Source organism: Lactuca virosa, chromosome 5 (assembly GCF_052849685.1).
Source record: "Lactuca virosa cultivar CGN04683 chromosome 5, Lactuca_virosa_CGN04683_v6, whole genome shotgun sequence".
Taxonomy (NCBI): domain Eukaryota; kingdom Viridiplantae; phylum Streptophyta; class Magnoliopsida; order Asterales; family Asteraceae; genus Lactuca; species Lactuca virosa.
This window is the reverse complement of record NC_136430.1, coordinates 460,175,375-460,247,463: the sequence shown is the minus strand read 5'-3', so window position 1 is coordinate 460,247,463 and position 72,089 is coordinate 460,175,375. Positions and strand designations below refer to the sequence as shown.

The 72,089-nt window shown below is 34.0% G+C and overlaps 1 protein-coding gene and 2 long non-coding RNA genes across 3 annotated transcripts; 2 read left to right on the top strand and 1 right to left on the bottom strand.

The window, feature by feature from the left end:
• The first annotated feature begins 34,683 nt into the window (after positions 1-34,683).
• LOC145117471 (uncharacterized) lies at positions 34,684-36,511 on the top strand. Its single transcript, XR_013712679.1, has 4 exons — positions 34,684-35,542; positions 35,679-35,779; positions 36,067-36,181; positions 36,415-36,511. It is a non-coding gene; the product is annotated as an uncharacterized LOC145117471 (long non-coding RNA).
• Positions 36,512-37,798: 1,287 nt separating this feature from the next.
• On the top strand, positions 37,799-38,460 carry LOC145114960 (uncharacterized). The gene is made up of 3 exons (XR_013711356.1): positions 37,799-37,929; positions 38,075-38,174; positions 38,317-38,460. It is a non-coding gene; the product is annotated as an uncharacterized LOC145114960 (long non-coding RNA).
• Positions 38,461-62,356: 23,896 nt separating this feature from the next.
• Positions 62,357-64,268, bottom strand: LOC145114570 (gibberellin receptor GID1B-like). The gene is made up of 2 exons (XM_079050615.1): positions 64,015-64,268; positions 62,357-63,651 (listed from the first exon to the last, which is right to left on the bottom strand). The coding sequence occupies exons 1-2, from the start codon at positions 64,051-64,053 to the stop codon at positions 62,599-62,601; spliced, it is 1,092 nt and encodes a 363-aa protein (XP_078906741.1). The 5' UTR covers positions 64,054-64,268; the 3' UTR covers positions 62,357-62,598.
• Positions 64,269-72,089: the final 7,821 nt, after the last annotated feature.

Below are 72,089 nucleotides of genomic sequence, written 5' to 3'. Positions count from 1 at the left end.
GAATGCAGGATAAATGACTCTTAGGGTAGACCCTTGAGAGTAAGGAAGATAATGGGGATGGGTAATTGGGTTGATTGTTTGATGTTTAAACATAATAATTATATTATTGTGGGTTGAAGACCCTATGTACTCACCAGGTTTCCCAACCTGACCCACTCAAGCTTATTTGTATCACAGGTGTTGATATGAAGTTACATTACACTGAGAGATTAAGGAGATATAAATCACTAGTGATAATGAATGTAAGTTCTGTTTATGCTTATGTTTCTGTATTGACAATGACATCCCAAATGTTTTAAAATGAATAAAATTACATTTCTTCAGAAATGCTTTGATAACGTATTTATCATGTTTTCCTGGGAACAAATTCCGCAACATTTTTATTAAAAGAAGTACTCTGATTTTTATAAATCATAAACAAAATCGGTCTTTTCTGGCCGTGAAAATGGGGATGTCACAGTTGGTATGAGAGCATTAGTTTAAGCGAACTAGGAATATGGATTTATTTCTAGACTTAAACTTAGAATGGTAAGCAATGATTGTGAGGAGTATGTCTAATGAATTTAGGTAACACACCTGAATAGACACAAGCACTAGCTTATTTAGGGAAAATGCCTAACATGCTTTTATGTGCTAAATGATTTATGATATGCGTTATATGATCGGATCTGAAAACTTTACGTGTTCAGGTTTCTAAACGTTTAATTACGATATTAGAACTGGCATGTAACTTTTCGGAGTGATAGGGGGATTTACACGTCGATCGTAAATAAAATCTTTCCTATCTTAATTCTCGTCATTACACACCGAACGTCTGAACTGGTGTATAGATCGAAATGGCAAGAACCCGAATTGGAGTCGGGAACGCAAATGGAAATAGGAATCAACGGCCCCCGGTGATTGAGCAAATACCTGTTGTAGTAGAAGTTGTACCTGAACCAATCACCATGACTCGAGTACAAGCCATGATTCAGGCTATGTTAGCTGAACAAAGGGAAGAAATGAGGCAGATGTTTCATGAAAATAGGGACGAACCTACCATGCCCATGTTGGATTAATGTCTAAGTCCATAACTATAATTGGTAAGACTTGACCCGACCCGGCATGGTCCATTTGGGTTGCATGGCATCATGCATTTGGATAGACTATAATGAGAGAAATAACACTTAAGGTTGGTTAATATATTATAAGTTCTAATATATTAATAAGGTTATTTAATTAGTATTGATCAATGGAGCATAAGGAATGGGTAAAGTTATGAGTTACATGGTGTAACCCTAATAGCCACCATATAAAAGAATCCCATGGCTCAAGAAATTGTGCACTAATGTGTGAGTGTGAGGGCTAGACGATTTCAAGGAGTGTTCAAGTTTCTCTCAAGTTATTCCAAGTGTATTTGGTGTTGTGTGAACCATTTGAGGTGTCACATTTGGGGCACTAGGCACTCAAGCTTCATGAAGACATTCTACATCAAAGAGGTATGTATTCTATCTTGTTATATTTGTTGAAAATATACGATCTGATTACCACGAATAAAGGCTCGGATACCAATTACTGGGTGACAGATATATATATTTGAGGAGATAAGATGCGGAATAAAAAAATAAGAAGTGCGGAATAAATATAAACTGGAAAGCTATAAATGACTGAAAGCTATAAATGAAATAAATGACAGTATTTAAATGACGTAAAGCTGTAATAAAATATATAAATATATAAATATATATAAAGTCGGTTCGTCAATAAATTGACTGAACTGGTTTAGAATTGGACTGGATCTTAATAGACTGTGTCTCTATTTGTTCAAAGTTCAATCCGGTAAGTAACAATAAGTTCTTTTTATGTAACAATGAATTGTTTACAAAACGATACAAAATACACGGGTAATGTTTTTTGTATGTGGGTATGGGGTTTTTTTAAGGTGATTTGATGAGGTTGAAGTGGGTATTTGGAGGGTGGTAGAAGGTGGAATAAGGTTGTAGTTTTGGTGGTATAATGTAACAAAGAGGGTGATGTTGAAAGAGCTTTGGGTGGTTATGAATATAGATTTTCGTAGTAAATCTCTCTGGATAGCCAATTCTCTCTCGCGTCTCTCTGGGGTTTGCAGTGGTCAAAAAAATCGAGGAAAATTCCTGGATGTAGGTAAGGTCCTGAATAATTTGCGGTGCAAATCTCTCCCGTATTATCTTGTTGAGTTGTGCTCGGTGAATTTTTTCTTAACTTGCAAATTCTGATGTCGAAAAACAGCAAGGTGATGATGGTTGTGGTGATTTGAAAGGGTTTTTGGAGGAGGTTTAAGGAGGGTATTTGGAGGGTGTTTGGAGAGTATTTTGAGGTTGGCTATGTGTTTATTCTTCTGGAGATGAGAGAGTAATAGGAGATATATTACAAGGAAACACAAAACACACACAAAAACTCATGTAAACATGCATCTATATATATGCAAAGGAATCAAGCAACTCTTGTTTGTTTAAGGAAAAGTAATGAAGTGATTGATTGTAAAGGTTGGAAGCACACATGATGTTTGGTACTTTTGCTTTTGTGAAGATTTCTTTCCAATATATATATATATATATATATATATATATATATATATATATATATATATATATATATATATATATATATATGCATGATTCATGTATATATATATATATATATATATATATACAATATATACAATATACATACATATATATATATATATATATATATATATATATATATATATACAATATAATGTATATACATATATATTTATATAATATATATATATATATATATATATCCAATTGTGAATTGAATTTCCATTTTTGACCCTTGAGGTTTTTAAATTCTTGACAATTTTAGTCTTGATTTGTTTTGTCTTCAAACGACCAAATATTGCGTCTATTTTTCCGTCTTTGCGTATTTCGTCTTTTGCATATTTTTCTATTTCATAATTAAGCACAAATCCACGCAACCTGAAATAACTGATAATATTTGTTAGATAATATAAAACCAATTCGTCTTATTTCAGTGATGATCACATATAAAAACATTTTTCAACAATTTCCCCCTATGTGATCATTGATGAAATAAGGATAGATATAATCACATTAACAGTTTTAATCTTGAAGATTTGGGATAAAAGTTTTGTCAATGAGAAGATATATATAAAACCATTGTAATCGTTTTGAAAGTTTGTGACTTGGTTTAACATATCTTATGTAAAAGATTTTCAGAAATTTGTTTCCGAATTAAAGTCTCGGTTTCGGTTATCAAAGGGTAGTCATATATGTATCTAAAGAAATTTCCTTAGATTTTATAGCATTATTAATGACGACAAGTGGTCTAACATGTCGATTCAGATGAACGCTCATAGGTATAGCTCACACTTCACTTGGGTGTTTGGTTGTTCTGGCAGCAGAACAAGTTAATGATCACTAAAAATGAGTGATATCTCTCTCTGACGACTCACACTCATATCGGAGGTGTTCAGCTATGCTTTTCCTGTAAAGTCACTTAGTCTCATTATTAGATAATCAATCACATAAGACTGGTTTCGGCATTACTCAGCGGGTTTCTTCATTCATGCCATTAAAGTTCACTCTCTCTCCGTCGGGAAATACATGTAGAGGGGTTTAGCAATTTTCATAGTGCAGTTTGCAACTAAGATTCTTCAGTGATGAAGGCTACAGTATCCCGGGAAATCCATTGTTGTTGCAGCTTCTTCTTTGATAATATCTTGTTTGTTGATTAATATCGATTTATTGTAAAAAGATATTTTGTTTTAGCATTGAGAATTTGCTACATTTGAGACCTTTTTAAGAGTATTTGACTTGAGTGATTGAGATATCTTCTTTTGTGAAAAATGGTTAAAAAATCGCGGGATTTTATGATTTTTGTTTTGAAATAACCATTTGGTTGAAAGTTTGTTTGAAAATACCAAATATAGAATATATTTTTTTTGTTTTGTTTGGTATATCTTTATTGAATCCATTTGTTTTCTTGTTGATTTGTCTTTGAGGATTGGATGTTGATAGATATTTGTTTTTCCTTTGGTTTTCTTGTAAGGATATGTCGTTGTTTGCTTGATGGATCATGGGATCGCAAGTCTTCATTTTTGGTTGGCTTTTATCTAGGTAGGGATAGGTGGCATAAAAGACAGTTTGTCTAGTATGTAAGAAATGAATGTATCGTCCCTGGTCATTTTGATATCTAAGCAAATATGAGACCGTGACAAGGTATAATTGGGTATACCTTATAAGCAATAGTGACACACCTAAGCTCACAAGAAATGATTTCCACAATGATTTAGATAGACGAGGCACAAATTCTCACATGGGTTTTTGTTTTCATCTGAACCTCCTAACCTTATGTCCCTTGATTGTTTAAAATCGTCAATAATGAAATAAAATCGAAGGAAATAAAGTTATATACATTATGAGAAGTAGGATATTTGAACCTTCACTCCAATTGAGAATCAATATGACTTAAAATCTTCATCGAGCATAAGCATCTGAAAATTAAGTCAAGAGAAGATTAATCACAAGGTTCTATAAAAGCTTATTATGGCAAGTCTTTTATTAATTTTTTTTTGAAGATTGGTTTTTCTGAATGTTTTTGGAAATATTGGTTATTTGAATGTTTTTGGTATTTTTGAAAGGAAAGCAATTTTCAATTGTTTTTGAATTTTCCTTTTGAATGAAAGTAAACACACTTTTGTACAAACAAAAAGTAAAAGTTTAAGGATGGATGTTATCTGGATTTAACATTCCTAGACGGCCTAGGAAGTATTGAAACTTTGTTTCATTGAGAGCCATAGTGAAGACATCGGCAATTTGATCTTCGGTGTTGATGAAGTGCAATTCGATATGACCCTTTTGAATGTTGTCTTTGATGAAATGATATCGAATGTCGATGTGCTTTGTCATGGAATGGTGAACGGGATTGTGAGAAATGGCAATTGCACTGGTTGAGTCACAAATATGGGAATTTGTGAAATTTTGAAGCCATAGTCTCGCAGTTGAGTTTGCATCCATATGACTTGCGAACAACAGCTGGCGGCAGCGACGTATTCAGCTTCTGCTGTTGATGTGGATACACAAGTCTGTTTCTTTGAAGTCCAACTCACTAGTCTACCTCCTACGAATTGACAGCTACCAGATGTACTCTTTCTATCTAACTTGCATCCTCCATAGTCTGAGTCGGTGAAAGCGTTCAGCGGAAAATCAGATTTAGCTGGATACCAAAGGCCAAGTTTGGGAGTGCCTTTTAGGTATTTGAAGATGCGTTTCACAGCAACTACATGGGATTCCATAGGATTTGCTTGGTATCTGGCACAGACACATGTAGAAAACATGATGTCAGGTCTGCTGGCAGTGAGGTATAAGAGTGATCCGATCATTCCACGATATCTTTTCTGATCAACAGGTTTGCCATTTAAGTCTGCATCGATTTTGTATCCAAAAGCCATTGGGGTTTTTGCGGTATTGGATTTGTCCATTGAAAAGCGAGTGAGTAGGTTTTTGACATAATTCTCTTGGTTGATGAAAATGCCATCAGTTGACTGTTTGATTTGAAGTCCGAGAAAAGTAGTCATCTCCCCAATCATGCTCATTTCAAATTTGCTCTTCATTAGATCTGCAAACTTAATACTCAAAGATTCATCAGTAGAACCGAAAATAATGTCATCAACATATATTTGTACGATTAAAAGATGTTTATTATAGATTTTACGAAAGAGGGTTTGATCGATTGAACCTCTTTTAAAACCTGATTCTTCGAGAAAGGTTGTCAATGTGGCATACCAGGCTCGGGGTGCTTGTTTCAAGCCATAGACAACTTTCTGCAATTTGAAGCTGTGATCAGGAAATTTGGGATCTTCGAAACTTGGTGGTTGTTGGATGTATACATCGCGATCTAACTCTCCATGTAGGAATGCACATTTAACATCCATTTGGAATACTTTGAAGTTCTTATGTGCAGCATATGCAAGAAAGATGCGAATTGCTTCAATTCTGGCAACTGGAGCATATGTTTCATCGTAGTCGATTCCTTCTTGTTGTGAATATCCTTTGACTACGAGACGTGCCTTGTTTCGACAAACGATTCCTTGATCGTCAGTTTTGTTTCTGAATACCCATCTTGAACCTATAACTGAAACATCGGGTGGGGTAGGGACAAGATTCCATACGTCATTTCTTTCAAATTCTTCTAGCTCATCTTGCATAGCTTTTACCCAGTCTGGATCTTTGAGAGCAGAATGTATGGTTTTGGGTTCAGTCATGGATAAGAAGGCTCCAAATAAACAATCATTAGAAGTTGCGGCTCTAGTTTGGATGCCTGAGTTTGGATCTCCGATGATTTGGTCAGTTGGGTGGTTTCTGGTCCATTTTATTAAGCGATTCTCTTCCGCTATAATAATTGGAATTTCAGTATCCCATTGTTCTTCTCCGGGAGTTTCATCTTGGAATAGGTTTGAAGGTTCCCTCATAAATGATGCATCGGGATTGTTTTGGATATTTGGGGATGGGGTATTTAAAGGAGGATTTGGTGTTTGTTCCAATGAAGAAGTATGTGTAGGTGGTTCCCCCTCGAATTGATCTGCATCATTTCGGTTTGTTTGTGGAGTTCCTTCAGTGGTTGTTCCTGTAGAATCAATAGAAGTAGTTAGAAGTTCAGAATTGTAAGCGGTTTTGGGTTGTTCAAAAAGTAAATCAAGATCGATTTCAATATCTCTGTCAGGAGAAGGTGTTTGTTGAATTGGATTTTGAAAAATATTATCGATCATTTTTTAACCAAAATGTTCACGATCCAATTTCCTGACATAAAATTCATCGAAATGAACATCGGTACTTTCTTCAATTACTCTGGTACGTTTGTTCAGTACTCGATAAGCAGCTGAAGAAAATGAGTAACCAAGGAAAATTCCTTCGTCCGACCTTGATTCAAATTTTGAGAGGTGGTCTTTATTGTTCTTTATGAAGCATCGACAACCAAAAATATGGAAAAATTTGATGTTTGGTTTTCGGTTGTTAATGACTTCATATAGTGTTTTATGAAGATGTTTATGGATTAAGGAACGATTTTGAGTGTAGCAAACTGTGGCTATTGCTTCTACCCAGAAGTATTGTGGCAGATCAGCGAAGATAAGCATTGATCTTGCAGCTTCACATAGAGTTCTATTCCTTCTTTCGACAACTCCGTTCTGTTGTGGAGTGTATGGGGCTGAGAAGTTATGTTCAATTCCTTTGTCTTTGAGAAATGAATCTAAAGTCTTGTTTTTGAACTCTAAACCATTATCACTTCGGATTCTTCGAACAGGTCGTTTGAGCTTCAGTTCGATTTGTTTTATGAAGTTGATCATCTCTTCAGGTGCTTCTGATTTTAGTCTTAAGAAGAAGACCCAAGTAAAGCGCGAGAAGCCATCAACGACAACAAGAATGTACTTCTTCCCTTGTATGGTTTGGGTTTTGGCAGGGCCACAAAGGTCTATGTGCAGCAATTCTAGTGGTTCGGATACACTAGATTCTGAGATGCTTTTGTGAGTGGATTTGGAAAGTTTTCCCTTTTCACATGCAGTACACAGAGTTTCATTATCAAGCTTCAGAAGTGGCAGTCCTCTAACAAGATCATCGCCGATCAGTTTGTTGATGTACCCAAAGTTTAGATGGGAAAGGCGGCGGTGCCATAACCAACTGATATCTGCTGGGGCTTTTGATAGCAGACATATATCGGGTTTGCCATAGATAAGATCCATGTCAAGTGGATACATATTTCCGGCACGGTAAGAATCAACAATGATTTCTTTGGTTTTGGCGTACATAATCAAGCTTCTTTGTTTGGTGAATAGGACTTCAAGATTGTTATCACACAGTTGAGAAACACTGATGAGGTTGTGTTTCAGGTCATCGACATATGCAACTTTCTTTATGGTGAAGTTACCATTTGTTATGTTTCCATAACCCTTGATTTTTGCCGTCATGTTGTTGCCGAAGGTAACGTCTTGATTGGTTTGGGTGGGTTTGAAGTCACGAAGGTAGTTTCGGTTTCCTGTCATATGCTTGGAGCAGCCACTATCAATATACCATGTATCATCCTTGGGTTCTCCAGCATTAGATACCTGCAATTTAGACAGAAGATTTAGGTACCCAAATCTGAATGGGTCCTGGTTTGTTAGTTGTTTTTATTTTGGGTTTTTTGTTTACCGAACTTCTTGTAGCATTTGACTTCATATTGCTATAAGAGTTTGGTTTATAAGGATGGAATGGTTGAGGTTTGATTTTATTTATCAAATTTTCCCAAAAAGTGATTTGTTTCTGAAAATTCGTTGGTTGATAAAATCTGTGATTTGGTGAATGATATCCTAGATGTGAATTTTTTTTTGAAAAGTTCTCTTCATATCTGGGATGTGATTGGCGGTTATGAAAGGCTTTTTGAAGATGATGTTTTGAAACTTTCTGATTTGGTCGTTTTTGAAAGTTCATTGAATTTTTAAAGGTGATCTCCTGAAAGCGGTTTTCAAAAGGTTTTTGAAAAGGTTTTGGTTTTTGTTTGGAAACCTGTTTTTGAGGTATGACGTATGGTTTAACAGGTTTCTTTGGTTTGTTTTCAAAAGCCTTTGGTTTGTTAAGTGGGGTTATGGTTGCTTCATTGGTATGTTTGATTTGGTTTGTTGAAGAACTAGCAGAGTTTGTTTCAGATTTTACAACTCTTTTGATAGACTTTTTGGAAACAGTGAAAGCAGTGTCATCTGGGCTACAGTTGATAACAGTTTCGTCATCTGAATCTTCCTCATTAGCAGATGTGAAAAGATCTGGAAGAGTGGATTCAGAGTTTTCACAAATTGTCATGTTTTCTTGTTTAGCTAGTTCATTTTCAAAGGATTCTCTTCCAATTCCTGGTATGTAATTCGTATCAATTTTGCCAGTTCCTAAGGTGTTTGCTTTGGTGAAAACATCATCACTTAGTTTTCTAGCAATTTTGATAGAATTCATATTCCATATCAATCTTTTGTTTTCAGATTCAAGAAAATTGGTTTGGTTTAAAGAATCAGTCAGTTTTTCATTTAAAGTTTTGTATTTTTCAGTTGATTCTTGAAAGTTTTGTTTCAACTGAAGGATTTCCTTTTCTAAAACATCTTTTGTTTCAGAAGAAATGACTGACTGACTTATTAGTTCCAAATCCTTTTTCTGAATTAGGGTTTGATTTAATTGTTCCAAGACGTGATTATAATCTTCTGATTTTCTTTCAACGTCTCTTTCCAATTTGTTCTTTATCCTTGTTGATTCTCCAAATTTGAGTTGCAAGGTTTGTAACTCAGATTTGCAGATATCGGAATTGATCATTGTGTCATGATATTTTTTGAGATCAGCTTCTAGACTTTTCTCAATCTTGGTTATATGGGACTCAAAAATTGATTTCGAAAGACCAAGTTCTGAGATCATAGACCATACCTGTTCTATGACGTTTGGAGCTCTTGAAGGTCTATCAACACCAACTACGAAACAAAAGTTTTATTGTGTTGGTTCATTGTCAGCTTCGTCTTCAGAAGTTGGCCAGTATTCCATGTTTGGTTCATGGATTGCCATCAATGCTCTTTGCTTATCTTGATTTTCCTGTTTCTTTAATTCATCGGCTTTTTGAGCGTAGTATGCTGAGTCTTTGACTTTGGTTTTGTTTTTGGCTCGACATTCTCTGGCATAGTGATTAGTTCCTTTGCAGTTGTGACAAATGATCACTTCTTCATCACTGTCATCCTTTTGACTTTTAATCGGAAGTCTTTCAGGAGCTTGAGTTTGGATTTGTTGGGAAGATTGGGAAGGGTTCTGTTGGAATCCAAAATTTTGGTTGTTTTGAAAGCCATTGTTTTGATTAGTGTAACCTTGATTTTGGAATCCTCTGTTTTGGTTTTGAAAACTGTTGTTTTGGTTATTGTTATGATGACTTGAGTTGGGATTGTTTTGAAATCCCTGGTTTGAATTGTTTTGGAAGGAAGGTCTTTGAAAATTTTGTCCAAAATAAGGTCTTGGTTGAAAACCTGAGTTGTTTTGAACAGGTTGAGGTCTTGGTTGAAATCCAGAATTATTTTGTCCAAATGATGGTCGGTTTTGAAAATTTGGTTTAAAATTCGATTGACCGTGATTTGGAATAAATCTCTGGAGGTTTGTGTTTGCTACCAAAGCACACAGTTGTTGGTAGTCTGCTTCATCATTTAAATCAGATTGATCAAAAGAATTGTTCAAAAAGGGTTGGTTTTGAAAAGATGTCTGATTAAAATGATTGAAGTTTTGTTCATTAAAGGGTGATTGGTTTTGAGAAGATGTGGAAACAAGAGAAAGTGGTCCTCCAAAAGCTGTAGTGGTTGGTGGGTCAATCGAGGATTCATACGATTGAAGTTCTCCATACAAATTGTATAAAGTTTCAGTATGAATAGCTGGATTTCCCTGAATAATGAGTTTAACCATTTTCCAGCTTTCGAAAAGATTGTTTAAAAACTTGAGATTTATCTCGTGTTGTGTCTTTTTGATACCCAAATTGTTCATTTTAACCATAATAAAATTGAACCTATCATGAGCATCATGGATGGTTTCTGATGAAAGCATTTTGAAATTATCGAATTCATTCAAAACAGATGTTGTTTTGTTTCCGATAATTCTTTTATTTCCACAAAAACGATTTTTTAAATTTTCCCAGATTTGATTTGCGGTCAACAGTATAATGTCATCCATTTGACTTAGAATACTGTGAGGTATTCCAGACACAAGTTCCTTTTTGGCTTGGAGTTCCAACTTTCTTCTGATTTCAGCTTGAGTGGCTTGATTTGTAGCAAGAGTAGCCATATTTTCTGGAGTAACATATGTTCCTTCTACACAATTCCAGACATCTTCACTTATGGTGTTAAGATGAAGATTCATACGGCCAACCCACGAATTATACTCTTCAGGAATAAGTATGGGTGCCCGTGAACCAGATCCCAAGCTATTAGCAATAGAAACAGAGTTCATGTTGGAGTAATTAGCAGAAGACATTTTTTTTTTTGAAAGGATTTTGAACAAGTGATATTAAAATGAAATTTTTAAAGAAAAGCTTATGGAAGGTTTATAAATGCTAACCAAAAGTTTTCGACAAAAATTTCAAAGTAAATCACACAAGCTCTGAATTTTTTTTGTTTAAGATTTTTTTTTTTTAATTTTTTTTAATTTTTTTTAATTTTTTTTTTTTAAGGATTTTGAACAAGTGATATTAAAATGAAATTTTTAAAGAAAAACTTATGGAAGGTTTATAAACGCTAACCAAAAGTTTTCGACAAAAATTTCAAGGTAAATCACACAAGCTCTGATACCAATTGTTGAAAATATACGATCTGATTACCACGAATAAAGGCTCGGATACCAATTACTGGGTGACAGATATATATATTTGAGGAGATAAGATGCGGAATAAAAAAATAAGAAGTGCGGAATAAATATAAACTGGAAAGCTATAAATGACTGAAAGCTATAAATGAAATAAATGACAGTATTTAAATGACGTAAAGCTGTAATAAAATATATAAATATATAAATATATATAAAGTCGGTTCGTCAATAAATTGACTGAACTGGTTTAGAATTGGACTGGATCTTAATAGACTGTGTCTCTATTTGTTCAAAGTTCAATCCGGTAAGTAACAATAAGTTCTTTTTATGTAACAATGAATTGTTTACAAAACGATACAAAATACACGGGTAATGTTTTTTGTATGTGGGTATGGGGTTTTTTTAAGGTGATTTGATGAGGTTGAAGTGGGTATTTGGAGGGTGGTAGAAGGTGGAATAAGGTTGTAGTTTTGGTGGTATAATGTAACAAAGAGGGTGATGTTGAAAGAGCTTTGGGTGGTTATGAATATAGATTTTCGTAGTAAATCTCTCTGGATAGCCAATTCTCTCTCGCGTCTCTCTGGGGTTTGCAGTGGTCAAAAAAATCTAGGAAAATTCCTGGATGTAGGTAAGGTCCTGAATAATTTGCGGTGCAAATCTCTCCCGTATTATCTTGTTGAGTTGTGCTCGGTGAATTTTTTCTTAACTTGCAAATTCTGATGTCGAAAAACAGCAAGGTGATGATGGTTGTGGTGATTTGAAAGGGTTTTTGGAGGAGGTTTAAGGAGGGTATTTGGAGGGTGTTTGGAGAGTATTTTGAGGTTGGCTATGTGTTTATTCTTCTGGAGATGAGAGAGTAATAGGAGATATATTACAAGGAAACACAAAACACACACAAAAACTCATGTAAACATGCATCTATATATATGCAAAGGAATCAAGCAACTCTTGTTTGTTTAAGGAAAAGTAATGAAGTGATTGATTGTAAAGGTTGGAAGCACACATGATGTTTGGTACTTTTGCTTTTGTGAAGATTTCTTTCCAATATATATATATATATATATATATATATATATATATATATATATGCATGATTCATGTATATATATATATATATACAATATATACAATATACATACATAATGTATATACATATATATTTATATAATATATATATATATATATATATATATATATATATATATATATATATATCCAATTGTGAATTGAATTTCCATTTTTGACCCTTGAGGTTTTTAAATTCTTGACAATTTTAGTCTTGATTTGTTTTGTCTTCAAACGACCAAATATTGCGTCTATTTTTCCGTCTTTGCGTATTTCATCTTTTGCATATTTTTCTATTCCATAATTAAGCACAAATCCACGCAACCTGAAATAACTGATAATATTTGTTAGATAATATAAAACCAATTCGTCTTATTTCAGTGATGATCACATATAAAAACATTTTTCAACAATATTTATTATTTTGTATGCTAGATTAGGATAATACCTTGGATGTTCATAATTGTATGTATAATAGAGAAAACATAGATCCAAGGTATTTAGGGTTGCATGTACACTTAGGAGTGTTAGAATGCTCATAACCCAACAGTGGTATCAGAGCCTAGGCTTGTTTTCTTGTTATACTTGCAAAAGTAGCTGAAAAATCGAGTTGGATGTATATATTCGATTGTTTTGGCTGGAATTGGACTAGGAACATTACCCTAAGATGTTTTTGGACTTATAAACTTGTTTTTGATGTGGTAATGTTCATGCTAATCCAATTTCTAAGATAATTGTCATAATTTCAAGATTTGTATTAGTTTGTATGTTCATGCTAATTTCTTGAAGATTGATGATTTTAATTATCTTGTTCTTATGAGGTTCTTAGATTAATAGAAAAGTTGTGTGAAATAGTTGTTTTCAATCCATTTTAATCTAAGAGTTGATTCCAAAGTGTGTTTTTGTAACTTGTCCTCAAGTTATATGAAAAGTCACATTTAAGAATCATAAAACTCGTAAAAGTTGGCAAAGGTTACAAAATGAAGAGTCTAGTTCTAATTAAATGGTTTTATGACTCCATAACTTGTCCTCAAGTTATTGAGGTTTAAGAGTCTCTTCATTAAATTAAAAAAAAGTGTAACCTTAATTAGTTCCATAAGTTACAATAAAAAAAAGTTATTTTTTTTATTAATTAGTTTAAAGTCTTCCATAACTTGTCCTCAAGTTATGGAACTTGAAGAGTTTTTTTTTTAATTAAAACTACTTTAAACTCATAAGTTATGGAATTAATTAGTTTTGAATAGTTTCAAAACTTGCCCTCAAGTTTTGGAATTTGAAAAGTTTTCACTTATGAATACTTTAATTCCAAGTTAGCCCTTAGAATTTTAAAAGTTAAAATTCAACCCTTATACTTTATAATATTATAAGTTAATAATATTTATATATATGTATAAGAGTAAAGTCAGTCTTACCGTTAGTAGGCCTCATTCACGAAGTTGGTCTATAAGGGGGGTATAAGGTTACTACCTATAAAATGGCAGTTTAATGGGTGTCCACTCTCAACCACCGCTTCCTTGACCGGTGGAGGGTCGTTAGCCGAATGGGTAGGACAAGGACTAGAATTCTCCTTTCATTAAAAGTATTAATGATAAATACTAAGTAACTAAACACTTAAAATTCCCAATATTAGTTACTTAGGAAAATATGAATAAGGTGCTAATCCATAAAATTACACTTTGCACTTTGTTTAAACCGTTAGTGGAGCGTGTGTGGTTAACCGGCACTCTAACCTGGATTTAACAAGGTAGGCAAAGGGTAACTTAATATTTATCATAGTATCGGTGGAGCGTGTGTGGTTAACCGGCACACTGATTAAGGGGTAAATATTAAGGGTACCAAGTATATTTGCATGGTTATTCACACCTTGTTTTGTGATCCTCGGCATCCCAGTCACAAAACCTGAAGGGCACACTCGAGATTGAAACATGCCTTTGAACAGTTCAATGAATCTCAAAGATCTAGGACTTTCAAATCCAATTAAAACCTAATAAATTATTTCGTTTTTCATGGTGGAAATTGGTGAATCGTCATTCACCTACCTTCATATATTTTATAGCTTGGATTACGGCATCCCTCTTCTAAGTTATAAAATAGTTTGTTGGGTCCTATCCTTAATATTTCATATTGGGTGTCATATTAAGGACTTTAAATCAACTATCTTGAATATCTCCCAAAAAGATGTCTGGTCTAGACATTTATGATCTTCCCAAATCTCTTGAAACAAGCTTTCCTAAATGAAGATGATGTCCCATGGATATCATACTTCTTTCACCTCCTCCAATTATTCTCCCTAACCCACAAGTTCCTAAAAAGTTTAAGGTCACTCAAGCCCTATTGGCAAGGCAAGGTCTAGGTGTGATCACATCTTGGAGATGTAGTCACATATTGACAAGCCGGGAGAGTTGGGTGTCAAAGTCTTGAGAAAGTTGGTGGCTCAACTACTTTCTAAGTCACATAGTGAGTTCTTTTGGGAATCCTATGAAACAGAATAAGACAAGACCCTTAATGATCTTATCTATTTGCTAAGATCAACTTCCTAAAACGCTATGGACATTGACAATGATGACATTGGATATCCAGTAAAGCTCTCTCTTCCCAATGGAAAGGGATCGGCCATAGTCAACTCGGTTGACCCAATGGTAAAGAGAGAGGCGAAGTCTGAGATAGTCCCATTATCAAGGGTCCATAGGTAACTATTGCCAAAGGAAGGGGCATTGGTTACGAAGCTGCCAAATTTACCTAAGGATGTTAAAGTCAATAAGTTTGGCTCTACTTCAGGTAAAGTCCATTGTCTAACTCTATTAAGTACATGCTGATTCTGATTGCGAAGATGGATTTCAATCGCATGGTTCGGTGATCAGAATTTTGGGCTATTACTTAAGAGTTATGATATTTATATTGCTTAGGAATAGATAACAACAAGGTTTTCATATGGATTGTAAGGATAAGTTTTTCCGCAAAGTTTTAAAATAAAAGAAAAAGGTTTTGATTTTATTTATTTTAAGTATCCTTACAATGGCATTTGTGAAAAGTTGTTGCTTATAAGATTCCATTGATAGCAATATTGGAAAAATGGATTTGATTCTTTCGGTTGTGGTAGTGTCTAATATTACCAAATAAGGAAAGATTCTCATCACCCAAGGTTCAATTGGACCGAAACTTGGAATCATGCAAGTTGTATAGTATGATGAATGAGAACTTTCAGCTTGGAAAATTAAGACTAATTCCTTATGTGAATAAGGAAAGGACTAAGGGATCGAGTACACATTCTTGTGCACTAGTCAAGTCCACCACAAAAGATCAAGAAGACTATTCGTCATGATTTACTTAAGTTCAGTAAATATGGTTATACTTATAAGTTTAAGTATAAGTCTGTAGCATTGGAGAAGTTTCAATGTGAGACAGAACGAATAAGAAGAATCAAAGTATGGTAGAAAGATAAAAGTTTCTCAAATCTAAAAAGATGGGAGAGTACTTTAGTATCATGTTTATGATCATCTTAATGATTAAGATACCATATCACAATTGGTCCTTTAAAGTCATCTTAGTGCATTCTTATGACTAAGAAGAGGAGTCATGAATTGTTGAAATGGTTAAATCAAAAAGATGAGTCATACTTCGTTCTAAAACAATTCTTAGAGTCATACTCCAAGATTGTAACTTGAGTGACATATCTTAAAGAGGGTTTGTTAACACTAGTCAAATGTAAGACTAAAAGGTTATCTACTCTTGTACATTTGAAATTGGTAAGTTGTGATGTTTTGGATGAAACAGAGACCAACTTAGGCCAATTGTGTAAAGTGTTAGTCTTGATAAAGAATTCGCACTATCTCTTGAATATTTGACAAGGGAGTCTTATATGTCAAGAGGACAGTGGGAGTCTTAAAGCTCTTGAAAGTTTCAAGACTTAATCAAGAATAAAACCTAAAGTCCTTCACTAGTACACGACTTGAGGTTTATAACCTATCGTGTTGAAATTTTTGTGCCTATTCAAGTTGGCTTTGCATAGGAGTTCTGAGAGTTCTCAATTGGTTGCACAACTACTTGGAAGCAATGGCAGGCACCCGAGCTGCCAAATTGCAAGAATTTAAGATTGCACAAGTTTAATCAGTATGAGTTTGGATTTGTCACTAACCTTGTCTTGTGATTATGGTTTTGACAAATTCACATGGATAAGAACACATACACTATTAAATCTAAGTGTCATAAGGTTTCTCTCCGATTCATGAAAATGATGGTGAGGAAACACTTTCACTAAGTAGATTTTAGCTAGATAGCAATTGTGATATTTGCATTATCAAAGTCGTTAGTGGAGCGTGTGTGGTTTACCGGCACACTAACATGGACTTGTGAGAAGTGGCAAAGGTCTAAACAATTGAGACTATGATTACGGCATCCCTTTTCATAGTTCTAAAATTGTTTAGACACACATGTGAGCTATCTAAGAGAGGTGTATGATTTTGATAAAGTTTTATCAAAACAATCTAGTATCAGAAATCTGAACTTTGGTAAGAAAGTCAGCTGATTTCTGAGTACATGTCAAAGCTAGTGGGAGCATAAGTGTTATGCTAATAATCATCATGTTAGTGGGAGCATGATAATTATGACAAAGGTTGCAAGTTAGCAATGTTAATTATAGAAAACAAAAGTTTCAATTCGTGAGGTTGCAGGGGTTGAAAAAGTTCTTTTGCTATAATTAAGGGAGAGGAAATTATACTTCATTTCAATTCTAAAAGCTTAGATTGAGATTTTAATCGTATTTAATCAAGGATATATATATGAATTTCATGTTGGAATGGCTCAACATAAGGAAATTCTATACATGGGTCCATTATTTGCGTTCTAAAATTCGATTATGATTACGGCATCCCTTTTCATAATCTGAATTTTGAGAACTTGGCAAATTGAAATGGAAATATTATAGCAAAAGACTGGTTTAGTCTTTATGTGAGACATCATGAATCGTGTCCCATATGCTTCGGATATAGGATCGATTACATGTGCTATATTCATCCTTTCTAAAATTTTCCAAATGCCTGGGGCATTATGAAGGGAAAAGGTCTAGAATTGGATATGACTAAAATGATTAAGCAATTGTCGAGGACAATCTAAGGTTTACCAAAGATTGGTTGCTCAAGGACAGTTGGAAGTATAATGTTAATTCTGGAAGGACCATATTGACATAATCTGTAAGGAGGCAACTCTTGTTCAGAAGTGATAGTCAAAATGGAATATGGAAATGTTTCAAAGTTAGAAATTATTCAATCTGTGTAAGATTAGGAAACTTAATGAAAGAAGGATGTTTCCAAGGAGCTGATCTCCTTTGGAATGCTCTGTAATGATTGTTGTCAAGTCTTTCTGACTTTGTGCATAATCATTAAGATGATCAATGCATATAAGTTTAGAATCTAACAGATTTCAGTAAATGACATGAATTTGGAATTCTTGCATTTGCAGTAAGGATTTGGGACTGTGAAAAGAGGATCATTGGAGTGATGTTCAATTGATCTATTTTACAAAGTAAAGATCATAGACAAACATAGTATGCATACTTGGTGTATGGCATGACTAGTGTTTAGAAAACATAGTGTACATGCTTGGAGCATGGGACAACTATTGTTTTAAATTCAAGTATAAAGTTGATAAAACCGAAACAATGAATAATGAGTAATCAGTATGGTGATAAATAAAAGTGTTTATTTATATTCATAGGGTTTGATACCATATTTGATTCATTTATTCTTGTGTTTCACTTTGCATGTTTTGACTTCCAGAATAACTAAGTCGCTCTTCCTGAATGATTAAGTTATTCAAACCATCCGCAGTCGGTCATATGTTGGAAGTAGATATGAATCAAGACTGTCATGGGTTGGTTTGTAGAGGTCCAAGTTGGTGGACAAAGTGGTGCTACAACACTCATGAGTGCTCAAGTATTGGATTCAACCCACGCTCATTTGAATCACTTCATGGATTTTATCATGAGTGATCATGAGACGATAATATCTTATATTCTTCAAACCTAGAGATATGAGTTGTTACTATGAGTTGGTTATACATTGATTGCACGAAAACGCATTGGTAACTCGATGTTATAAAACGTGCCTTTGTGTATGATTCAACAAGTAGTAGAACAAGCCATATGAGTCGAAGTTTATCCATTCCTTTTACCTTCGGGATAAAAGTGATATCTGTGGGCCCCTCGATGATTTAAAGATGATACATGTGAGTGCTTGGCCAAGCCAGGACTGATTTGATTTGTTCAATCAGTCAGTCATCATGAATCAGAAATCGGGAAACAACAAATGGACAGAGAGAATGATTGATAATCCATGTCTCAGTCCATATGATATCTAGAATGGAGGAATATATGATCCCTTATCTAATGGACAAGTCATTGACAAAGGTCAGAGTTCATCAACAAGGTCAGAGTTCGACAGAAGCTTTTGAGAGCTACGATTGCTGATCGGTTCCTGAAGTCATACGCAATAATAGTTTTAGACTTATCCAAGTGGGAGACTGTTGGATTAATGTCTAAGTCCATAACTATAATTGGTAAGACTTGACCCGACCCGGCATGGTCCATTTGGGTTGCATGACATCATGCATTTGGATAGACTATAATGAGAGAAATAACACTTAAGGTTGGTTAATATATTATAAGTTCTAATATATTAATAAGGTTATTTAATTAGTATTGATCAAGAATTAATTTGGAATTAATTAAGTGATCAAAAGGAGACTAATTAAATATATGGGTTGATTGTGTAAATCATTCATTCTTATATATGTGGGCTTGTGATCCAAGATTCCTTATGTTGGACTAAGTCCATGGGGTGACCCATGGATACTCCATGGAGGTTAAAATCCATGGAGCATAAGGAATGGGTAAAGTTATGAATTACATGGTGTAACCCTAATAGCCACCATATAAAAGAATCCCATGGCTCAAGAAATTGTGCACTAATGTGTGAGTGTGAGGGCTAGACGATTTCAAGGAGTGTTCAAGTTTCTCTCAAGTTATTCCAAGTGTATTTGGTGTTGTGTGAACCATTTGAGGTGTCACACTTGGGGCACTAGGCACTCAAGCTTCATGAAGACATTCTACATCAAAGAGGTATGTATTCTATCTTGTTATATTTATTATTTTGTATGCTAGATTAGGATAATACCTTGGATGTTCATAATTGTATGTATAATAGAGAAAACATAGATCCAAGGTATTTAGGGTTGCATGTACACCTAGGAGTGTTAGAATGCTCATAACCCAACAGCCCATTGAGGAACCTGAGCTAATTCTAGAGCAATCGGAGGAAGGGAACTATAGCCGCCCTGTGAGTCATGTTGGGACTCAAGGAGAACGAAGGAATGGCCCGGAGAGGGGAAACGACAAGGATGGACGAATGTATAAGAAATCCTTGGGTGCCAAGCCACCAAGTCTTTCTAGAAGCCCAAAGTCGGTTGAGATTATGGACGGGATCTCTGAAATGGAGATGGTGTTTGAGAGCTGTGACTGTAGCAATAAGCAAAAGACCGTCTTTGCAGTCAGACAACTAAAGACTGGAGTGTTAAGTTGGTGGAAGTTGTTGGCAGATACAATGCCACGAGGAGAAGCCATACGAATGTCTTGGGAAGCATTCGTGGAGCAGTTGAAAATGCAGTATTGCTCAGAGATAGATCTAATAGACCTAAACAACAAATTTCAAAACCTGAAGAAAGGAAAGATGAGTGTGGATGAGTATGCCACCACATTCACCGAGAGGATGAAGCTATTCCCCTACTTGGTGCCTACTGAACTCTCCAAGATCGATAGGTTTGCTAACGGACTGCCCACAGACTTTGGACAACAGTCAAAATGGCAACTACTTTGAAAACAGCCGTTAGAGCAGCCAGGAATGTTGAGACCCAAATAAAGAAAAGGGTATGGAGAAAGCTGAAGTTGGTGAAAAGAGGAAGTTTGAAGGATCCTCAAGACCTGATAAGAGGGGAAAATTATCGAAGTCTAACCTGGATGACCAAAAGTATGGAGCCAAGTGGTGCGAAAAGTGTAAGAAGAAGCACTTCGGGAGATGCGATGGAGAAGTAACATGTTACAAGTGTGGAAGGATCGGTCACTATTCCAACGATTGTACGCAAAATGATAAGGTATGTTACGGATGCGGAGTCAAGGGTCACATGTCTAGAAACTGCCCAAAGAAAAACGAGGCAGCAAAGCCAGATACACCACCAAGGCCAAGGGCATTCCACATGATCCTCGATGAAGCAGACAACAACGCGAGGAATCGTGGATGAGGAATTCATATCCGAAGATTGAGTTATGAAGTAGCCAAGGGGATAGTATCATATGATGTATCCTATTAGAGGCATAGTCTAGGGTGAACTTGAATACCTATGTAATCGTTTCAAGAAATAATATAAACCTCGGTTTTGTTATCCGATGTGTTGAATGATTGTGTGAAATTCTTGAATGGTGACTTGGAAAACTGCGAGACAATGCTTGGGACGAGTATGAGTAGGTGTGGATGGTAGTAGAGGCCTATACTACCGGAAGCACAGGACTCACACTTGGATCAAGGAAAGTCACAAGGTTACCAAGAAGCTAGTAATTGATTCCGTTTTATTCAAGTATGTCGTTACCATCGTTTCAGTAATGACTAAGAAGATGATTGTTATTCCGCCCCTAGTGGTCATATCAAATCGAGTCCGACTAAGATGAGTATGTTACATGGTACAGAGAACCAAGTTCGATGTAACATCCGGCTTAAGCCGGAAGATTGAAATGAAAGATAATCAAAGAGATCAGTAGAGGTATCGCGACAGTTTCTTGTAGCTAGAAATGCTACCTTTTAAGATGTGCTCAGAACATGAAGGAAAGTATATTCCATTCCAGAATTTGATTCTAAGAGACCTGAGTCTAAGCGTTGCAACATACGATGAGAGGTCATTAGAACGTGACACATCGGTCTATTGTAGTAATCAAATAAACTTATCTTAAGTTTGTTAAGAAGAAGAAGGAGTCTCTGATAAAGAGCGAGGTTGTGACATGAAGGTCATGATGGAAAGTCTAACGAGGCATAGAGAACGGGTGCAAGATCAAGCACTGCTTGCAGTCAAGAAGACCAAGAGTTAGATACACATTCGAAGAAACATAGAAGTTACGATTATTACCTAGGATGAAGAGATGACGTATGGAGTCATTACACAACCCAATTTCGTTTATGATTCCGGGACGTAATCATCCTAAGGGGGAGATAATTGTAACGCCTGCAGATCCGGGCTAGTCAATTTAGAGACAATAAACATCAAAAATGAGTTTTTGATGGAATATTATTTAGAATGATTAATCTTAACCAAGTTTTAGTATATGTTACAAGGGTTTCGTACATATAAAGAACGCCAAAATCCGAGTTATAACGAAGAAGTTATGGCCCGTCGAAGTTTCACGGCAGAACCGGCACGGCACCAGGAGACGTAAATAGTGAATTTAAGATAGAGGACTTTTTGGCCTTAGTAATCTAAACCAAATTTGTGGTATACGTTAAACCGATAGCATCCATAAAAAGAACGCCCAAATCTAACTTCGTATGAGGAAGTTATGAATTTTCTAAGATTTGGCATAGCAGTGCACGACCCGAAACTTGAATTTTAGTTCGAGCGGTTTTTGGCCTACGCAACCTAAATGAGAGTTAAATATCTCATTAATAGGAACTCAATGATAAAAAGACAGACGAAAACGGAGTCCGTATGAAGGAGTTACGAATTCTTCGCGTTCATTTAACAGTCTATTCTCCTCCTACTGTTAAATTTAAGATTGGTCGAGAATTAACCGACGGAGTCTAAAATGAAAGTTGTAGATCTTGTTTTTACCTACGCGTGAAAAAAAAGAACGTCGAAAACGGAGCTCGTATGCGAATGTTATGAATTTTTGAAAATCGGCTGATTTCCACCCTGTGTGCGATGCCACGTGTCAGCACCAGGCTGTGCCTGGCTGTATCCAGCTGGCTCACGACGTGATCATCTTAAAACTCACGATGTGAGTGACCCTCCAGCCTCCTATAAATAAGAATTGAATCCCTCTTCATTCCTCACACCTCTCATCACTTCCCTCTCTTTATAGAACTTCTCTCTAGCCCCGAAACCCCCCGAAAAGCCTAGGGAACCTCCCTAGCATGAGGCGGAAGCCCCGGAGTGCCCGAAGGCTCCAAGAAGAAGAGCCTTTCGGTTCGGGAACGCTGCTCCAGCGAAGCCCGGTTTTGAGAAAAACTCGTTGTAAGTGAGCTACGCCTACCATATCTTTAGTATAACTTATGTTTTAATATAGTAATGTTATTAGGACCTTATAATAATTATTTGAGATATTATTATGAGTTATATAAGTGTCATTATAATATCTTTTAACCACTCACGGTACGGGGAATCTGGTTTGGAGGGCCGCTTGGGTTGCTGGATTCAGAAGTGCTATATGCCGAAATGATCCTGCCCTCCGGTGTTTCATGTCTGGGCCCTGTCTATACATAGTGGTTGAGAAATATTGTTTCATACTTATATAATAGTAATAATAGCTAGACTAATAATTAGTCTCGGTGAATATTAGACTAAACTCTAGTGGTAATGATACTAGGTTTTGTCCGAGGGAAATTGTTTTGAGTAAACGAAGTGTTGTCCGAGTACCGAGTCACCACCTTATCAGGTGAGTGCATAGTTACTTTCATCTTACACATAGATATGAAGTATTATATATAAATTACATGCTATGTGTGCATATTATCTGAATACTTGCTGTCTATGTTGGATGAATGATCTTATACATGTTTTAAATAATTTAAATTGTATATGTATTTTATATCTACGAATATGTTGGGTAAAACATGGGTAGATGAAAGATAGGAGATGAAAGATGACATGAGTGAACATTGGCAACTATAGACTTAGTGCCTTATAAATAACATCGGCAACTATGGACTTAGTGCCTATTAGGTAAACACTGGTAGCTATGGACTTAGTACCAGTTAGACGTTGGTAGCTATGGATTTAGTACCCGTTAGATAAACATTGGTAAATATGGACTTAGTACATGTTAGACGTTGGTAGCTATGGATTTAGTAGCCGTTAGATAAACGTTGGTAGATATGGACTTAGTACCTGTTAAACGGTGGTAGCTATGGACTTAGTACCCATTGGATAAACACTGGTAGCTATGGAATTAGTACCTGATGAATGAATTATAGCAACTATGGAATTAGTGCTTTACGAACGAGCATTGGCAGCTATGGACTTAGTGCCTGTCGTATAACCCTGGAAGCAAGGGACTTCAGAATGAACGAATGCAGGATAAATGACTCTTAGGGTAGACCCTTGAGCGTAAGGAAGATAATGGGGATGGGTAATTGGGTTGATTGTTTGATGTTTAAACATGATAATTATATTATTGTGGGTTGAAAACCCTATGTACTCACCAGGTTTCCCAACCTGACCCACTCAAGCTTATTTATATCACAGGTGTTGATATGAAGTTACATTACACTGAGAGATTAAGGAGATATAAATCACTAGTGATAATAAATGTAAGTTCTATTTATGCTTATGTTTCCGTTTTGACAATGACATCCCAAATGTTTTAAAATGAATAAAAATTACATTTCTTCGGAAATGCTTTGATAACGTATTTATCATGTTTTTCTGGGAACAAATTCCGCAACATTTTTATTAAAAGAAGTACTCTGATTTTTATAAAGCATAAACAAAATCGGTCTTTTTTGGCCGTGAAAATGGGGATGTCACAAGTACCATATGCTTCTGCCGTTGGCTCGATCATGTATGTTATGACATGTACTCGCCCTGATGTGGCTTTTGCTTTGAGCATGGTTAGTTGATATCAAGGGAATCCTGGTAGAACTCACTGAATAGCAGTAAAGAACATTCTTAAGTACCTGCGGAGGAGAAAGGACTGGGTGCTTACCCTCGGTGGGAGTGATGACTTAAGAGTGACAGGGTATAGTGACGCCAGCTTTCTGACCGACATAGACAATTTCCGCTCTCATTCGAGCTGGGTATTTACCCTAAATGGAGGAGCAGTAACATGGAAAAGTTCCAAACATGAGACTGTAGTTGATTCAACGTGCGAATCAGAGTACATAGCAGCAAGCGAGGCGTCGAAGGAGGCAATATGGCTAAAGAACTTCATCGGAGACCTTGGAGTTGTACCAGCTGTAAAGGAGCCTATGGAGATTTTCTGTGACAACGAGGGTGCGGTCGCCTTGACCAAGGAACCAAGGGATCATGGCAGATCCATGCACATCGACATAAAATATCACTTCATAAGACATCGAGTAGAAGAGGGACTCCTCGTAGTGAAGAGGATGTCGTCAGAGGATAACCCAGCAGATCCCCTTAGGAAGGGACTGAGTAGGGTTAAGGATTTGCATCATGCTAAGAGCATTAGCCTAAGGGACGATATTAGTTTTAATGTTTAGATAGGCAGTTAGAAACTTGTAATAAATCAATGTAACTGACATTTGATGATTAAATAATAAGGGTTTTGTTTATAAGTAAAGTTTACTGTCTTTTGTCAATTGTTTATTTTATGTTTCACTTTTGCATGTTTTGACTTCCAGAATAATATAATTATTCGAACTATCCACAGTCAATCATACTTTGGACGTAGGTTATGAAGTTAGACTGTCATGAATTGGCTTGTAAATTGTCTAAGGTGTTTAGACATAGCAAAAGTTTGCTACAACGTTCATGAGTGCTCCTGAAATAAGATTTGAGTATTGGATTAACCCACGCTCACATGAATCATTTCATGGAATTTATCACAAGTGATTGTGAGACGATAATATCCTATAGTCTTCAAACCAAGATATATGAGTTGTTGATTACGAGTTGGTTGTGCATTGATAGTACGAAAATGCATCAGTAACTTGATGTTATAAAACGTGTAGTTGTGTAAAATTTAACAAGTAATTAGTACAAGCATATAAGTCGTAGTTTATCTGTTCCTTTTATCCTAAGAGGATTAAAAGCGATATCATGGGCCCCTCGATGATTTTTTTTGGCTTATGTGCCGGGCCCGGTCAGGACTCAATTGATGTGTTCAATTAAGTTCTATGTCAAACAAATCATAAATCGGGAAACAAGCTGTTCGACAATGAGTATGACTTTATTCCATGTCTTTGTCCACACGATATCTTGGAGAACAGAGGATTATATGATCACTTATCTAAAGGACGAGTCATTGACTAGATCAGAGTTGGAAAACGGCTTTTGAGAGCTACGAATGCTGATCGGATTTTGAAGTTCTGTGAAGCACCAATTCTTTCTTTGCCTGACGGAGTTGAAGACTTCGTAGTTTATAGCGATGCGTCTGGAGTTGGGTTAGGTTGTGTTCTAACCCAAAGAGAAAATGTGATAGCATATGCATCGAGACAATTGAAAGAGCACGAAAAGAACTACCCCACTCATGATCTCGAGTTGGCAGATGTAGTATTCGCCCAAAAGATATGGAGGCATTATCTTTATGGCACGAAGTGCAAACTTTTCACTGATCATAAGAGTCTCCAGTATCTCTTTAATCAGAAAGAATTGAATATGAGGCAACGACGCTGGCTATAGTTACTCAAGGGCTACGACTGTGAGATACTTTACCACCCTGGTAAAGCAAATGTTGTCGCTGATGCTCTAAGTCGAAAAGTAAACCTTGAAAGGAAAAGACCAAGAGAGTTAAAAATTGAAGTTGTGTCAACAACTGTGGGAAGCATTAAGAAAGCTCAAAAAGAAGCCTCAGAGAAAATTGACCTAAAGAAAGAACGTTTGGGCAAAACGTTAGTGTTCGGTACAAACAGTCAAGGACTGAAGGTATTCCAAGAAAGGATTTGGGTACCTAAGACGGGAGGGATAAGAGATCTTCTGATGGAAGAAGCTCACAAGTCCATGTACTCGATTCATCCCGACAGCACTAAAATGTATAGTTATCTGAAACCCTACTACTGGTGGCCGACGATGAAGCTCGATCTTGCAAAGTATGTGGCCGAGTACGTAGCATGTCTCAGAGTTAAGGCACAACATCAGAAACCATATGGGAGTTTAGAACCTTTACATGTGCCCATGGGTAAATAGGAAGACATCACCATGGATTTTGTAACTAAACTGCCCAGGACAAAGAACGGTCACGACATGATTTGGGTGGTCGTGGATCGATTCACTAAGAGTGCACACTTCATAGCAGCCAATGAGAGATGGTCTATGGATAATCTTGCAAATGCTTACGTGAAGGAGTTAGTAAGACTTCACGGTGTTCCTTTAATGATTGTATCAGATCGTGATAGTCGTTTCACATCAAGGTTCTGGAGGAGTCTACAAGAGGAAATGGGTACGAAGTTGTGTTTAAGTATAGCTTACCATCCGCATACTGATGGTCAGAGCGAAAGAACGATTCAAACACTGGAAAATATGCTAAGAGCGTGTACCCTAGAGTTCCAGGGTAACTGGGATGAGCACTTACCTCTAGTAGAGTTTTCCTACAATAATAGTTTCCACTCGAGCATCAAGATGGCACCTTATCAAGACTTGTATGGACAGAGGTGTCGTACACTGTCTTGTTGGCTTGAGGCGGGAGAAAAGCAGTTTATGGGCCCCGAGATAGTCCATCAGACTGCTGAAAAGCTGAAGGTGATTACGGAAAGGATGTTAGCAGCTCAGGATCGTCAAAAGAGCTATGCTGACAAAAAGAGACGACCGATGAAATTTGAAGTTGGAGATTCGGTTTTGCTTAAATTCTCACCATGGAAGGGACTTATAAGATTTGTAAAGAGAGGAAAGTTGAGTCCAAGGTTTAGTGGACCATTCAAAGTTCTTTAGAGGATTGGGAACCAAGCTTACAAGCTAGAACTACCAGAAGAACTAGATGGTATTCATAACACTTTCCATGTGTGTTATTTGAGGAAGTACACGGGAGAAGTTCCCGACATAATTCCATTTTCAAAATTAAGGATGGATGAAAATATGAGGCTAATCGAAGAACCTGAGGCAATTGTTGACCGTAAGACTAAGAAGTTATGACGCAAGATGGTCGAATTAGTGCTTGTGCGTTAGAAACATACGAATGGGATGAACCTCACCTGGGAGACAGAAAGTGACATGATGAGTTGCTATCCACATCTGTTTGTTGATGCATGATTCCAGGACGGAATCATCATAAGGGAGAGAGAATTGTAACGACCGTGTTTCTAGGCTAAGCATTAGTATAATGATGTAATAGTTAGGGTCAACCATTGTAACTCATTTTGATGTAATAAAGAGGAATTATGTGAATTATGTGCTTATATACTTGTTTATAACGATATAATAAATTAAGAATGAAAATAAGCGTCAAAACTAAAATAATAGATAAACCCGATATCTATGAAGAAAGTTTTAGTGGTCGTGACAAGGATTCCGGAGATATAAAGAACGTTGAAATCCGAGTTATAACAAAGAAGTTATGACTTGTCGAAGTTTTACGGCTAAACCGGCATGACACCGCGTAACGTAAAAAGTGAATTTTTGATAAAATACTTTTTAGCCTTAGCAATCTAAAAAACGTCGTAGTATACGTTAAACCGAGAGCATGCGTAAAAAGAACGTCCAAATCTGACTTCGTATGAGGAAATTACGATTTTTCTAAGATTTAGCATAGTAGTGCACAGCCCGGAATTTGAATTTTTGATCGGTTGATTTTTAGCCAAAATAATCTAAATAAGAAATGAATATATCGTTAATAGGAGTTCAACGGTAAAAATACATTCGAAAACGGAGCGCGTATGCGAAATATATGGACGAAACTTAGTCCATACTCTTCGAGCGCGGCGAATTCGATACAGTTTTGTAAATCTGAGATAAAATGAGAATTCACCGACGGGGTCTAAATGAAGGTTGTAGTACTCTTAAATACCAATGCGTGGATATAAATAACGTTGATAATAGAGCTCATATGTTAAAGATATGGACGAAACTTAGTCCCTACTCTTCGAGCGCGATAAATTCGATACAGTTTTGTAAATCGAAGATAGAATGAGAATTAGCCGACGAGGTCTAAATGAAAGTTGTAGTACTCGTAAATATAAACGCGTGGATATAAATAACGTAGAAAACAGATCTCATACGTGGAAGATACGGACGAAACTTAGGGCCTACTCTATGATCAAACCCCTATAAATAAAGGATGAATTATTCATATTTTCTTCACACCCCAAGCCTTTATTTCTCTCTCTAACTTCTCTCTAGACTCCCAAAACCCCTCTAAAGCCCTAATAACCTCAAGGTGCTAGAGGAAAGCCCCGGAGCGCCCGACGGCTCCGAGAAAAAGAACTTTTCGGCTAAGAAGCTCTACTCCAGCGGAACCCAGTTTTTAAGAAAACCCACTGTAAGTGAGATACGTCTACCCTATTTTAAATATAGCTTATATTTAAATATAATATAATTATTATGAACCTATATATAAGATTTATCAGTGATTCAAAGTCGTTATACTGATTGAACTACTTACGGGAGAGGTTTCTAGAATGGTCACGTTGGGTTTGGTTGTTGGATTTCAGAAAAACTATATGCCGAAATGGTCCTGCCTCCCAACTGTCCTACCTGGCTGATCCTTACTTGATAGATCGTGACGTAGACTCTGAGTTAATGATGAATCTAGAATAATAATTAGTCGCAATGAATATTAGACTAAAATCCAGTGGTAATGATACTAGGTTTCGTCGAAAGAAAATAAATTAAGCGAAATGTTGTCTGAGTTCGGAATCATCACTTTAACAAGTGAGTGCATATTTACTTTCATCTTACACATAGATATGACGTATTTTATATAAATTACGTGCTATGTGTGCATATTATCTGTTTACCTGATATCTATGTTGGATGAACATTTTATACATGTTTTAAATGATTTAAACTGTATATGTATTTTATATCTACAAATATGTTGGGTAAAACATGGATAGATGTAATAGTTGGTGTGTGATGAAATAAAACGATGAGAGGCCTTGATGTTGACGATGATCCAATCATCTAGCGGAGTATAGATGACGACCACATACTATTCTAGACAGTCCAGTGGAACGCTAGCAGGCTCGCAACCTGTAGGTGTTTGTGAACGATGTGTTCACCGGTGTACTCCATCCCCCGCATGGTTACCTTACGGACATTTATTGCTAAGGAACACCCTTAGCAGTAGTGTTCATCCCGATGATAATCCTTTGGCTAGGTCCCTTATGATAGGTGTTTTAGGGACGTAAAGTGAGGATAACGGGAATGAGTAATCGGGTTGATTGGTTTGATGAAATTAATAAACTTATTTATTGTGGGTTGAAAAACCTATGTGCTCACCAAGCTCACAAGCCTGACCCACTCAGTTTCTTGTATTACAGGTAGTGGCACAAGAGCATAGTTGGATGACTTGATGATGGATTATGGATTATAGGCCAGTAGATATAAATAAATGTTGTAAAGCCTATGTTGTTCTGTTTATGCTTTTGATCTTTATTGACAATGACATCCCGAGGTTTAATATAATGAAATACATTTCTTCGGGAATGCTTTGATAAATCTTTATCATATTTTCTTTTGGGAACAAATTTCGCAACACTTTTCTCTAAAATGTTACTCTGATTTTCAAACAAAGCATAAACAAATCGGTCTTTTCTGGCCGCGAAAATGGGGATGTCACATTTTGGGTTGCCTTCACCAGAGCAATTTGATAGGATGGATTTTTGAGGAAGAGGTTATTTGTGATTTATTAATATATTATAAGAATAATATATTAATTGAGAAATCATATTTTTTAATTGGTATTGATCATGAATTAATTTGGAATTAATTTAGTGATCAAAAGAGACTGATTGAATTAACGGGGACTGATTAGGTAAATCAGTAATACATAGAGTTTGGGCTAATGATCCATGTTAATTAGGGATGGACTAAATCTATGTGAGAGTCTATGAAGATTTAGTCCAAAGGGCCTATCATATGGATTATTGGATTGCTTAAAGGCCTAAGTAAATGAATTAGGGTTTACAAGTTAAAACCCTAGGAATTCCACACTATAAATGTAACCCCTAGCACTCCTAAAATCGGCCAAGACTTCCAAGAAGAAACCCTAGCCGATTTTGGTGCCTCCTAGCCTCTCTCTCATAATCCTCCATTGTTCTTGGTGTTTGTGACTTATTTGAGGTATCACATTTGAGGTACTAAGATCTTGAAAGGCCAAGTTCTACAAGCTACAACAAATAGGTATTCATCTAACTTGTTTTATGATGTAAATCTCAAAACTGTATGCTAGTTAGGGTTCATGCTTTGGATAATAGAAAATTGCATGTATAACTTGAGAAAACTTAGATCCAAAACATTAGAGTTGTATGTGCACCATAGGATTGTTATAGTGCTCAAAACCCATCATTACCTTCATACATTAGTGGGTAGAAGATATGTAAATTTGAAATACATTTTACAAAGAAACTATTTTTTATTCATAAATGAATAAACGAATAGAACATATATATCCAGATTTATATATTCACATATGAATATATATGTTATATTCATATGTGAAGATACTGAAGATCAATCACCAATTTCAAAAGAAAAATGTTCCAAAACAAAACAACATAAAGGTATGAATAATTGTTTCCATTCACATATGATTAGCTTTTGAATACAAACAAAGCTAAGTCATATATATGTATTCATATATGAATACATGAATTCAATAAATTTTTTAATATAAAACATATCCAGATTGAAGTATTCATATGTTAATAGAAGAAAATTATAACAGGGATATACAAGTTATTTATAAATGAATAGAACATATGTATCCATATTTATATATTCACATATGAATATAAATGTTATATTCATATGTGAAGATACTGAAGATCAATCACCAATTTCAAAAGTAAAATGTTCCAAAACAAAACAACATAAATGTATGAATAGTTGTTTTCATTCACATATGATTAGCTTTTGAATACAGACAAAGCTAAGCCATATATATTTATTCATATAGGAATACAGGAATTCAATAGTTTTTTAAGATAAAACATATCCAGATTGAAGTATTCATATGTTAATAGAATAAAATTATAGCAGGGATATACAAGTTATTCATAAATGAATATAACAGATATATCCATATTTATATATTCACATATGAATATATATGTTATATTCATATGTGAAGATACTGAAGATCAATCACCAATTTCAAAAGAAAAATGTTCCAAAACAAAACAACATAAATGTATGAATAATTGTTTCCATTCCAATATGATTAGCTTTTGAATACAAATAAAGCTAAGCCATATATATATTTATTCATATATGAATATAGGAATTCAATAGTTTTTTTTTAATATAAAACATATCCAGATTGAAGTATTCATATGTTAATAGAGGAAAATTATAGCAAGGATATACAAGTTATTCATAAATTATAGTAGAGATATACAAGATATGATATGAATTTTATACCTTTGTGATTTTTCTACATTGAATGTGTTTCTCTCATTGTTGGTGGGTCTTTATCAAAAATTTTAATCTTCTTACCTTCATTCATTAGTGAGTAGAAGAAAAATGAATTTGATATACATTTTACAAAGACACTATTTTATATTCATAAATGAATATTTGAATAAAACATATATATTCATATTTTTTATTCACATATGAATATGTATGTTATATTCATATGTGAATAGAACATATATAATTCATTTTTGTTGTATTCATATTTGAATAATGTATATATGACAGCAAATTAAGTTCTATTCATATGTGAATATAACATATATAACTTAGTTTTGTTGTGTTCAGAAGTAAACAAAACCTATCAAAACAAAATTATCTTCAGTATCTTCATTTTCTGTTGTATTTTTAAGTAAAATCTCATCAAAATGTTGGCAATCACATATTAATAAAGTTAATCAGATCTAAATGGAATACCTATTTTATTTACCTTTTTCAGTGGTTTTTGTTTTTCGTTATATATATATATATATATATATATATATATATATATATATATATATATATATATATATATATATATATATATATATATATGCTTCACTGTTGGTGTTGTTTCTGTAAGGGTAAGTAGTTAATATTGGGACAACATAAGTGAAATGTGAAGTAACGTTTATATTTTAATAAAAAAGTTGTGAATAAGTATGAAAATGAAGAGAAGATGTAAAATCATTTATATATCAACTAATAAAGGATGATTATTATAAAAATTTCAAGTAAATCAAGTAATAATGAAGGAGGATTACGAGAATGAACGAGGATCACAAAATTTGAAGTAAACAACCTAGTTTGAAGAATGAATAGTGTGAATACAAAATTTTTAGTTCTAAATCAACTAATAATGAACGACGATTACGAAAAATTTCAAATAATCAAATGATAAGTTTAGAAATGATTACAAATCGTTAAAAATCGAAGAAAAAGTCGTCGATGATTATCTTTCATAGTCAACAGTGAGGAAATGGTTTCGTTTAGGTTTTCGTCGGAAGACATTTTTCTTCGATTTGTTCTTCACGATGTTGAGAATGCTTTCTGTGATTGAATCCTTCTATAAATGGTTTTCGTGTTATGGGGGAAACGATGATGTGTTCGAAGAGGGAAATGATGGTTTTGTTGTCAAGATTTGATGTGCGATGAAATTACACAATTGCCCTGACGGTGTAATGTTTTTAGATTATTTACAAGTTTGCCACCGTGTTTTTATGTTTTTTAAGCTCATTAAATGATTGGGTGAAATTGGTTCCCCCATTCTCAACCTTTTTTTTCTCAATTGAACCCTCCGATATATATATATATATATATATATATATATATATATATATATATATATAGAGAGAGAGAGAGAGAGAGAGAGAGAGAGAGAGAGAGAGAGAGAGAACTAGGTTCAAATGTGGATTGACATCTATTGTGCGGACAGTGCTATTCTGTGAGAATGACAAAGAAAATATGTTCTTTGATAATGTGAATACGTTCAATCTTACATAACTATTGTCATTATCACGCATTCTCACCAATTAAATTATCTATAAGGTTATTATAGACTTTTTGTTATTATGCTCATTCTGTCAAAATGTTGTTAAGATATTTATTGAGTCGTATTCTGTAAGAATGAAAAAGAGTGAAAAACGATGCGTGAGAACAAAAATGAATAAGAATTAGTAAGAATGCAAGGAAATGACAATAATTGTGTGAGTTTGAGCGTATTCAAATTACTAAACAACTTATTCTTTGAGTAATTCTCATAAAATAGCATTGTCCACACGTCCGTACAATAGTTGTTCATCTACGTTATAACCTAGCCCTATATATATATATATATATATATATATATATATATATATATATATATATATATATATATATATATATATATATATATATATATATTATTCCTTAAGTTTCAGATATACGTTAGGATAATATAATTATTTCATATCAAATACAGTCATTCAAACGGTGAGTTTCAAACTTAATTTTACTACCCATGTAAACTTAATTTTACTACCCATGTATCTTAGTACGTTTTTTATGATTGTATTTTGATACATAATTTCATTTGAAATTTTGAACAAATTAATTCAAATAATTTTGATGCAAAGTGCAAACTTAATTTTATGTTCAAACCGCCCGACTTTGTTTTTTAGTTAATTTGGTCGGTTGTTCGCCTTTCACACCATATGGTTATATTCCTATTTTAATATGCTTCCTTGTTTTCAGTTTATTTTATAATCAATGAATGATTTTGCAGCCAATCAGAAAACAACACAAAATAGTTATTAGATTTTTGAAATGTTATGTCTTACGGATTAAGCATACCCCAATTACCCGTAATATATTTATATTTGCATAAGAGTTAAATATATATATATATATATATATATATATATATATATATATATATATATATATATATATATATATATATATATATATATATATATATATTAAAGAAATGAAAGTTAGGAACAGTAAAGTTCCTAAGTTGTTGGCAGAACTGGTCCCTGTTTATTATGTGACAGAAGTGGTCCGCTTCTTTTATTGAATTACAGTTTCGTCCCTTAATAATGTCATTAATGTATATAAGTTTAGTGGGTTATCGATACACCGCTCCTTTTTAGTTCCAGATCCTTCCACCGCTTTGACCGCTTCAACCTTCTACATACCTCATCCTTTTCCTTTCCACCTCCTTCTGTATTTCGATTAGGGCTCCACTCGATCTGCTCGACCTCCGCCCTCAGCATGCAACTTTGTCTTCTCCGAGTCGATCGATCATGCAACTTTGTCTTCTCCGAGTTGATCGATCTGCTGAAAAAATTAATCAATGACGAGATGAAAGATCTCGATAAAGAAGATAGAGAAGAAATACGAAGGAAATTGGTGGCGATGACGTTTGTCGATGCTCTTGGTCAGATGAAGGTGGCAAGGTGGGAGGGTCAACGATGGCAGTAAGGCATCATGGCAGTGGAGTGGTGGTGGTTGTGATACTACAAACCGATTCTCGACCTCAAAGCGAAGCTGAAGATTAGGGCTTTCAATCGCTAACGTCCCTGCGATGAGCGACACCTGTCTTCTCCAACTGGTGCTCCGATTCATCGACCCACCTCCTCACCATCGATTGTCGATGAACCGGAGAGATCAACCGATGAGGTCGACGCCTACCAACCCATACCGCTTCTGTGAACGCTTCCAAACATCAGCTCCAGATCCAAAATTTGGTCTCAAGAAACCAGCTTTCAAAATTCAGAAGAGTATATATATCCACGATTGAGCTCAAATTGCTTCATCTTCTCACCACCACAATCCGTCTCTTTCTCAGTTTAATTTATGTTTGTTGCTTTCTTTTGATTCGATGTTATTTTTTGTCTATAACTGTTATGTGTTTGTTTTATGAGGATATTTGAGGAAAAGTCGGCGTTTGTCGAGGATTATTGGAAGAATCTGGGAGGCACAGGGCATAATCGCAGATTTACTACCAGGTAGTTTAATTTGGGGTTTACGCAAGAGAACTGAATGATTTCAGCAATCGATTCAATTCGGTCTTCCAATTCCGCTTCCGTCCTTCCCTTCCGTTTCGGGTTCGTCTTTCCATCTTCTTTTATGGTTTATGTATTGTTTCCGCCTCTGCTTCTGCTTCGTCTATGAATAGAAGAACCCTTTCTTATCTCTAAACTTTCTCCACCGCTTCAACTGATCCTGTCCTTCACGTTTTAGATGGAAGAGGACAATCGCTTCAGGACTAGGAATCGACAAAGTTTCAGCAATCGATTCAACACATCGCTGGTATTAAGGGATCAGAAAACTTTGATAGCCAGGTAAAAAACATCTAATGATTTCAATTTTGAGTGATTAAGTTAGAGTTATTTTCAATTAACTCTCTCTGTTTAACCTGGGATTAAGAAACGCAAGAGCTTTTAAATTTCCAGAAAAAAAAAACATTTATTATCTGTTAATTCCCCATTTTTACGCTCATCCATTTTCATTAACGTCATTATGCACCAAATGCCTAATTTTAATATATGGGCCACCTTCATCTGATGCATGTTTTAAATTAATTACCCTAATTTGATGCTAATTACCAATTTCGTTGATTTTGTTTAAGAAATCACTTTCGGGAGTTTACAAAGAAGAATGACAAAGTTTGAAACAAGTGTTTTTTTTGGTGCTGCTAAATAACATGCCTTTTACTTTTTCCCATGAAGGTCCTTCCTTATCAGGTAATCACTTTATGTAGTTGGATTTGTGAGACCAACAATACCAATTTTTGAATCCAACATCGATATGAACTACTGAAAAGAAAATACCGCAGTTATGTCTTGGGGATATATTGTTTCAATTTGCAAACAAGTTTCATCCATTATCTCTATTCATGAAATTTAATTGTGTTTATATTTTCTTCATCTGTTAAACGCATGACAGTTAATTTTTTGATTCTTTCATCGTCTCTTAGATGCCACCACCAACGGAGAATGAAGAGTACCCGACAACCTGATTCAGGAATAATAAACAAAAGGGGGAAAAGAAAGGTTCTACAAAAACCAAACGGTCAGTAATTGTTTTTTTATATCCCCTTGCATGCCACCTGTTTGATATTTTTGTTTGACTTTATCAAGATTATGCATTTTGTAGGTTGAGGAACCACAACATGACCTAATAGCACTTGCTTCATATGAGAAGTATGTAAATCAACTCCTTCATAACTTTGTTAATTTTGACAGGTGCATTTCATTGCACATGAAGTCAGTTTTAACAAAATTTGTATGCTTTGTTTTAAGACTGATTATAATGCTTTAGCTTTTTAGGTTATGTCAACAATGTTAAACGGTAGTCGACAATCATTATAAGAGTAAGCTACTTAGGCACAACGTTGGTTTATTTATCTAATTTTCTTTTGTTATTTGTTGATTATATTTTCCTTAGATATGATCACTCCACTATTTACAAATGGAGCACGGACAAAACATATTATGGATTTGTAGTTTGCATGTTTTCTCGCCATATTTCATGCTCCATAAACAAAACAGACATAACTTGGAATACTACATTTTCAATCTTGATATGTTTTCAATGTTAAAAAAATATGAATTATATTTTGTGTTGTTTTGTTTTTTTGATTGATTTTCAGGGCAGTGAAGAAGAAGTAATGGCTACCAACAACAACAATAGATGATGATTTGTCTCACCAAAAGAATATTCTGATGCCAAACGTATCAATCACTAAAACTTTTAAAAGTTATATAATTATCGTAACAGCTATTAATTGTGTAAATAACTTTGTAAATTATGATTATTTAAGCTAGAACTTCTTGTAGGGGATTATCCACAAAGTCAATGCAAGTCAAAAAGACAGTTTCTGCATCACCTGGAGAGTTATGCGGCCTAATGACACGATCATCATCATCATGTGGGAGTGGGTCCCGAAACAAGCCAAAAATGTGTTAGACACAGAACTTCATGAAAGCATTCGTGGATGCAAATTAACAAGCTGGGTGGAAATGAAAGTATATTTTCTTTTTTTTATTTCTGCATTGCTTTATTTTATTGTGCAAACTGTTATTATAATTAATTTATTTATAACCAATTACAGGTTCTTTTATTGGAAATTCATGTTAAGGTGAATGATATGTCACCACAGATCCACATATTGCTTTTATCATTATGTGTTTCAAGTCAATGCTCATTGCCTCCCCTATTGCCTCCCCTGTTGGTTTACTTATTTTGAATGTATCTCCCCTTTATTTGTACAATAACAAACATTTATATTTTGATGATTCTGTTGAATTTTATGTGAAATTTGTTGTTTTTTGCAGGTTATAATGATGGATCAGCAGACATTTAGTTGTTTTTCTTTTGCTTATATTAGTTTGGATATGGGTAGAAGACTAACATATGTTTCATGGTTTCAAGGTTTGGCCCCAAGTGACTTAACAGTCAATTCAAGGTTCCGGCTCTGTAAGTGAATCTGGTAAATTTGATCTCTAGTAGTATCTAAGCTTTATATATAACTAAGAAAAAAATGGAAGTGCATTGTTATTTCTTTCGTTATGCATCGGTTTGATGTGCAATTTTAATTTTTTCTATGTCAAACTTCATATCTGTTTTTTTTTCAGGTTTCCAAATTCCAATATATGAAACTGGATAGATCCAATTGTTGGATCACTGACGCTTAAGCTTTCTTTTCGTAGGTTCGGGATTTTGCTACTCTGAAAGGTAAGGTACCAAGTTCTTAACTTCTTATGTGAAATTTTATGTTTTAAATTTTAATGATCAAGAAGAACCTTGTGGTAGCATCAAATAGAAGAACTACTATATATGCTTATTTGATTTCGTTGTTTCTCACTTTTTTTAACAGAGAAGGAAAGTATGGACAGACATGTGTTATCCCTCTTCAAAAATTTTCATTACTCGATGGCTCTGCTCAATACAAGTTATAAGTTACACTTTTGTTAAATAGAATATGCTTTCCAGACAAAATAGTTTGTCTCGGTTGCATAAATCGGTCAAAAGATGATTTTTTTTTTCGCATCAATAGAATGTTCTTTCTACATCTGTTGTAGATTACATTGTACTTTCATTTAAAACTACCCGGATATAAGATTGTGTTTTCATTGTTTTTGAAAATCTATTCAAATATAGCGTTTTACTTCTTTTACTATCATGACTTATATTGCATTTCTGCTCATCCGATTGATGGTGGTTTACACATAATAGCAATGTACTTTACTATGGATAATACAAGCAACATATTTCATTTGACAAAATGAACACCTTTCGTCCCGTGCAACGCACGGGAAACCCCTCTAGTTTATATTAATCTTATGTTTTCCTAATATTCAGTATATACAATGTAAAAATCACTGTAATATATATATATATATATATATATATATATATATATATATATATATATATATATATATATATATATATATATATATATAGACACACACACACTAGCCGTCTACCCATACAATTCAACGGGCGACAATAATTTTGTTTCGGCAATTAGTTTCATTTCAGTGAATAGTTTCTAAACGGAAGTTAAAAATTTCAATAAATAGATTTCTTGCGGCGATTTGTTTCAATGTGGAAACATGTAAAAATCCATAAATAACACAATGAAGTGGATGATGAATGTGCATGGTTGGGTTAAAAATAAAAGTTTATGGTTATCTTTCCTCAAAAATAAAGGTATAATTTTTTGTTTCAAAATATTTTGTATGTTGTTTTGGTTTAACATATAAGATGCATTATTATTTTGTGTTGAAAATAAAATTATATTATTATTTTGGGTTAAAAATATGTAGGTAGTTTCTTATTAAAAATCAAAATATGTCTATATTTTCGAGTATTAAAAAAAGTAGAGCAAATTAAACAATAAACATCTAGTCCTTTTATAGGATTTCTCATATTATCTGTATTTTTCTATTTTTTTTTATACTGGAATACATATTAAGTTATAATACGGAGCCTTTGTGTTTAATAATTTATTGAGTAAATAAACAATATATTAAAATAGTTGGTTTCCAGTCAATTTAAATTAGACATGTTTGATTTTTATTGTCCAGAATTATTAATCATTCAATTTGTTTTTATTTAAGACTTTCTTTGTTGTTTTGTCAAATAGTTTCAAATATAAAAATAATAATAAATTTCATGTAAAATGCATAGTTTTATTTTCTTCATATTGAAATTATTTTTGATAATTCTTATTAAATGACGTGTATATATGTATAATAATGCTTATTACCACTTTATTTAGAAAGTAAAAGTTTTAAATTTCACAAAAACAATGAATAACTTTGTCTCAGATATTTTCAGTTTATATTAATAACAAAAAAACATCATATATGGTCCATGTGGTTACCCAAAATCTGAAGTTTAGTCCCCATGGTTTAAAAACCTCATACATGGTCCCTGCGTTTTCAAAACTTTTGACGATTGGTCCTTATTGCTAACTCCGTTAACTTTTGTTCGTTAATTGAGGGGCATTTTCGTCATTTCACACCACAGAGACCATTTATGATCTTTTCACTTATTTAAAAAAATAAAAATAAAATAATATACAAAGGGGTCTCTCTATCTCCCCCCCCCCCCCATGACCACCATCAACCTCCCAAGATCCACACAACCATCGCCACCTTCTACCATCATGAATCACCTTATTCCTCCATTCACCATCACCGAACACCGTTCCCAGCTTCACAATCTCCATTCCAGCCACCGCTTCACCAAGACCCACCTTCACCATTTCACCACCATGACCACCAAAACCACCACCCATCACCACCTTTATTTCCTCAAAACTTCCAGCCACCTTACCCTACAGTCCTACTCCATAAACCCATAGCAATTGACCTTCAAACAAACCTTCACAGCTTTCTAATTCCAGTCTCCATTCACTTACCTTCATCAACTTCTTCTCTCCTCTTCATCCCCCTACACCACCCACACAAACATCACTACCCAACGTCACCTTCAATCACCAAAGACCTCCCATATTCCTCCATTATCATCATCCCTAATAGCTGCAAATGCAAAAAATAAGAGATAAAAGAAGAGGCTAGTTTATTCAGAAAGGAGAAAAAGGAGAACTGTGATCGAGATTAGAAGAAGGAGAAGGAGGATGCGACCCTGTGGTGACTGTGTTTGTCGATCAGATTCTATGAATCGAAGGGGGGGGGTCCGATTTCTAGTTTGATACTATTTTTAGTTCCTTGGCTGTCTCTCTCTGGTATGTTTAATGGAATCAACCACCGCCAGTCGTCCTTCTCCGATTATCCCTCTCACCGTTAATGTGAAACCTCGTCGATCTAACCCTTGTCAGTGTTTCAAGGTCTAGTTTTGTCGATCTAACCCTTATCGGAGTTGCCTATTAAAGAAAGCCCAAGCACCGCCGGACCCACACCGCCGATGAACAGATTTGAAAGGGGTTGACGATTGGAAATCAACTGAATGGAAAAGGGTTGACGACTCAGATTTACCGGAGAGGGAGAAATCAACATCGATCTAGAAGTTGTTGAGCCCAGCAGTTGTTGAGCATGGTGGGCTGGGTACGGTGGGGCGTTTGATTTACCACGATGGGTGCAGTCGGTAGCCGATGAATCATGGCACCATGAAAGCTTCAATTTTTTGTACATTGTGTGAGAGAGGGAAGAAAGGCGATGATCGGAGAAGAGACCAAGTTGCCACTTGAGAAAGGAGAGAGAGAGAGAGAGAGAGAGAGAGAGAGAGAGAGAGAGATATATATATATATATATATATATATATATATATTTTATATATTAAATAATTATATTTAGTTTTTTCTTTTTTAAAAAAATAAGTGAAAAGACCATAAATGGTCCATGTGGTGTGAAATGACGAAAATGCCCCTCAATTAACGGACAAAAGTTAACGGAGTTAGCAATAAGGACCAATCGTCAAAAGTTTTGAAAACATAGGGACCATCTATGAGGTTTTTAAACCACGGGGACTAAACTTCACATTTTGGGTAACCACAAGGACCATTTATGATGTTTTTTCTATTAATAATCGATATTAATAACTAACTTGTATTTTTGTGTATTTTGTACAATAAAGATAACTATTATAATCAATACTTATAGACATAATTTAATTTATTATCCAAGTATTAACCTCAATAATAAAAGCGTGATTTGTAACCTTCAATTTAAATTTTAAATCCTCGTCTAGCATTTCCAATTTTCCACAATATATGGTACACGTTTTTTATTTTGTATTTTAGATAAGGATTTATTATTTTATTTTGCGCATAATATATTTTTAATTTGAATCTTTGCCTATTTTTTCCATCTAAATAGGGTTAAGTTATAAATTTAATATTATTTTATTGGTTGTTAATTGTACTATTAGCTAAATCATTTGTACGTCTTAAAAAAATAATATATTTATATTGAAGTTATTTTTTAGAAAGAGTGAATTTTTTTTTATAATGTATTATATATATATATATATATATATATATATATATATATATATATATATATATATATATATATATATATATATAAAAGGGAATGATAAAATGAGAACACCTAAAAGGTTAAGAACGCGAGAACAATTATGGACTAATCAATATATAATAGCATATTAGCAATTGTATATTTTAATTAAATTGAAATAAAAAAATTCAATCAAATTTCCTTAAATTTAGGATCAGTTACCAAAAAAGAAAAAAGTATTCGATTTTTTATTTTTCTTATTAATGGAATATAAAAACATTTTTACCAAAAAATATTTTAAAACTGGAAAAAAAATTAATTTTTTTTCTTAAAAAAATAATTTTTTTCTCATATTTCAAGTTTTTTTTTTCAAAAAAATAAATAGAAATCAAACCCCAAATCAATACATTTGTATTCATAAACGATTTTTTTTTTAATTTAAAAAACCTGATACTACTCCAATCACAAATGAATACACACTAATTTAAGAGTAATCCAATTCTTTTTTTTAATCAATTGAATATAAAATGAGTCTAAAAATTATCATTTCTTCATAAAAGAATACCTCTAATCATAAATAAATACACTTATTCACACATGATTACACTGTTATTCACAAATGAATACATTGTTATTAACAAATGAAAACTCTACTATTCACAAATGAATAAATGAATATCTCTAATCATAAATAAATACATTCATTCACACATGAATGCACTACTATTCACAAATGATTACATTGCTATTCATAAATAAAATACACATTCTATCATAAATGAATTCATCAAAATATAATATAACTTACATCTGAAAAAATATAGAACATAATATAATTTTTCATTCTCCTCTGGCTCAAATTCTTAATATTTCATCTTCTCAAACAACTCCAAAAGACCTCCACAAAAACCCATATATCATTGAGTTCAATCAACTTCTGCGAACAATGTTTTCCTGTAAATATGATTCCAGGTCTGCTTGGCTATCTTTCAAAGGGAATGTCGACTGTGTGATGAATTTGGTTGAAGTTACTGATAATCAAAAGAAACCAACACAATTTTATTCATTGATAAATATATAAGTAAATAATGACTAATATTACATGTATATACCCTTCACAACCTTTATTGTTACTCGATTTGTTTGTTTGTTTGGAATTCATTGTGATTGATGTCATAAATTTAGACACCAATAAAGTGAGATGAAAATTTGAATTTGTACTAGAAAGAAAGAAAGAATTAAACATAAAAAATATTATATACCATTGAATTTTAAATCATTAGGTTTCATTCTTTTTTTTATAACAATTTTAGTGAATATCAACAAAATCATCGTAAAAATGAATCATCGATATGTTTTTATGGGATTTTTTTTTGTGAATCATATTTTTTTGATTCATTTGTTTTGTTCGTCAAAAAATAGGCAGAAAAAAAAACTTCCTACCTTACTACCAAAATTTTTTTATTACCGGATTTGTATAAAAATGAATCATCGATATGTTTTTTTGGGGATTTTTTTTTGTGAATCATATTTTTTTGATTCATTTGTTTTGTTAGTCAAAAAATAGGCAGAAAAAAAAATTTCCTACCTTACTACCAAAAAAATTTTATTACCGGATTTGTATCATATATATATATATATATATATATATATATACACACACTAGCCGTTTACATACGTCAAGCGACGGGTGCGGATAGTTTTTCAAAAATTAGTATAGAGGCAATATACTGCCATTTTTCGCACCTAATACTTTTTTGGTTTCAAACTTTGGCCACAAAAAATTGTATATTTACAGGTTTAGTCCATACACTTTCGTAGTTACACAAGTTCAGTCTCCTCATGAAGCGGGGGTAGTAACTTACTATTTACTCTAAAAAGAATTTATTAATGGATGTTGTTTTCAATAGATATTTTTATTATATTTTTTTGTTGATTAAATATCTTATGACTTTTGTAATGTAAAAATTCAAAATGTTTAAATTATTTTCCCTTTCCCTATGCAATCAAATGTTTATTTTAATATTGCTTTTCAATTATTTTTGTAAAGTTGTTCTACATTATATTTAAATTATTTATTATTTATGAATTTTGTTTTGGTTGGATATCATTGTTTTTTGTATTGTATTTACTAAGTTCTCTTTAGAAAATATAAGGAATTAAGCTCATATAACTTATGCAATAATGTTTTATGTAATTAAGTGTTATAACCTATAAGTATTAAACTCGTATAGATAATATAATAATATTTTATGCAATTGAATGTTATAAGTTTTTTGATTTTGTAATCATTTTGAGTTGATTTTTATATTTATGAATTGTCAAATATCACCTCCTCGCTTAGGTATAATTTGTTGAAAACTTTCCTTTTCAAAATTTATATAAATTTCCAACTTTTTATAGTTTTGAATGGTCATAATCAATAGTTAACCATACATGTCCCAAAATAGGAGATTAACTAAAAATATACTAGTCAACTCTTTTATATATTTACAAAGCTATCTTCATGGTCTAACACCTCTAAATTATAGTATATTTATTATAAAAAACTTGAAGGGTGTAAATCGTTATTATTATTTTGAGACCTTAATGTAATATGTAATTTGTTTATCCTCTTTCATCTATACAAAAATTTCAAATTTTATCCTTACCTTTGAGATTTTTATTTGATATTTTAAAAGTCATGTTTTACAATATTTCATATGCTCTCTTTCACATACAGTTTTTGTAACCAATTTTTTGTACGTTCTTTCCTATTGGAAACTAATAAACTCAAACATAGAGTAGTCTGTTTAAAAAATCTTTTGGAAACTAATAAATTAAAGATAGAGTAGTCTATGCCATACTTTTTTAGATTCCCTTTTGAGATATCGGTGTTTTGTTGAGGAAACCAATATGAATCTGTCAAATCCCGCCTCTGTCTCCATAAATCTGAAGTACAAAACCAAAACCCTAAGGTATTGTCATAAAAATGAGCCTTTATATAGAAAAATGGAATTGATCGATTGAGAGAGAGAGAGAGAGGAGAATTCCAAATTTACCTCTTTTGTGTTCACGATGAAATCAAAGAAGAAGACATCAAGAATTTTCTATAGAATCAACGATGATAAAGAATCGGGTTGGTGGAGGACGACGCTGGAGTGGCATGGCGGTGATAGAGTAGGTGTTGCTGATTTGGTGTCGGTGGCACATAGTGGCGGTCGTGGTAGCAATGGTGGGGTACGCTATTAATGGTGTGGAGAGGGATTGTTTTGTTGTGAATCTCAATCGATATGATGCAATTATAGGTGGGAAAAGGGGGCAATCATATTAGAAGGTTACACCGGAGAAGAAGGTTGCACCGGTAAGATAGATGCTGCCAGGGGAACAGAAGAAAAGTGGTTGTGGTTTTATGACTGGTGTTTCGTTCGATAGAGAGGGAATGGGTGAGATAGGAGAGTGTAATATGGGTTAAGTATTGAAATGGAGAAGAATGGAAGTGGGGGGGGGTTATATAAATGGCGAACATGCAGAAGAAATGGATACATAATTTGGAGGTTGTTGGACGGGATAGAGAATGAGGATCGAATCAAGAGCAATGCGGTTTCAACTTTAATCTATTAATCATCTTATCTCATTTTGATTTTTGTTGACCAAATAAGAGGTTATTGCATAAAAGGTTTGTACATATTGTAGTAAAGGCTTGTACCTCTTAAAATTCAGCCTTCGACTAAAGATGCATATATATATATATATATATATATATATATATATATATATATATATATATATATATATATTCTAACACATGTTTTCAAGAATGGATCAGTTGAAGACTTAATAGGGTCAAAGATAAGGCTTTTGGGGTAAACCTTATGGCACAACGTGGTGTGTTGATGAATACGATGTGGCATGACATTTAAACGAAAAGCGTGTCCAGATGGACACCACAACTTGGTAAGAGGGAGGCCACGACGTGGTGGCTATTGCAGCCCAAGCCCAAGATTTTTGGATTTCTCTCATATTTGAAGGCATTAACTCCAGATTTAGGGCCTCCTCTTCAGCCTCCATTCTACCTTGTCAAAAACCCTAGCCTCTATCCCATGCTTGTTAGCTTGGAGGCTTGGTTTTGAGCTTATCTTCTTGATTTTGTGAAGCTTGTGGAGGTAGAAACGCCATCTTGATGCAAGAAAGCAAAGAACAAGCCTAAATCCAGCATCCTCTTCAAGTTTTTGAGTCAATTGAGGTATAAATTTTGCACCTTGCCCTTTTTCTTTTGCGATCCATGTTTATGCTCCTTTTTGGTTGGTTTTGGTCCCATTAAAGGATGCTCTAGGAGTTTGAGGAACTCCAAAGCTTATTATGACACTCTTATGGTCATGAACCTCTGTTAAGTATGAAAAAGGTCCTAGTTTGGGTGTACTTGATCCCGTGCACAAGATTTAGCCTTGAAATAGTTTATTTGGACCTCAATTAGAAACTTTATCCATTAAGTCAATGGGAAGAATTAGATCTGAAGTTATGGGTCTTGATCTGTAAGGATTAAGTTCTTAATGAGAAACATGACATCCTGGAAAAAACCACGACGTGTCTAAGGAGGGCCCATGACATTGTGATGTCATACAGCTCGACTGTTTTATCTGGACATGCCCATGACATGGCCAAGAGGTCACCACTCCGTGGTGATCGTCGACTTGGTTGATCATTGACTTTTGTTGACCGTTGACCATTGACTTTTGACCAGTTTGACCATGAGTCAAACTTGGAGGTTTTAGGATGAAGATTAAGGATTTATCTTTAATTGGTGTTGGTTGATTCGAGGGAATGGTCAATGCAAGGAGTGAGAGTGTTGCTAAGCTTCTCTGGTTCTATGATTTTGGTGAGTTTTCTCACTATGCCACGTATGACATTGTATATCCTTTGCATGATAGGATGGAGGTATTGTTAAGGTATGAGTATGCTAGTTGACTAGGATAACTCATTGTAATTCATGTGCAGTATTGGACACTTGGTGTCATGGTATGCTAAACTCGTAGGGTCTTGCCTATTGAATGTATGATATTGTTGGTTTGGGAAATGTAGAACACTTGGTGCCATGGTATGCTAGACTAGTAGGGTCTTGCATATGGATTATATTGTTGGATAAGGTGTCTAAGTCCATAAGTATATTTGGTATGTACTTGACCCGATTTAGCATGGTCCATTTGGGTTGCACTTCACCGGAACAATTTGGATTTTTTTAGAAGAGGATATGTATGATTTATTAATATATTATAAGTTATAACATATTAATGTGAAATCATATTATTTAATTAGTATTGATCAAGAGTTAATTTGGAATTAATTTTGTGGTCAAATGAGAGTAATTAAATATATAGGGATTGATTGTGTAAATCATTCATTCTTATAATGTGGGCTAATGATCCATGATTCCTTATGTTGGGCTTAACCCATGTGGTGACCCATGGATAGTCCATGGAGTTTAAAACCCATGGATCATGAGGAATGTGGAAAGTCATGCACATTAGGGTTTACATGGTGTAATCCTAATGTAACCACACTATATAAGCAGCCCTTTTGGTTCAATAAATTGGCACCTAGAGTTTTTGCAAGAGTGTGGCCGATTTTTGTGAGCTAAAGAGTCCTCTTCCAAGTTTCCAAGTGTTAGTGGTGATTTGTGATTCCACTTGAGGCATTCACATTATTGGTGCTAGGCTCTTGAAGCTCCAAGCAACAAGCTACAACAAAAGGTATGTTATATAACTTGTTTTATTACCCAAGTATCAAAGTTTTGTATGCTAGTTAGGGTAATACCTTGGAAAATGAAAGTTTGCATGTATAATATAGAAAACATAGATCTAAGGTATTTAGGGTTGCATGTACACCTTAGGAGTGTTAGAATGCTCAAAACCCATAATATATGATATTGTTAGGTGTCATGATTGGTTAGGGTAATGTTAGTAATGGTTGTAGGTGGTTAAGTTGGATAGCCTAAGAACTCTTGGTCTAAAGCCTTATTGCATGGTTCTTGTTTGATTTATTGCTTTCGGGTGGACCATCTGTTCGACTATCTATTTCATATTTGACTATATATGACTTTATGTATTGTATAAAAGACCAGAATCTGGCCTCTGGCAATTGTCTGAAAGACTAGGATTTGGCCCCTGACAAGTGTGTGAAAGACCAGGATCTATCCCCTGGCAACTGTATGAAAGACCAGGATCTGACCAATGGCATTTTTATGAAAGACCAGGATCTGGCCCCTGGAAGTTGTAGGAAAGACCATGATCTGGCCCTTGTCAACTGTATGAATGACCAGGATCTGGCCCCTGGCACTTGCATGTAAGACCAAGATTTGGACCTTGGCATTACAAGGAAAGACAATTATTTGTCCCATGGCAGGAAGTGACTATAAGACTATGATTTAACCCATATGTTATGGAATCATATGATACTTGTCAAGACTCAGAAGAAATCTGATGCAAATTGTCAAGTTCTGATGACCCTTGTTAGGAAGTAATGCAGACAACACATGAAACCAAAAGCACACAAAGAAACAATATTTACGTGGTTCGGTCAAGATGACCTATGTCCACGGGTAGGATGGGAGTATTCTTTATTCATAGAGTTCTCAAACAGATATTACAAGGACAAACAAAAGAGATTCGATCTACTCACTAAGGATACAAAAGACACACCAAATGACTTAGCAGGAGTCCCTATTTATAGTGAAGGGATCAAACCTAAAACCCTAATGGGCCAAGCCCATTGGCCATATGCCTATGAATAGTATCAACCAAACACAATCTACCATGAAACATCTTCTAGAACACTCATCCTTGATTTACAATGCATGAGCATCAACAACACACATGATGGAGCATCATGATCCGGAGTGGCTCATCATGATGCAAGAATGGCACATCAAGATCACCATGGTTCATCAACCATCATTATCGAACATCAAGCAATAATCGTTGAGCATCTTCAACATTTGAGCAACCTTGAGCATCATATAAGACTTCACAACATAGTCAAGGGATACCATGCCTCATCATCAACATATATGGAACACTAGGAACATGTGTGGCACATCAAGCCACCTGATGGCGCATAATGATGCACAAGTGGTGCATCATGATCATTAGTGGTGCTTCCATGCCTTAACAACACATCAACAACACATCAATAGTCTGTAGTACTCCATGGTACACTAGAGTGGTGCACCTTGTACCAAGGTGACACACCTTGTGCATGAACGGCACACCTTGTGACCAAGGTGGCACATCTTCCTTCAACATGGCGCATCTAGCTTCAAGGTGTCGCATATGTAACACCCGCAAATTCAGGCTAGGCAAATAAGTTATTATAATCCATAATAATGAATTTTTAAAAGAAGATTATTTAGGATAAATAATCTTAACCAAAGTCATAGTATAGGTGACAAGGATTTCGTACATATAAAGAACGATGAAATCCGACTTCGTACGAAGAAGTTATGCTTCTTCGAAGTTTCACGATTAAACCAGCACGACTCTGCGTACCGTAAAAGTAAATTTTTGATACATTACTTTTTAGCCTAAGTGGTCTAAACGAAAGTCGTAGTAGTCATTAAACCGAGAGCGTGCATATAGGGAACGTCTAAATCTGACTTCATTAGAGGAATTTATGAGAATTGAAGATCTCATCAATAGGATTTCGTCGATACAGAGAACATTGAGAATGGAGTCCGTATATAGGAGTTATACATTCTGCAGCGATTTCTGACAGCCTAAGCCTATCAAAAATATAAATTTTTGATAGAGTGAGAATTAGATTTTGGAGTCGAAAGGAAGGTTATAGATCATGTCGAGATCTTTCCGGAAATATAAAAAATGTCTAAAACAGAGCTGGTATGAAGAAGTTACGCCATTTTGAAAACCTAAAACATCGTGTGTGCGAAATGCGGCACGCGCACTGATGACGTGGCACATTCTGGAGGCGACAAGTGTCCTGGTCGGCGGCCGGTTCTCCATCAACGACAAGAAGATGTGTCCCAAGGAGATGGTGACACATGGCACCATGAAAGGGTGACACGTGGCAGCCTTCTAGAAGGAAGGATGTGGAGAAATACGGTCGCGACACGTGTCAAGAAAAGGGAGGAGCCAGCCAGGTTCGAGCGCGCGGCACGCCTCTGAGACTTGCACCGTGCGCATTCCTAATTCCTATATATATATATATATATATATATATATATATATATATATATATATATATATATATATGTGTGTGTGTGTGTGTGTGTGCGTGTGCTGAATTTTCCTTTATTCTTCCCATAAATCAATCCTAAACTCTCTCAATCAATTTCTTATTCAAAAATCCAACTTTTTCCGGATTTCTAAGTATTTTTGCTAGGCTCTGCAAGATTTAGGAGTCTGACTAATAGAAGCTTTCGGTTTCAAAGTTTTGTCCGCGCGTTTTTCCCGGTTTTTGATAAAACCTCTGTAAGTTAAGCTACACTCTTTTGCTTTCAGTGTAACTTATATTTATGGTCATACGTCGTTCTTATGAACCTATAAATAAGATTTATCAGTAATTCCAAGTCGTTATACTGATTGATCTACTTACGGGAGAGGTGTCTAGAATTGTCATGTTGGCTTGGTTGTTGGATTTCAGAAAAGCTATTATGCCGAAATGGTCCTACCTCCCAACTGTCATGCATGGCTTATCCTTACTTGATAGATCTTGATGTGGACATTAGGATTAGTGAGGAATCTAGACCACTGTTAGTCACCAGGATCATTAGACTAAGACTCTGTATTAATCATACTTAGGTCACGTTAAGGGAACATCTAAGGTATTAGGCGAAACTTTGTCCATATCACCAGTCACCCACCTCAGTCAACTGAGTGCATAGTTACTTTCAAACTTACATAGAGATACAAGTATTCTAAATTGCTTAAATGATATGTGCGTTGTCATGATGTGTTTAATATATATATATATATATATATATATATATATATATATATATATATATATATATATATATATATATATATTATCATCCTTCATAATATGAATGGGTAGTAAAGGGCTGTGCGAAATAACAAATGAGAGGTTGTGATAGGGCTATGTGAGATAGTTGTTGTGATAGGTTAGTAGAACTCGTGCGAAATAATAAGCCTTGTCTGTCGTGTCTATCCAAAGTACTATTGTATTATCGTGTCTGTCGTGACTATCCAAAATACTAGGGTATTGTTGTGCTTACCCAAAGTACTATTGTACTGTCGTGCTTATCTAAAATATAATCATATTTTCATGCCTAATCAATTAGGAAATATAGATACCTGTTGACAAAGGTCCTTTACCCTCAATATCATTATATTAGGATTAGAAAGTGGGGATAATGGTAATGGGGTAATTGGGGATATTTGAATGCTGAAGAACATATGTAATTAAAGATTATAATATTATGGGTTGAAAACCCTATGTACTCACCAGGTTTCCCAACCTGACCCACTCAGTTTCTTGTATCACAGGTAGTGATACGAAGGTACTGATAGATAATATTGTTGGATTAGTGTCTAAGCCCGTAACTATATTTGGTAAGTATTTGACCAGGTTGTGCATGGTCCTTTTGGGTTGCCTTCACCGAAGCAACATGATAGGATGATTGATGAATAAGGAGGTTATTATGATTTATTAATATGTTATATGAATAATATACTAAAGGAGAAATCATATAGTTAATTAATATTGGACAAGAATTAATTAAGAATTAATTTTGTGGCTAAAAGAGATTAATTAAATAGAGGGACTGGAACTGTCAATTGTGTGATAGTTGATTTGGGCTGAGAATGCTTATGGAAGTAAGGGGTGGACGAAATTAGAGTGGGAGCCCATCTAAATTTCGTCCAAGGCCTTTATTCTGGAAGGTTCTGTGGACTGCTTAAGGCCTAAGCTATCCAATTAGGGTTTTGACTGAAACCCTAACAGCACAAGTATAAATAGACCCCTTAGGCTTCAGAAATCGGTGAACCCTATCCCTAAGAGTACTAGAGACAAATTCTATAGCCTCCAACCTCTCTCCAAGATCATCCTCTTGCTTGTGTTGTTTGTAAGCGATTAGAGGAGTGACATTTGTGACTCTAAGCTCCAAGGACAAGAATATTCAAGCTTTGAAGAAAAGGTAATCATCTAGATCTATTTTGTTATGTTAATTTCGAATTATATTCACTAGATCTAGGGTTTGTAAGTCTTGGATGAATTGCATGTACAATAGAGAAACCTAGATCCAAGCATTAGGGTTTGCATGAGCACATAGGATGTTCTTTTGGCTCAAACCCATCAAATATAGTTATTTGTCGAGAGATTAAAGGAATTCGTAGGCTACTAGAATATTGATGTAAGGCCCGTTTATGCTTATGTTTTGTATCAGTTTTGTCATCCCAAGTTTTAATAAATCAATGAAAAACATTTTCTTCGGAAATACTTTATTGGACAAATTCTGCATTATAAAGATCACTCTGATTTTAAAAAATGCATAAATAAAAAGTTTTAAAATGGTCATAAATTTGGGGATGTCACAGCATCCTCCTTCAAAAGTGGTGCATCCTCCTTCACCAATGGTGCACCCTCTCCAAAATGGTGCATCATTGATTCACGGCTCATCAAGGATGCTCCATTTCCTTCTCGGGTGCTCCATACCCTTCTCAGATGCTCCATTTCTTTCTCAGGTGCACCATAACCTTCTCACAAGCTCCATTCCTTTCTCAGGTACTCTATTCCTTTCTCAGGTGCTCTATTCTTCCTTTATGGCGACCCGTTCCTTTGTCACATTATATGTTCATCTGTCACATGATCCGTTCCATATATATATATATATATATATATATATATATATATATATATATATATATATATATATATATATATATATATAAAGTGATTAATGAATATTATTGAATTAAAAATAAGTGAAATATACCATCTAATTTCACTATAATGGTATTTTAGTCAATTGAGATAAATTTAAAAAAGGAAAATTCCAAATTTTTGGGGATAATTAATTACCTTCAATTTTAATTCTTATGTAATTTTTAATCATACCCGATTTTATTCTAACTGAATGAAATTCTGTTAGAATGATAATATCATTCTTCGAACGAAATAACAACATTTTTTATTGAATAAACTTCTCGAATAATAATTTTTGGATACAAGTTAAAAAAATTTATCACATTCTTAAAAAAAATTATATACTATTCTATAATAATGAAACACTCACTATCAACAAATAAACACAATTTATTGATTATTCTACCTGAATATTCTACCAAAATATACTAGTATTACATATTTTCTTATCAATTTATTGTAAATTATTTTGTCAGAATATAACGATGAATAGTGCTTTCACTGGTGACCATTGTTCATCTTCATCCCACACACCATCGTCCAGCCTTCATGCCCTTGATCATCATGTGTCATTCATGCATTCTATAAGAATATCTGCCATGAAATAAAGCATTCTATGAGAATAGTTGTCATGAAATCGAATTATGTGAGAATAACATTCTGTGTGAACGCTTTTATATGACAAATATTAAAATGAACTTCAGTAATTCTGACAGAATGCATACCACATGGTCAGTTTCTCTTTCAGACATTTCGACAAACACCTGTCGTGCAACATATGACCCGGTATCATATGAAAAATATTTTGTAGCATCACCATGGTAAAAAATGAAAAATGTAAAAAGAAAACTTGATTGATAACAAAACAATAAAATTTAGCTTGAAGCCCTTTTCACACAAAATATTTTGTAGCTTGATTGTAAAATAATAATAATAATAATAATAATAATAATAATAATAATAATAAACTTGGTTGATGGCAACATAGGCACACCAGCCGAACAAATTAACCTGAATGAAAATAAGGACAAGAATATGGAATTCATAGATCATGGGATGTACGAATAAGCTTACCTGATACATCCTAAAAAGTAGTGGCCTTTTCAAAATGGGTGCTGATTTTTCCAAGAAACTTTTTTATACATCCACGAAAATAATTGTGAATGGACAATTATACCCCCAATTCAATTTCTAGATATTAAAGAGGTTCCAGGTTTATCGGAAACAATAAACAAACGCACGACGACGCAAACGCCTCTTCCTCCTTGGGAGTTGCTTTTACAGCCGGCGCGGCATCTTCAGCAGGAAAGTGTTTAATTTATACATTCTCTTAGGGGTTCAATTGACGAGGAGTATGTTTGTCTCTCAAAAGAGGAGATGAACCGACGTGACAAGGATTCAAATCGTCAATGAGCTTTAGTGACGGGGTAACATTTTCGTTTACACTGTGTAACGATGCAACAGAGAGTCAGCTAGACCGCATGGAATTAACTGCAACCCTATGAACACCAATATTGACAAGAAATGAATTAGGGATGGGTTTAACAGTAACCCATCTGTTATATTTGAAGAACCTTCAACTTGTTCCCGAAGCACAAGTGTGAGCAACCCATATATAGTAGGAATGAGGTGGGAGACCAAGTGTGAGTTTAGGTTGTGGGCATGTTCACAATGACAAACTGACTACTATATTTCAAATTCACTTTCTCATCAATAAGCCCAAGGCTTTCGAGTACTGAATCTATCACCCTTTCATACAATTGTATGGTTTGAGTACTCACCCACTGCTACCCTATTGGAATATTGTTGGAATATAAAATATCATTAGAACTAAGACTATCAAAGCAGATTGAACTGTTCAATAATTTTATGGACCAATGAGAGCTTAGCAAGCACAATGGAAAGTAGATAAATATCCAAGTCACCTTATAGGAGTTATATATAAGGAGTCTACTGAAGGCAGTTTGGGTGTAACTATCAGGCCTAAATTCATTCGTTTAGAGCTTTGAATTCAAAAGTTTTGGTTTTATCAAGATTTCAAGTTTAATTATTTTGGTTTTATTTTTGTGTACACGTAGAATTTTACCTCAAATCAACAAGAAAAGAAGGGCAGAGAGGAGCAAAATCTGGCATGGTTGGGGGCAGTAATTTACGATCTTTGTCCTCGTAAGGAGATTTGGCTAAGTTCTTGAAGTGGTCTGCTAATTTTTTATGTTTGTGCAAATAATAAATGAGGTATCCTTTGTAGTTTCTAAACCATCCGGGTGATTGTGTTTTTATATATTTGCCTACTTGAGAGAGAATTCCAATCTGTTTTGACACTCACCACGTTTGAAGCTTGCAATGCTGAAGGAAGAAGATGAAGATTTTAGCGCTAAGTGGGGAAGAACAAGCACGTAATTTGGAAACAATTTCAAGGGATATTTCTCTCTCTCTTCAATATTGTTATTTTAAAGGAAGGGTATATTTGTCATTATATTAATTTTTCAGTGGAAATAGTGAAAACTTCAGTAGAATAATCGACACCCTTTCAAAATATTCCATGCACCAATCATAAAGAATTAAATTTAGTAACAAGAGACTTCCAAAGTCTCATATATGTCGATACAAATGATGACATGACAGTCTAATTTGTGTTTCAACATTTTTTATATCTTGAACTATTATAGCAACAACAAAGAATAGAAACCAAATAGTGTAGTTGAAAGGATTGTGATACCTTGGCATGTAACAGGCAAGAAGCACTCAGTTGCTAGCATGTTCTGCTGCCGACAAATCACGATTCAAGAACCAACATATGACCCGATATCATATGAAAAAGTTTAAGGATTATACCTAAACTTTTTAATGGCTAAATCCATACACGTATAAACAGAATCCTATAATGATTTGAATACATACAAAAAGAACAAATATATCAACCAACCAAGACCAAAATTCACAAGCTTTTTCCACTTTGCAACCAAATATCAACAACGAGTAGATTATATATTCCAAAATAAAATAGGCACAAACAATACAAATAAAAGATAAATGACCCACCTACAGGATTCATTGTGCCTTGAGGAACAACCATTTGATAACCATTAGGCATTTGCACATACATCCTCATTGGTTGCTGGCCAATCTGTCCGTACTGTGGCGGCATCATTTACGGAATCGAATATATCACGCCACTTGCCTGTGAGGGCGCCTGCATCATAACACCTGGCAGCTGAACCTGGAATTGGACCTGGCCTTGACCTTGAACCCTATAGTTCTATAAATTAGGGTTCGGTATTGGAGAAAATTGAGGGGTACTTAGAAGAGGCAACGGTAGCGCTGCTGGCATGTAAGACAGATGGAGAGTAGAGACGTACGAAGGAGTTAGGTTCAAATGTTTCTACTATCTGTTGTGTGCATGTAGGATTGATTATGGACCAGTCATTTTAGTTATTTTAAGAAAGTAATTAATGTATATTAAATGTTGAAGATTTAATTAATACTCATTATATCTTCAACATGTAATATACATTAATTACTTTCTTAAAATAACTAAAATGATTGGTTCACAATTAATTCTACATGCACACAATAGATAGTTAGAACACAATAACCTAACCTATATATATATATATATATATATATATATATATATATACATATATATATATATATATATATATAGGGGCAAATCAATAGAAAAAATAGGGATGATGTCACTGTAGCACAATGAACTTTTGTGATTTCTCCGACTTGACCAATAATGTTTTTTTCTTGCTCATAAGGTCATCTAAATTTTACTGTACATGTCAATTAGGTCATTATCGTTAATTTTTAACCATTCCTTCATTAACTAGTTATCTAAATTACATGAATGGCCCGTATGGTTTAAATTTCTTTCGTAATTAGTCGTTATCAGCCATGTTTTAAATCACTCAACTAAAACTATCACAATCCTGAAACTCTAGGCACCAAAGTGTAACATTGTCATTATTCTTCCCATTAAATCCGGTTGAAACAAGAAGCATACCATTGGATTTCATAAGCACCAAACCAAATAATAGGCAAAATTTTCTTTGATGTTAGCACATACCATTGGATTTCATAACCTAAAATCCTTTACTGTTCATCCGACTTCGAAGCCCATATATTTCTTTAACTCATTTAATTTGATTTTCATATCAAGTCAAGCATCGGAGTTGATTTTGGCGATGCTTGGGTTAGGAATCGAAAGGTCACTACAGTTTCAATATGGAGTTGAGTCGTTCGATCTGATTTTGACTAGTATTGTTGTTCACATCTTGATGTCGTGGATCCATTAATGGAAATCGAATCTGTTCTTGAAGTTCGATTAAGAGTCAAACACAGAAAGTCAAAATTGATGATTTTGAAAGTTTTTGATAATCGATGGTTGAAAGCGAACAGGGAATATATATTTGGAGTTGAAATCGACTTTGAATGTCGATATGTTGATATCAATTTGATTTTGGATCTAATTGTTTTGATTTCGTGAATGAACAGCGTACAACGATTATTTTGACTTCGAAGGCTCGATTTGTGAAAGGCGAAAGCTTAGAGTCGATAGTTAAAGTTTGAAGTTGATTTTGATTTGTGAAAGTCAAATCATTGTGTTATGTATGTTATTCGACTGACTGGAGTTCGAATTGGTTTTCATTCCCGATCTGGGTTTCGTTTTGGGATCACGGTCGAACATCTTGGGGTCAGATAACCAGGTTTATTGTGTTGTATTCGTTATATGGTGATGAAAGTCTATTGTATTGTGGTCAAGGGATGATGGAAATCGAAGGATTGAAGATGATAGTTTATTTGATTATCGACTTGGTTGTATTTGAAAAGTCAACGAATTAAAGTCAAAATTAAAGCTTCGACACTGAGAAGTGAACTGGGATCGAAATTGGTTGTATGTAAATGTTTCAATTGATTTGATCGTGTACTGGGAATATACTTTTGGAGTCGAAATCGACTTCAATTTTTGATGAATGATTGGCGAGTTTGACTTGTTGCTTACGAAATCCAATGGTAAGCTTAATGTTTCAACCAGATTTAACGGGGAGAATAATGACAATGTTACACTTTGGTCCCTAGAGTTTCAGGATTGTGGTAGTTTTAGTCGAGTGATTTAAAACATGGCTGATAACGACCAATTACGAAAGAAATTTAAACCATAGGGGCCATTCGTGTAATTTAGATACCTAGTTAACGGATGAATGGTTAAAAACTAACGATAATGACCTAATTGACATGTACAGTAAAAGTTAGATGACCTTATGAGCAAGAAAAAAACATAATTGGTCAAGTCGGACAAATCACAAAAGTTCATTGTGCTACAGTGACATTATCCCGAAAAAATACTTTGAGATATCTATTTTTTTTTGACTTTATAGGACTAAAATTCGCAATTCTGTATACCAATTCGCTAAAAAAAATGAGTTTTTTTTTTAAATTAATTTTTTTCATCGATTTTAGATTGTAAAGTCAAAAAAGATTAGATATCTCAAAGTATATATATATATATATATATATATATATATATATATATATATATATATATATTTAGAGTTTTTTTAGGTTTATGTATTTTCTATTAATTTTACTTTTATATATATATATATATATATATATATATATATATATATATATATATATATATATATATATATATATATATATAAGTAAGTTCAATTGAAAAAATTAAAAAGGTTGAGAATGAGAGAATTGTTTTCAGACAATCATTTTTTTTTCCGTAAAACGCTTTGTCTTACTGGTAAGACGGAGGATGAGTAATATTCATATTATGAATAGAAATATAAGTGTATTCATATATGAATCCACCACCTCCCCTCCGCCACCAACCACCGCCACCACCACCAACCACCACTGCCACCTCCGCCATCACCACCACCTTCGCCACCGACCATTGTTGTCATATTCATATATGAATAATCACTTCTTCTAAACTTATTCCTATATAAATATACGTATTCATATTTAAATACACTTATATATATATATATATATATATATATATATATATATATATATATATATGAAGATGATCTGTTCTGTCGGCCCAATACGTTGGATTGCTTAAACAGCAGATTCAAAATTGATGGCCCAGATTCATTCACTCATTTCACAACCTTTTTTTCTAAATTGAACCCTCATCTATCTCTCTTTTTCTCTCTCTCTCTCTCTCTCTCTCTCTCTCTATATATATATATATATATATATATATATATATATATATATATATATATATATATATATATATATATATATAGGAATTTAAAATTTGGTAGGAGCCAAGATGACAAATTTTAGTTTATGATTGAAAAAAATAAATGGTTAAAATTTAATTTTATTAATTGTCAAAATCTCCCTAAATAATATGACATTTTGGTAATTATGTGAGAGATTTGGTAATTTTCTGCAAAAATTAAATGTTTTGAAGGTTAAAATGGAAAAAAATCAGAATTTCGGTTTAAACGCTACCTCACGCCCCCACCTCCTACCCGCACTCTCGCCATGTGTTAGCCTCCTATTGGGTGAGTTTTTTCCATCTATTTCGTTTTTTAGCCATAACTTTTTTTTCTTTATTATTATCGTTATAATTTTGAAAAAAAAAATACCAAATTTTTTAAATTTAATTCTCTACAAAATGAGCATAGTAATGAAAATTTGAAAAAATATATATATTTTTCATTTTTTTATTTTTATAAAAACTCAAAAAAAATATTTTCTAAAAATAATAAATATTTAGAAGATACCTATAGTCACAATAGTAGTGACTTTGTAGAAAAGAAAACTTAAAGTAAGTTTTTTAACATTTCGTATTTTAATTTTAAGAAATATTAGTTTTTATAAAATATAATCGAAATTTTTTATTCAAATTCAAAAAAATAAATGGAAGAATTTTCATATTACTATTTTAACGAGTTTGTAAATGAAAATTTTCAAAAATATTGTTGTGAAGTGTATTCAAGTGTTTAAATGATTTTAAGTTTTTATAAAAAATAAGACGTGAAACGTTGCGTTCTCCAAATTAAAAATTTTCTAAAGTTTTATTATATATATATATATATATATATATATATATATATATATATAAAAGTATGATCAAATGAGAACATCAAAAAGGTTGAGAACGCGAGAACAAAGTATATTCATTTGTGATTCCATGTATTCATTTGTGGAGAAATGATAAATTTTTACGCCTTTAATTTCAATTGAAGAGAAAAAGCATATTCATGTTGATTGTGCGTAAAAATTTATAATTTCTCCACAAATGAATATACATGTTCTCGCGTTCTTAACCTTTTAGGTGTTCTCATTTGATAATTTCCCTATATATATATATATATATATATATATATATATATATATATATATATATATATATATATATATATATTATGAACTTTTTGAAAAAAATTGTAAAAAAATAAGGCTGTTAGATACCAAACTTTATTTTAAAGAATTACAAGTTTTCAAAATAAAAAATTTGAAAATAATATGATCCAAAATAAGATTATTCAAAATATTTATGATTCAAAAAATCAACATGTTTATGATCCTTAATTTGTCGTGTTTTAAAACATTTTTATCTAAATATGTTATGATCATTAATTATATTTTTGATGATTCAAAGTTGAATGATTTCGGAATATTTTATCAATAAAAACTTGATTTAATTTAATATATTATGTTCCAAAATCATATGATTAAAAATAATATGATCCAAAATACGAAAATTCAAAATGATATGATCCAAAATAAATTAATCCAAAATGATATAATCCCAAAATAGTATAATCTGAAAATATTACCATGCTTGATATTTTATAATTGGGAATTTTTATAATTGTTAATAATCAAAAACTCAAACTGGTATTTAATTCAGGAAAAAAAAGTAACTTGAAAGATGTACTAAAAACATTAAAAAGGCAAAAAAAAAATGAAATTAAAGAGAAACTCACTTAAATGTTTGATGAACGTTCGTTACACGTGATCATATCTTTGGGTTTGTATTACGTTTCACGAACATGCGTAACATGCGAACGCATAACGTCCAAATATTGAGTATGATGTTTGTGATTTTGACAAAATGGATGATGAAGAATTGTCTTCATCGAGGTTCCTACAATTTTTTAGGTTCCTATAGGATCCGAACCTATTTCATTATAAGGCTATTTATTTATCCATTGGCGACGGTCATAAGAAAGCTGTCACTTTATTTGTTGATTAAAAGAATATTTTACAACTTTGTATCAGTTTTCAACTATCAAATAAAACTTAACTGTCATTGTAACTCAATTGCAAAAAAATAATAATATTATTAATAATAATAATAAATAAATAAATAAATAATAAATTATAATTGAATGCGAAGTTAGATAGTACCCAACCAGTCAAGAAACTAGAAAGACGAATTATGGATTTGTAAAATGGTCAGATCATCCCCTTAACGTTTGCAATATTACCAACTATAATCCTTGGAAGAAAAACAAAAAAGTATAAGGTTGTTCACTATTTGGATAAAACCGATGGACAATTTGGATTACACTATTTGGTTCGGATATTCGGATTTTTTGATTGGTTTTCAACAAAACCGAATTATTATTTTGGATTTCGGATTGATTTTGGTTTATAAAATAATAACCGAATAGTCCAAAAAAACCGAATAACAATTTGTTATGTACTTATTTTCAATATATTTATAATTATTTATTAATTTTATAATTTTTCTTAAATAAGTTCAAAAAGTTTTACCTAATAAAAGACATTTATATATATTTTCTCTCAAAAGTTTTTTATCTATTAAATAATAAACTATAATATGCCTTCTTAGTGGTTGTTTATAAATTTTAAATCAAAAGTAAATAATTTGTTTTTGCTTCTTCTGTAAAATTAGATCATATTATAATTCTATGTCATTTTAAAATGTTATGGTTTTTGAAAACTGAATTATAAAAACCGATCCAACCAAATTATAATTGCATCTGATCGGATCGGATTTGAATTTAGTTTGAGCTATTTGGATCCATATTTTGAAAACCGAAATCAATTTGGATATACTAAATTTGATTGGATCGAACCGATCCATCCTACAAAAGTACATCAGAGAGAGAGGAATATGGATTTGTAAAATGGGATGTTTACCCCCCTGAACTTTTGCAATATTAGCAACTATAACCCTTTGAAGAACAAGACAATACTACATGATAGAGAGGGAGAGATTTCCAACCTCAAACTTGTCCCCATTTCCCCAATCATTTCACCTCTTTTCTTCTTGATTCGCCATGCTCCACCAACCCCGCCATTGCACCCACAAACAACCATCCTTTCACAACAGACAAACACCATAAATATCCCTCAGAAATCGACCCGTTTCAAGCAACGATACAAGATTAAAGAACGAACGTATATGTACTTGTAATAGATCATTAAAAGCAGATAACGCTTTAGTCATAATATATTACAAACGGCAGCAGCCATGGATGCCTACATTGTAGTTCTTCAAAGTTCAAAGTTAGCTTCCATTAACAATCATCAAAAACCCTATGGGGGTAGTTCGTAGTAAGGCTTCAAATTTAGCAACGGATTTCTTACCATGAAATCCCAATTTGAAACCAACAACAGAAACAAGAACAAGAACAGGAACCAATAACCGATTTACACATGTGTCCTCTCTCATGATTTCACTAGAAATTAGAGAATAGTGGTACTAGTACTATTAGTAAAAATTTCAAAAGATCGTGTTATATATGCCTTCTTCTTTCGCCGGAAGTTTAATCTTTCTGGGTTTTCTCGCCGGCGAGACTCAACGAGCAAACCGGTGAAGGACTCACGAAGTTCTTCATTTCTTCCATTAATGTGTAAAAATGCTCGTTGTTTGGCAAGAAGTAGAATCCGATTGTGGCTTTTTCCAAGAACAAGAGCTTCACGTCTTGCCCTGCTTTCTGCAGCCCTTCAACATACGCCAATTGCCAGTCTTGAACAAGATCCAGTCCGGCGACGACGACCAGACTTTTTGGGAAGTTAACGCCGGCGAGATTAGAGCCACGAGGGCCAAAAATATTACAAGCAGGATGATCTCTGTCTTCACCTTCGGGCAAAAATGCTCTCCAATACCAGTCTCTGTCGAGTAACTTGACGAAATATTTTCCGTCTAATTTCTTCTCCGACTCCGTTCTTTCTTCGCCACCAAACAACGGGTGTAAGAGTATGTTTCCGAGAACCTCCACGCCGGAAACCGCCGCCCGGTGAGCCACATGATGAGCTATATTCCCGCCGGAGCTGTCACCGGCTAAATAAACATGGACTTTAGAGTCTTTACCACTCAAAAGCCATGATCTTGAATGAACCCATTTAAGAGCTTCCCACCCATCTTCGTAAGCACAAGGATACCGATGCTCCGGTGACCGCCGGTAGTTTACAGATATGACAACACCTTGAATAAGCCCGGTGAGTCGCCGGCAAAATGTATCATATATAGCACTGTTAGCAGACGAATGAGTGAAGCTTCCACCATGAAAGAATATTATAACCGGCACGATTTCAGTAGTACTAAGCGGTTTCTCCAGCTCTATGATTCCGGCACCGGGATGCCGACTAGACTCATTTTCCGGTGGAGCGCATCTGTAAATTCGGTTGAAGAGACCAGTGGCACGGTCAATCACATCAAAAGAGTAAACACCATCCACCGGAACCGTATTCGCAACCACTTTCCGGTCAAGAAACTCGGCGAGCTCCCGGTTGAAAGTCCCGTCCGGTCGCCGGAGCATGTTGTAAGCTAGCTTAAAGTTGGAGATTAAAATCCATGTGTGAAGTGGTACAACTTTCTACACAAAAAGACATGATTTTTTGGCAGAAGATTAGAAATAAATTCCATACGATTAACAAGATTGATCAAATCAAAAATACAGTTGAATGGGTGGATGATCAAAAATAAATGGGGAAATTTTAATGAATAAATGCAAAAAAGTAAGATCAAAAGAACCTTTGAAATCATGAGTTACAAAAGAAAAGACTCAATTTTTAGCCCCAAATCAGTCAACAAAAAAACCCACCAAAAATCAAATAAAATTACCCAATACGTCCACCAGAAAACATAAACAATCAACAAAAAAATTTAACTATTTTGGGAGGAACATGACAAAGAAAAGAAAGAGGGGCAGAGAAAACAGATCAGAAAATAAAAATACCTTGGCTTCATTTGCGTTGATTTCGTTACTACCAGCCATGAAGAACACAAAACTTGTTTGAATCTCCTTCGCTGTTTTCCTTAACTTTCTTCTGGAAATTCAGACGAACAGTTTAGAACCCTAAAACCTGCAAGTGTTCTTCAGATGGATCGGCCTTTTGACCGAACATACCGATCCCAAAAAAAACCCAGTAAATTCCTCAGTATTTCAGAGGGTTTTCAGCGCTCAAATGATATAAAAAAAGAGGGAAGTAAAGAATGTGAGAGTTAAAGAGAGAGAGAATTTAAGGGGGTGGAAGTCGAACAGAAAAGAACGACGGTGGTGGACGGAGGCGAGAGAGACGACAAAGCAGGCGGCCGAAATAAACTTTTTAACATGGGACCCGTAAAGAGTATTGTTATTTTAATTTATAATGTGATGGTATTTTTCATTACTATATTTAAGTTTTAGCCATTCAGCTTGAACTTTGGTCTTAATTGCCTTTTTTGACATTTGCTTTAATAAAAACAAGGGTAATTATAACAACTCCACCTAAGTCTTCTTTCTTTTGTCTTCTATTACTTCATTCATTGCATCTCCACCATTTATTTATTTGTCAAAATGTATTTTGTCATACTTTTCGAAAATTAGACATACCTAAAAGTATACATTTATTGATAGTCATTTATATATTTTAATAGCTATAAGACAACACGGTGTAGAAGGTAAAATATCGTCGGTATTTCTATATAGCAAAGGTTGCGAGCAGCAAACACAGCCCCTTCACTAGTTATTTTGCCGACGGTAATCTTCATCTACATATTATTGTCGTTCAGTAATTTAATTACTGAAGAGTGATGATGTGTATTGAAAGGCTTGTACGATTAACATCACATAAATACATTGTATGAGATTAAATGGCATTATATTTTTTAATTAAAACAAGTTGGTAGATAATGATTACACCACAACCTACTTATAGGCAAAAAAAAAATTGTAAGAATTACAAAAGTTTATGTATGTGGCGACTATGGAGCACACAATTTTTGTAGGCAAAAACATCATCGCACCATTTATCCTGATATATTAAAGTTGTTTGGTTTGGTTGAATCCGTTCGGATTAAGGTTAACATAAATACGGTTATTAACCTGGGCAAATGTCATAAAAGCCTTCAAGTTTGTAATTTTTTGTCAGTTTTATCCTATGTTGTTTTTTGTGTCCATTAATGCATCAAATTTGGAAAGTTTTTTTCATTTATGGATTTTATCAAGTAATTCTTCCCTCAACAAGTTACCACTCCACATGGCTACCATGTTGGCTTGCTGACTTGGATTCTTTGTTGATGTGGCCAAATAAAGAACCCACATTAGCTGAACAATAAATTGAAGAATAGTGGTGAGAGTCTCCAATGTCTTTCTAAGTATACTATTCATTGTCTATGCATCTCTCCACATTCATTTGTTTTTTGAATTTTTCCTTACCCATCTCACCACCTCCATCTTTACACAACCAAGAAAATGAAAGAAATTATCGTCCACTCTCACTTGAGCATTTCATCGAACACCTCACGTGCACTTGAGTATTTCACCATAAATTAAACCTGAAATTAATATCCCACCATTAAGCCTTGTTCTTCGAGATCCATATACACACATCAAGAATCCAATCCATGTTCATCGTTTTTTGGCTTCGATTCGCTTCATATGGAAAGATCTTAATGTCTTGATGAAAATGAAGATCCAACATATACTAATCCACTAGATGAAAATTAAAAGCACTAAAAGAAAAACAAGAATGGCGTTGGTTTCTTTGTTGTCGTGAATTAGTGTGGATTTGCTTCTAATCGTTTCCCTTTCTGGATTTCTCGTTTGGTTCTTTAGGAGGAGGAAGATTCACGATTGAATCATTAACTGTTTATAGATACGAGCAGCTACAAAAGGCTATCGAAGATTTTAGGGTAGAAAACAAAATGAATGGATATGTTTATAAAGGGATCTTTAATGGAGATTTTGTAGCAGTGAAGATCATGAAAGGTGATGTCTCCGGTGAGATCAATATACTCAAACAAATCAATCATTAAAGCATAGTTAGATTTTATGGTTTATGCTTACATCAAGGCCACACATATCTCATTTATGAATTCACCGAATATCATGATTGACTTCACTCCTCAGCAAAACGGATATGTGTTGCTTTGGGTGTTTTGATTTCAAAGCTTTTGTTTGGGGGACGAGGGCTTACAAAATAGATGTGAGGCTCGTGGCTTAGGTGGCATCCAACTTGGCCTTGGTAACCGAATATTGAGAACACAATTGGTTAAAAGTTTTAAATAAAAAAATCAATGAAATGTGATGCATTAATTGACACATAAAACCACTTAGGGTAAAATTGACAAAAAAATATAAACTTAAGGGCTATTATGACATTTGACTTAATAAATTTCCCAACCCAATCTAAATTGTTCAAAAAAACAAGTTAAGATTTTCAACCTAATTTGGTAGATAACTTATTTTTTTCCAACCTTATATGTTAGACAAACGAGTTAATCCATTAGCAAAAAAAAATAAGTAAACAACAAGATGTTTTTCAGTCAACCGTTGAAAGTATAATTTCCGATTATACTTAATATGAATTATATATATATATATATATATATATATATATATATATATATATATATATAGGGAAGGGTTATTTGGAAAACAAAAAAGCCCTAAAAAAACCCTAAAAATTAAAAAAATGCATAAAAAAATACCAAAACATCACAAAACTTTTTTTTTGAATTTTTTATTAAAAAATCGCAGCATTTTTTACAATTTCGCTGAAAAAAAAATCAATTTTTTTTTTTTGTAAAAAAAAGAGTTTTTTTCAAAAAAAAATTTCAGCGATTTTGACCTAAAAGTTGCGATTTTTTGATAAAAAAATTCAAAAAAAAGTTTTGTGATCTCTAAGTATTTTTTTTATGCATTTTAATGATTTTTAGGGTTTTTTGTTTTCCATAGAACCTAAACCTATATATATATATATATATATATATATATATATATATATATATATATATATATATATATATATATATATATATATATGTGTGTGTGTGTGTGTGTGTGTGTGTGTGTTGTAAAAATTCAGACTAGGTCTCGATTAATCCATAGGCGCTACCTGACCGACTAGAAGGCGCCTAACGATTAATCCATGCCTACAAAATGAGCGAATTAGTAACAAACAATGAAATTTTAACACTTTGAAGAAGTTCTTTGTAAACGGAAAGTATTTGAGGAATAATTAGTGTTGTCTTAATCATATTAACCTATTGGGTAAATTACACGAATGGTCCCTGTGGTTTAGGGTAATTTGCGTGTTTGGTCCCTAACAACTTTTTTTAACTCGGACCGTCCCTAATTTATATTTTTGTTGCACACTCCGTCATTGTCTGTTCTAAAAAGACTATTTTACCCTTAATAAATTATTTATTTATTTATTACTTATTCTTTTACCTTTTAATATTAAAAATATATTTTTAAAAATTAAAAAAAAATGAAAAGAATCCCTAAAACCTAAGCAACGCCGCCAGCCCTACTTGGCTCCTCCTACACATCTCGTCTTCCATCATCACCACTCTCCAGCTACATCACAGATCAACTTCATCTCCGACGACTCCAACAACATCATACATGGTTGGTGAGAAAAATCTTCATCTCATTCCCTTCTTCACTCGCGGGACTAACTTGTCTCTCTACTCCGCCTCTCTCACTCTCTATTTCACTTGAAAGCATACGACACTTAAAACTCCAATTGCCTCACTCAAGTTTATTCCCAGTCTATCGTCTTCTTCCTTCAAGGTATTCCCACAAACTTCTACCTTCATGGCCTCCGACCCCTTCTACTATCGTGCACCAGCAACATCTGTTGCCAACACCACCAGAAAAGGCATAGGTGAAGCAGACACTCAAGTCTGGTGAGACAATACAAACTTAAGCATTGGCCTCTTTCCCTGTCTCAGATTGGGAGCATGTTATCGAACCAGAAGCGAGATTTCATGTTTGATTGTAGTTTCGTCACCCAAAACGATCCTACAACGTTGGTTAGGTTTGATTTAAGGTTCAATTTTCAGTTTTAGGTTTGATTGAATTCTAGGTTTGAATTAAGTTTCACACTCAAATTTCAGTATGATTTCATGTTTGATTTCAGTTGTAGGTTTGAATTCATATTTGATTTTGAATTTTGGGTTTGATTTCAGTTTCACTTTCGATTTTAGTTTCAGTTTCAGGTTTGCATCATGGATCAATTTAAGGTTCAAGTTCAATTCATTATGGTGATTACAATAATATACTTCATTGTAGTCGGATAAGAAAGTTGTGGGGGGATGTGGAGGTGGATCAGGAGCTGACACAGTCAATGTGTGGGATTTTTCGGTGACTGAACATAAGGAGGGAAGGGAGGGGAGGAGGGTACGGTGGTGCAGGCTCTTGAATTATACAAATATATATTTAATTATTAGTTTTTCAACATTTAATTAATATTTTTTTAATTAACTGGTAATTTAACATAGGTAAAAGAAGACAGTAAGGGTAAATCAGTCTTTTTGGAACAGACAGGGACCAAGCATGCAATAAAAATATAAATTAGGGACTTTCCGAGTTAAAAAAAAGTTCTTAGGGACCAAACACGCAGATTACCCTAAACCACAGGGACCATCCGTGCAATTTACCCTAACCTATTTTGTTATGATATTAGTGGTATTTACGATTTTCGTTATGACATTAGTCATATTTAATTTTTTAAAATTCAACGAAATAACAATTTAGGGTCTTTGCTTAATCCCCCGATTAATCCCTTAACCACAGTCCACCAACTGGCTAACGTCAAACGTTTTTTACAACATTGATATATATATATATATATATATATATATATATATATATATATATATATATATATATATATAAGTAAGTTCAAATAAAAACAGTAAATAGTGTGAGAACGTAAAAACACTATGTTTATGTTATTATTCTGTAATGAATTTTGTATATGTGTATTGTTGAAGTAATTCTAATATAAATATTAACTTTCGATTAGTCATATATTCATTACAATGTTATTATTCTATTATAAACTTATGTATGTGCATTTTTGTAGTAAATTCTAATTTTAATTTTAACCTTTGACTATTCATTAATTCTTTGCTGAATAATGACATAAAGTTGTCGATACAAAATTCATTGCAGAATAATAACATAAAAAAGTGTTTTTACGTTCTCACACTATTTACTGTTTTTATTTGAACTGTCCCCTATATATATATATATATATATATATATATATATATATATATATATATATATATATATATATATATATATATATATATATATATATATAGTGTCTGCCTTAGAGCCTCTTCAACCACAAACACCTAAATAATGATTGCATTCCAACCAACTTCTAAAATTGTGGTATTTAGAGGCTTGTATATTTGGTGTTAAAAAGAACCGAACACAAAAATGGTGTGATATTTGAATGTTGGTTGGAGCGAAATGGACCTCTAAAATAGTATTTTCGAGGTCCATTGGAGTTCCCCTTAGACTATGTTTGACATTCTACAATTAGCTTATTTGAAAAAAAAATACATGGCCCATTCTACGTACACACGAGTTCTCTCTCTCTCTCTCTCTCTCTCTCTCCAAACCCCGTCCCCATCAGTTGCACACTTCCATCGTTTCCACCTTAGTCACCTTTTCTTCTCTCCATTTTTATGGTGAGCCTCCACAATCCCCTTTGTCGATTACCTCCCCCTCTCCTGCCCATACCTCCCTTTTCGATCAAAATCTGTTTGCCACTACTCATGAGTATTTGCCACCAGAATTTTATAAACTATATGTTTATGTTATTTTTTATTGAACCTGATAACCTAAATATCACTCGATTTCTAAAATTGCTTTAATAGTAATAAATCCTCAAGTTCAACAAAAAGGTTTGTATAATTTATTTAAAGATAAAATGTCATAGTGTAGAGTTCGTAGTTTGTTGTGTCATCTTGTATTGTTGAATTCACAATGTCTTTACTTAGTGTGAGTTGTTATGCAATCTGTCACTTTTTGTTACCTTGAGTTCGCAGCTTTGCTGTTGACTTGATATACCTTTCTTTTATCCCTCTGATGCCTATATATAGGGATACTAGTCAGAAGAACGTGTAAGAGTTGATCGATAGAATAGTTCTTTTCTTGTAATCTAATTGTTCTGATCTTGCTCGTTAATGAAAAACAATCTTATTTACCTCATGTGTTCTTGTGAATCTTTTCATCGTTTGATTTGTGAATCTAATCGTTTCTTCAATTGGCATCAGAGCGGGAGATTATTTGAACTTTTTTAGATCTGTTCATCTTATTCATTTGTTCTTCGAGTTCATCGTGTTCATTGTGTTTTACCGAATCTGTTCATCGAATTTCAGATTTGTTCCACATTTTGAAAATTGTTTTGCAAATTGATCTCTAATTCTTTGATTGAGTTGTTTAATCTACTCTTTTTCAAGTTCATTAATCCGATTCACGTCAAATTTCATTCAAAATTTCGAATGAAGATTCACACTCCATCACATTCAATCTTCCAAGTAGCATCGGTTCCACTACGAGAATTCCAATTTTGTTCCCTGAAGACTATGAAGTTTGGGCTATTCACTTTGAAGATTATGTTCTAGGGATTGAAATTTATGGAACCACTATCTGGCAAGCAATTAAAGATGGAACGCCCAAGTATAACAAGACAAAGGAGGAAATTCTAACTCAAAGTGCTTATGAGAACATCATTGTTGAAGATAAACAAATTGTCAATCGATTGTTTAAAGTGTAACACCCAAAAATTCAAACCAATTTAAACTTTTAAAAACATTTCAAACCATTGAAAATCATTACAACTTTGTTTTCAAAATGTATAATATCAGAGTTTTTCCCAGAAACATAGACAAAACATGAGGAGCTGTACGATCACGCCTTCGCCTTGCCGCGATCCCTTGATGTACCTGAAACAATAAACTGAAACTGTAAGCCCGAGAGCTTAGTGAGTTCCCCCAAAATACCCATACCTGCAACAATACACATAGAATCATAACAGCATATTATGGGTCCAATCAACCATCGGTTTGGAATACCCCAGGCCCACAACCAACAGGTTGGATTGCCAACACACTATGGGTCCAATCAACCATCAGGTTGGAATACCCCAGGCCCACAACCAACAGGTTGGAATGCCCACAAACTCTGATTCCAATCATCCTCGGGATGGAATACTCACGGGCCACAACCTATAGGTTGGAATGCCCAGGTCTATTGGCCTTCGCACCAAGCAGATAAGCCTCAACCGCCAAACAAATATGTGCACATATAATAGATAATCACATAACAGTCTATAGACAATACTTGATCTAACGGATCTTACCACATAGCACATAACACCATCCTATCTACCAGGATGCCAATCTAACAGATCATACCACATATCATATAATATTATCCTACCCTCTAGGATGCCGATCTAACAGATCATACTAGCATAACATAACCATATAATAATCCAAAGGGCCGGCCTTGGTGCCTTAGACCCTTGAGTATAGTGAGGCAAACTCACCTTGCAACTGTCGTCTGAAACTAGAAAGCTCAACTCCCGGATCACCAACACGAACTCCACCACCTATAGTTACCATAAAACCCTTTTTCATAAATCTCCAAATTACCAGAATACCCTCAGAAGTCAACTGGTCAACTCTTGGTCAAAGTCAAAGTCCACAGTCAAAGTCAACAATCCATGTTGACTCGACTCGTCGAGTGCAGTTCACCGACTCGTCGAGTCCTTCCTGAACTCGAGAAGTCGTGAAATCCTTGATTGGCTCATCGAGTTCCCCTTTAACTCGCCGAGTTCATACGTGTCCATGAATTGGGAGAAACCCTAGCCGACTCGCCGAGTCTTCGAACGACTCGCCGAGTTCAAGGCAATCTTCAACGGACTCGTCGAGTTGTTCATCAACTCGTCGAGTTCATGCCCATCTTCATATGACTCGCCGAGTCCCTTCAATCCTTCATCCATACAGATGCTTTTTAAG

Bases quoted from the DNA above. Each gene is read 5' to 3' on its own strand.
- LOC145114570 (XM_079050615.1), bottom strand. From the start codon at position 64,053: ATGGCTGGTAGTAACGAAATCAACGCAAATGAAGCCAAG. The intron at 63,652-64,014 runs GTATTTTTATTT...CTTTTTGTGTAG, and splicing joins TCAACGCAAATGAAGCCAAG to AAAGTTGTACCACTTCACAC.